This window comes from Carettochelys insculpta, chromosome 4 (assembly GCF_033958435.1).
Source record: "Carettochelys insculpta isolate YL-2023 chromosome 4, ASM3395843v1, whole genome shotgun sequence".
In the NCBI taxonomy this organism is placed as follows: Eukaryota; Metazoa; Chordata; order Testudines; family Carettochelyidae; genus Carettochelys; species Carettochelys insculpta.
The window spans coordinates 16,711,473-16,783,561 of NC_134140.1; the positions used below are offsets into that span (position 1 = coordinate 16,711,473).

A 72,089-nucleotide genomic window follows, 5' to 3' on the forward strand; every position below is an offset into this window, starting at 1 on the left:
GAACTCTAGAAGTTCAGAAACACAAAGGCTTGGAGGAATTTCTAAATACAGTGCATGCCAAATGGAAAAGAGAATGTCATGACAGTGAAAGAGAGAAACTGTTTACTCCCCCAGCTAATAAATTCTTCTTTAAGGGGCTTTATTCTTTTTTAATAATCTATTCATAGGAGGTTACCTCTGAGCCTCCTTAAGTGAACACCTGTTAAGCATTTAAGGGACCAGGAGGGTGACCATAGATCAAACATTGGAACAGAATGGTAAAAAGGGTTCCACATGATTCACTAACAGGTAAATGAACCAACAGAATCCACACAGCCAAGCTTACCAATTAATGTATATAGATACCAGTAAATATTTGGGCCACTTCTATTTAATGGTTATATTACATATGAAGAAGTGGCTACATTATATTTTTCTCCCTCAAAGGTAATATTTATTCAACTAGTTAAGCCCTTCTTGCATCCCCATTTCAAAAGCCAGGGAAACAAGTGTGTCACTACCAGGAAAGGGCATTTTAAAAACAAAGTCAATCAGTTGCAATATTTCAAAAAGCCATCAGCTAGAATAAATATTGATGCTGTAAGTAAAGAATATGCAACAACAGTAATTGCTCAAAATAGAGGCAAGTTAGAATCTAACAATTCTGCACTGACCTCAGTAGAGTTGGAAAGGGGCCAAATCACGAATGGCTAAGTATAGTCAGACTTTCTGATTAATTATTCTGTCATTTGTCCCTAACATTTGCATCCCTTTTTAGGCTCCTTTCCCAGGTATGGAATGGAGAAATGTTTGTCTACCAAGAGCAAGAATTACAGAAGTAACAAGTGATGCTCAGAATGGTAATACTGAGCACTCGCTTTCAGAACGTTATGGTCTGCAGGCTATGGGTGAAGGTCCTGTGTCCTTTGAACCTTCCTGCATCCTGAAAGAATGATATGATGGAAGCTCCATCGGGGGAATTTCAGAATGCTTTTTTTTCCCTCCATGAGCTACTCCCCATGGGTTTTACTGCATAAGTTTGGGATTCAGGACCCTATTTTCCTAGTTATTCAGGCTGAGTTCTCATTTTTTGGAATTAAAACCATTCATCCTAATCACATCCTTTTGCACCACTATGAGTAGTCCTTTAAGTCCTTGCTGTCTGTGTCCTTGTGATATGTGCATAAGATCATTATTTTCTCCATAGGCACTGATCTAGTCAGGCTACATGGTCCAAATTGTGAGGTGCACATCACTGGTTGGAGTCAATGAAACCAAAGTGATTTTTTTTTCAAGTGAACACATGGTGCTATGTATAGAAGGTCAAATTTTCAAAAGTGTCTTCTAATTTTTGGTGCCCATAGTGAAACATTCTTTTTGCCCAGACCTTAAACTGCCAGTTGACATTAAAAGAGTGAGTCTCCTTTCAACCAATAAAACACTTGTGTTCATTTGACTGACCAATGGATTTACTCCTTATTTACATTGGTGTATGCAACATCAAGGACCAATAATTTTGCCTGAAAAACATTGTGTAAGGCATTTAGGAAATAACTTGTTGCTGTTCACAGCAGCAGGTCAGAATTTGCCTGCAGAAATCTGAAGGACTAGAAGTATTTACACTGGCTTCAATGCACTACAATGTTAGCAATTTGGGGGCCTGAACCAAACCCCATTGAAGTTAAAAGAAGCCTTTCCATTGACTTCATTTCAAGCATTCAGCTGTGGGGCCATGGAATTATACTTTGACTTTTTTGCTACTTCCTTAATCAAATGCAACCAGTTTGCCACAGTGGAATATTTTCATATTAAAAGGTTCAAAACATAGTGCCAGGCTTTGTGCTCTGTTTATAACAGTGTTGTCCACATTTCTGATCAATGTTTATAGGCTGTGCTGATCAGAATATTTTGATCAATGTCCATTTTAAGCAGAGAGATTATTTTAATTGTGCTGCTGATTTAAGTAGAGAAGGCAGGTAAAAGAGATTCAAATACCTTTCGTATATATTTGTACAAAGCAAAACGATCTACTGTACTGGGATTTTCTAGGTATTTTAGTAACAGCTTAAATTTCTGTTGTGTTTTGTCACTTGTTTGGGTTTGATGGGAACATGGGATTGGCTCCTTTCAAAGTGATGCAGTGAACTCCAATGGATCCTTAATAGGGAGGTATTATTCTAATTAGGGGCACTTGTATTTTTGAATAGTCACAGTCTGTATCTTCACAAAGCAAAAAAGCAGTCATATGTAGCACCTAATACATTATTTTGTTAGTCTTTAAAGTGCTACATGACTGCTTTTTTGTTTTGTATTTTTAAGAAATCTTTTGTCAGCTTTTTGGGAAGATGTTGGTGATTAATGTAATTGGGTAACATATTTTTGAACCGCCTAAGTGACTTTTAGAGCCTCTTCTTCAAAAAGGACATGGACACTTAGGATTCTAAGGCCTTGTCTACGCACAAAAATTATTCTGCTTGAATTATACCAGTTCAGGAGTGGTGATGCAATTGCAACAACATAAAGGTGCTTATACCTATTGACTTTCAGGAAGGGGAATAACGTGTCCATGCTAGGAGTTGTATTGCTATAGCCAGTGCTTTTTATGTGCTGGTACTTGCCAGTATTGAGTACTGGCACCTCGGCAGCCCCAGCCTTGGGGCTGGCTGAAGGGAGAGGAAGGGGAACTGGCTGAGTACTCGCTCCTCTTTTTTTTACAAAAAAGGCACTGGCTGTAACTACATCAGTACAATAGTGTACCCCAAGTTTTGATAGTTATATTCACACCAAAACTGCATATAAACTAGCTCTAAATCTCAAGTGAAGTCAGTGGGACTCTGGTCTGAGTTCTTTTTGAAAATGGGGCTTAGGCCAGATTTTTAAAGTTATATTGGCCTTAAAAGTGCAGATAATGACCTAATGGCATCTTCACTTAACTTCTATTTGATGCTCTAATCTACAATGAAGGTTGCAATACAACCTAGGTCAGTCTCCAGAATGACGGACACAAGACATAATGCAGCCTGTGAAAAGAAATGGTGTTCACAAAACAATACAGAGTTCACAGTTTGATACAGTCGCATCCCACTTTTTCATCTCAATGAAACCCCCATTTTTCTTCTAAAAAGGACATTGATTGTGATTTTTTTGTGCTCGATGTCTGGCTTCTGAGCAGCCACCTGGGTATCAGATAGAGTGCAGGTGAAAGAAAAGCTCAGTGGGAAATAATGATGGAATTCAAACAAAGATACTTAGTATTGTGTTATGAATGATGGCTTCTTATTTTTCAGGCTCTGCCTTCTGGAAACAAAAAAAGGAGCCCTATGCCTTGAAATAACTGTCACTTCGCCCATCAATGGTTTCGTTTCAACCCCCCCTTTTTTTCTCAGAATCTGTTGGCAAAAAAGTGGCAATAACCAAGATCAGTCAGGCCAATGTGCATAAGCAATGGGACACAGAAAAACACAACTCACCAGCCTTTGCATGGTGAGGAATGAGAGTTTCTCCAACAGACAGAGTGACATGAAAAGGAGACTGAGCTGCTACAGGCGCAGAAGCAGGGAAACAGAGAGAGAGGAAGATCAGGTAGTAAAGGACAACTGTGTCCAGCTGTTTATTGAGCTTGGTGTTGAGATAAGTAGTGAGGCGCTGCCATTACAAATGGAGAGTCTGATCATCTTCTGGGTCCAGAGACAGTGAAGGCAACAACAGGGGAAAGCAACACCTCCATCCTATGCCACTGTGATAGGCTGCTTTGTAAACGTGTAGTCCTGGACTGTATCAGGTTCCATATGCAGAACTGAACCAGTCGTTGAAATAAACCACTTGCATGAGCAGAAGAGAATAGTAACTGATTCTCTTCCAGCCCTGGCATTTCTTGTCCTCCAGAATTCCACTCTTCACTGTCATGGGGCATCTGTAAGCAGCTGATACTGTAACATCTAAATTCAGCCAGAGCTGTGGCATGAAAAAGATACCTCAGCTTCTCAGGAGCAGCGCTCCATGGTAAAGTTGATGCAGACACTTGCAGCAGTGATGCTATCGGATATTGACAGCAATCTCCTTGAGTAGATCCCACATTGCTGTGACCATTCCTGCACAACCCTCGGCTCTGGGAAGATACGCTGTAATCTTGGGATAGCTATAAGGCACTAGTACAGCAGAAGTGGAAGGCAGTGTTGTGTGTGAATGTGATGTAGCATGCTCCAAAACACTGGTAGGCCCAACTCCAAATCCTGGTCCCAGTGCATAGCCCAAATAGCTAGTGCTAGTTTTCTCTGGGGCAGGAAGGCAGCAATGATTGCAATGGGACCTGTGGGTGCTCAGCACCCCTGAAGAACAGGTTACTTATTTAGGGGCTAAAATGTAGACAGGTGCCAAATGTTAACCTCTTTCATTAGAAGAAAACTGGGTAATATATTTATGTGTGAACTAAATTAGATGGACAAGAAGGAGGATCCATGACCATGTGTTTCAAGGGCTTGAGACAAGATGATAAAACTCCAAATATTAGTGTTTGCCTTAAGTAACTTGGAGGGATTTTCATCTACAGTTTCGATCTCTTCCAAATAACACACTCAACTCCCTATCTCCATGAGACTATTGTGAAGTTTTGTTGAGTGGGTTAGCAAAAGAATCAGATAGAAATGGATTAACTCTCACTTGTTTAATGAACTGCTGCTATTCACATCTTCACTGTAGCTAGACCTTTCCGATTAGCATGCTGTGGTGGGGCATAGAGACCTTTTGGTGACCTACTGCAGCCGCACTGAACTTTGCTATAAGTTCCATTAAGAGAAGGCGTTGCCAAGCTGGTCACTGGATTTCAGGGGTTAATTTTCAACCAGGATTCATAGGTCAGGGGAGTACGCCTGGTTCAGAGCTAGGGAGGGCACTGTAAAGAGCTGGTGGAGTTACTTCCAGAGAAGAGGGAGGCCTGGGACTGGACTGACCAGAAACCAATGCAGCTTTGAGGAAGGCTCAGAGCTGCCCCGTTTAGTCTGTGCATTTGTTGATTATGGAGCCTGGTGCAGGGCAGGAACGTAAGCAGAAATTCTTGTCAAAGTCATATCCTTCTGATTAACTCAAAGAGCTCCTGAAATGAACTTGAACCTCCCTCCCCACCAGAGACAATTCTGGTTGTGTTTTTAACTCCAACATTTGGTGACCTCTCACTACTTTGACTGTGGACAGTTCCCTTACAGTTCACCAGCACATGCTACAAATGACTCAATAATTTGTGTGTTAGGAAAACCAAGATCTGCACCAGAGCAAGAGACAGTATATGCCTTATGCTGTTTGATACTCACTTCATGAGGTTCTCATGCACTGCATCAGCCACTGCTTTGAGATTGTTGGTCTGAATCTCCAAGATTATTTCTATCTGCAGACTTCGAATGTCTAGAATCATAGAATGTCTCTAATGTAAAATCAGAGAAAGACATTGTCAGCTCTTGTAATGTAAAATCAAGATTACATCACGATCTTAAAGCTGTATTTGTGGCAGCTCTGAGCAGTTTCTGGCAATAAATACCATGGACAACAAATTGCTAGGCAGGCCAAAGCACTGAAGGCAAAAATGTAAAATTATTTGTCTGTTGCTTGTTTGGAACATGCAGCAACAACTGTGCTGGTCTAATGAAAACCAAGTTAGGTTCATTCTTCAGGCAATCCAATCAGGCAGAGGAAGCTTATTTCAGTTAGTTATACTGAAATAAGACATTTTTATGAAAAAAAAAAAAAAAGCCCAGAATGAATTCTTCACATTCCTTGTCACTAAAACCTAAAACCTCTTCCTTGTCTTTGACCAGCTGTTGAAAGGTTTGAAATCCAAGTTTAATAAAAGGGGGAAGAAGTTACTAAATTTTTCAAAACATGTTTGACTGGCTATCAAGTCAGATTGTGGACAGTTTATTAGACATCATGAGTATGAGGACTGGAGTCTCTTTACAAAGGGCAGGGCATTTATCCATAATAGGACTTAGATAAGACCTCTCCTTTGGGTAAAGAATTGGTCGTAGGTGGACTCCAGTTGTGTGACAGTCATCGCCCAGCTGGAAGACTGAGCATATGTCTATGGTTAGGGGACGATCAACTCACTGGCAGTTGATTTTCCAGGGTTCTATTTACCATGCCTAATGGGGACACACTAAATGGAAATTTCATGGTGCCACCTTCCACTCCAGTAATCCTGCCCTGTTCTTGTAGCTGAATTTACATATCTAAATTTAGCAATTGCAACTCCCAGCTGGCTTCAGTGGACATTACACAGGATCCTTACTTTTCAGGATCAGGGCCTGCCTAAATAAAACAAATGGAGATGTGATTCCTCTTCGTTGAGAGACCAACTCTTGAAGCCCTGACTCCACCCTTTGTCAGATAAAACTCTCTCAAAGAAACCCATGGAAATGTTACCCACATAGTGAATATAAGTCAGATGGAACTATGTTTGCCAGTCATTTGTGAAACTGCGTCTGGGTTCTTTTGTCTTTGAATCACTCTAGCTAATGATCTGAGGCGAAGGGAAAATCCCCTAGCTTGCCAATCGACTGATATTCTTTTAAAGGGAGAACTATTTTCAATAACACGTTCTGTGTAGATCTTCTCTTGGCCTCTTGCTATTGCCAATTGTTACTCTGACAATGTGTTATAAATAAGAGCACATCCAAGAGATGAGGCTGAAATGTGTGATCGTATTGTGTTGTCAAAGTGACAACCAGAAGGAATAGGAGGTCTGGCTATGGATTTGGTTTATTTTGAAATATTTGTGTATAAATAGAGCTTTTGAAAAATCCCAGATGAGAAAGGGAATTTTAGGGGATGTGAGGGGAGGAAAGGGACAATGTTATCCCTCCTTTATGATGACACATACTGCAAAAACTCCTGTCTCTTTCAAAATTACATTTTCACAGAAGCAGACAAGCCAAATTAACCACTACATGAACAACATAGCTGAAGTTGACCTACTTACATCTACTTATTGCAGTGTCTTCACTGCAGCAAGCTGAGGGCAAACATTCACCCATAAACTCTGCCGATGCTTCTCAGTCCAACAGAGAACAGGACTTAATTGGAGAGCATTAGGCAATCTATACTAGATGCAATAAATTAACCTGTGTTGGATCGTTCCCTGCCGGAGGCTCCCTGCATGCCAGCAGAGAAGGAGCAGGTGGAGACAGGCCACAGAATGTGCCTGACAGGGATGGCATGAAAATCTGCTGCTATACAGAAGATGCATATTGAGCCAAGAGGGTACCACAGCCTCTGGGTCATGGTAACAGCTGTTTTTCAGCCTGTGGGAGAATTCTTTGTGCTACTGTCACATAGCGCAAAGCCCACATAGCCTGTACATGTACTCGCAGTTGCTGCTGCTACCCAGTATTTGATCTTGTTGCCCTAATCCTGATCCCATTTACGTTGTTGATGGGACGCACAATGACGTGAGCAGTTCAGGAACAAACTCTGCATAGCTAAGGACTTGGCTTGGGTGAGAGAGGAGTTGGCCCAGCCTCTGCAGAAGACTCACAACAAACCCAAACTAAGGGTCTGCCCACACTTTCTCCAGTTGAAATCAATGTCAAACTCCCATTGACTTAACAAGGCTCTGAGTAGATCTGGGAGTATGAGACAGGAGTTTCTTGTAAGTGTATATACTTTGCTTCTTGGCTTCATCCTAGCCTAGAAGGGAATGCATCAAAGTCCTAAAGGAAAGGCTTTTCTTGTGATAATTGTGTCTTCGCCTGAACCAGAAATCTCAAAAGAGAACCCGTTGTTGGGTCAAACTCTGTAATTGCTACTCAGGCAAAACTCCTACTGGCTGCAACAACAGCTCTGTGAACAGAATGAAAGTCAAATGTTAGCTATATAACTCTCCTGTCTGCAGCTTGGTGATTTGCTGGTTGTATATAGCGTAAACATTACACTCACGGAGTCAACTTTGAACTTTAAAGTGATAAAACCAATTTTAGAAAAGCCCAACAAACCCAAAATCAGAGAAGTGGTGACTGGAAAACAATGGGCAGCAGCTGCTTTCACAGTTTTGTGTTTGACCACCTTATAAAACTTCCTACTTTACCACTCACGCAATGCACTTTGCAACCAGCTCTGAGTGACTTGCTCAGCTAAGATTGATGCCACCTTTTGAAAAATCAGATCTCTTATTTTACAGGCTTTGTCTTTCCTGTTGTTGTAATGTGTCAATCTAATGCTCACAAAAAAATGCTATAATGACAGCTGTGGAGGCCTGAATTGGTCTGGCATGCACAGCGCTATTACAAGCTTCTCCACTCTGCCCCACCAATGTTCCTCAGTCCCGAGCTTGAAGATTGCACTGCTAGAAATGAGAGCTTCATAGGTAGGTCAGTCTTTGGCTTCTCTGCTACACCTGCCATTAAGGCTGTCTATTTCATACCAACTTTGGTACTGGGATTTTTTGCCTAGCCATTGGGAGCTAGCCTCTGTCTGCCAGAAGCTGGGAATGAGCAAGAGGGGATGGATCAGCTTGATGATTCTCTGTTCTGTTCATTCCTTCTGAGGAACCTGGCATTACTTACTGTCAGAAAACATGATATTGAGCTACAAGGGTGATGTGCTTGGTGGGGGAGAAGCACAGGAGTTCACATGCACCTCCAGGATCTGCCTCCCCATCCCCATGTTCATTCTCAGCACTTTGCCACTTCTGGTGAGTGCAGAGATGGTCCTACCCATCCACTGGAGTGATGCAGCCCTAGAGCAGCCTCTCTCTGGTTGGGGCAGGACTGCCCCTGCTTTCACAGGAAGTGGCACAATGCTTCTGGAGGAAGAGGCAGGTGGGGGTGGAGCAAGGGGAAAGGAACAGGTCATGGGCAGAGCAAGGCAAAGAGGATGCTGGCAGGGGCAAGTGGCCATTGGTGCCCTCCCACCACAGGATTCCTCCCACTAGTCGCCACAGTAGAGCTAGGTGAACCTTTGTTCTGACTCAGTATGGCCATTCTTATGTTCTTAGCTGACTATAATTAGCCAAATGACATGATGAAGCCCCTCTAAGCAATCAGGTGCCACCTTTTGGTCAGTGCCATCCCTCTCATGCCATCAAATATTCTGCATCTTAGTTTAAGATAATGAAATTAAGCATCAAAATCCATTTAATGAGAATTTTATGAAGCAAAGAGCAAAACAGTCAAATCATATGATGCCTTTTGAGATGGCACAAGACAGTTGGGAAAAAGAGAAAAGGGGGAATTTTGAAACAGTTTAAAAGGCTCAGAGCACATGGATAGATTCTATAGTAGCCTAAAGCAGCCCAACAGATAAGGAAAACTGTAGCAGTGGCTTGTGCAGAGTGATGGAAGGGGGTGGGGGAGTGGACCGTCCTGGTGTGTTCTCTACTGGCATGGGTCGGCCTGAACTTGAATCACTTCTCTCTGGATTGAGCTGGTCAAATAGTTAGAATCAGCAGCTGTTTGGGGTACTGGATGCACTGGGGGTTAATACAAATATTTTGTGCGAAAAGCACCCTAGATCATCTCCATTTTTGCTGTTTTTCTCCCACTTTATAAAGTGATCACAATTGGTCTGATGAAGGCCCATGCAAGCTAATGCTCCAATAAATGTGTTAGTCTATAAGGTGCCACGGGACTCCTTGTTGTTGTTGCAGATACAGACCAACATGGCTACCACTCTGATACTTGTCACAGTTTTTGAGATGCTCATAGAAATGCTCCAACCATTTTTTTCATTTTGACCTATTTTGTGTGTCAGACTAATATTGATCTTCACAGGCATATTCATTGTCTGTCTGTATTAGCCAAGTAGGCCTGACAGGACATTTTGACATGATGGGTTGTTTGTGAAATATTTGTCTCCAAAGCTGATGGCAGGGAACCCTGGAGCTTGTAGCTTGAAGTTCCAAGACTGTCCACTGTCCTTAGTGACTCAGAGTCCCAGGATCTCCCAAAGCTCAGGGAGGAGCAGGAACCAAAGCCTGAGCCTATGCAAGCCCCACCATGCCAGACAGGATGGCCAAGGCCAAAACCCAAGGCCTGGCTCCTGGGAAGCTTAAGCTGGAGGAGGGAGAGATCCTGTCACCTGAGCCCAATGCTCAGAGCTCAAGCAGTTGGATTTTGGCTTCAGCCTCAGGCCCCAGCAAGTGTAATACCAGCCTGGGTGACCTCATTAAAATGGAGTCACAGCCCACTTTGGGTCCCAATCAGCAGTTCGAGAACTACTGAAAGAAGGTCATGGCTGACTTGATTCCAGTCCACAAGTACCCACGTGGGGAACACATATGTAATAATGGGCTCTTGCATCTAACAGAGAAAGGTATAACATGCACCAAGGGCTAGAAAGTGATGGAAGTCAGATTCAGACTGGAACTAAGGGTCACAGTGGATTCACCACTGCTGTTCATTTTAACTGAAGATTAGCTGTTTTTTCCCAAAAAATACACTCTTAAGAGGAAGAGCAGACTAAGTCCCTTCTGGCTTTGGAATCCATGAGTGCCACTAATCAACACCTACACTGCGCTTAGACTCTCAGACTGTGCAGCCTCGGTATACTACTGGTTGCTAATTGTAGAACTGTAGGACTGAAAGGGACCTCGTGAGAATTCTTTTCTAGTCCAGTCCCCTGCAGGGGTAAGTATTAGCTAGACCAGCATTTCTTGTACTTCATTGCACCATTGCCTGCTTCTGACAACAAAAATTACTACCCAACCTCAAGAGGGGGACCAGAGCCAGAGCCCCTCTGCCCAGTACTGAAGTCCACGGGCTTTGGCTTTAGCTCCAGAAACTGGGGCTCTGCTCTGGCCCTGGCCCCTAGTCAGTGTAACATCAACTGTTGCCGTTTCATTCGAACAGGGTTGTGACCCACTTTGCAGTCCCAGCCCACAGTTTGAAAATGACTGATCTGGAGCATCCATGACAGATGTTCACGGGGGCAGATTATGATTTAGTGGGGTCCTGGATACATAGATTGTTTGGACCCCCCAACTTCCTCCCCATGCCCTGGAGCCACACCCCTGACACTCCCCTTCCCCCAAGGCTGGAAGCTATGCCACGGTAGGAACTGCCCAGGAAGCTTGGGCCACTGTGGAGATCCCTGGTTCCTTCACCTACCCAGGGTGGCATATGGGTGCATGGACATGATCAGAGGGCTTCTTTTAGCCTTCCCCCCAACCCCCTGTGCCTGGGGCAGGTGGAGGGTCACAGGCTCCCCAGAACTTAGGGTGAGCATAGATCCTGTTTTAGTCTCAGACATCCCAACTTGTTTGGCAAAACTGAGCATTTGTCTGATTGGCTCTTGAAAATGGCAGGGTGCAGATCAGCTTCCCGTGGGATGAGGGAAGGGATGAGGGGATGGGTAGGCCAGCCCCATCCAGAGGTTTGGCAGAGAAGGGAGCAGGCCAGCTCCACATCCAGTGGGTGAGGGAATACGTTCACCCTACCACAGCCAGGTTCCAACTTTCAACCTGGCCAGGGGTGAAGCCGCAGGAGAAGAGGAACAGTGAAGCAGGGTCCAGAGGCTCTGGCATGCCTGCGCAAGGCCCCAAATTGGTCAGGGCTCCTCAGCATGGGCCCCAGCTTCAAACCTACAATCTATTGCAAATCTCTAATAGTGAGTTCATACACTTTTGTAGCAACAGCTCAGCACCAGTGACTGTCGCCCATTCCATACAGTCAGGATGTTAGTCTCCCCTAACACCACCGAGGGCACTACTACGGTTTTGAATTAGAGTACAAGTTTGGTGTTGGGGAATGCTCCAAGGTGACTTGCCCAAAAGTTAGCAGCATCCTAGAAGAATTGGGCCTGAGGTGGGACGCAAAAATGGGGGGTTTCAGGGTTCAGCGTGTGGGTGGCAGCTGCAGGGGAGAAGGTGTGGGGTCTGGGCAGGAGGGAGGATGCAGGAGCAGGGTGGGAGTTTGAGGTGGGAGGGAGGGTGCAGGTACAGGCTGAGGGTAGGTGTCTGGGTGGGAGGGGATACAGGAGAAGGGGGGACATTAACTTCCAAGCACCACTGCTGCCCCCTCTGCCAGCTGAGGGAACAGCACCAAAGAGAAAAGCTTCCCCAGGAGGGTTGTCGACTGTGGTCCCAGGTATTGCCCTCCCACGCTGCTCTGATTGGCTGGACTTTGGGCCACTTAGAGGAAGTCTTTCTCCAAACAGCTCTACGCTGCCATTCCTCCAGCTGCAGTAGGGGGAAGAAGCACAGTGGGAGTCAGAGCCCTTGGGCCAGATCCAGCCCCAGCTTGCCTGGCTCCATCCCGTGAGGCTCGGGGCTTTGCACCCCGTACCCACTGTGAGCCGGCTGCAGGGGCGGGGAGCCCCAAGCCTCAGGGGCCAGATCCAGACAAGCTGTGGTCTGGATCTGGACTGCTGTCTGGGGGTTTCCCACCCCCACTCCATTCTGTGCACATTTCCCAGGGGAGATCACTGTTTTCAAACTGGATGTCCTGGCCCAAAAGGAGGGTGTGGGTTGTTGTAGGTGGGGTGTGGTATTGCCAGCCTTAGTTCTGCACTGCCTTCAGAACTGGGTAGCCAGCGACTGGTGGCTGCTGGACAAGGGCCCTGCTCGGCAGACAGCAGCACAGAAGTAAGGGTGGCCATACCAAACCACGTCATTATCTCATGCCTGCACTGCTGCTGGTGGTGGCACTACCTTCTGAGCTGGGCTGCTGGCCAGCAGCCACTGGTCTCCAGCTGCCCAGCTCTGAGGGCAGAGCTACTGCCAGTAGCCTCACAGAAGTAAGCGTGGCAATGCCACACCCTTCACAATTACTTTGCAAGCCCTCCTCCGCTGCCTCCTTTTGGAGTAGGACCCCATAGTTACAACGTTGTGAAATTTCAGATTTATATATGTGAAATTGTAAGCTTTTAAATACTAGGAACATGAAATTGACCAAAAACGCACTGTGAATTTGGTAGGGCCCTACCGATTAGTTAGCTGCCAGTCTCCTGTGTCCATATACCATATTCACATGCCCAAAGAGGAGGGATTCTCAAAGGTCAGGAAAAAGCATAAAAGATGACTGCTACCTACCTCATTAAGTGACTCCCTCCTTTACTGCAAACCCAGGGGAATGCTCTCTTGTTTGTGCAAATGATGGCGGCCTGGCTTTCTCCCACATTCTTTCAGTAAGCATCATTGTGAAATTATCATTACACTGAAGCTGCTCTTAATTGATTTCAAGTACACAGAACACATACCAAGTAACATAAAAATGCATGGGTTTCACGCAAGGCGTCATTGAGAAAATTGCATGTCTATCCGAAGCAGCCCTCTCTCAATGGTTGTATGGACTTAAAAGCAATGACGATTAAGGCAGAAGGCATTTCTGGGAGATTGATAACCAGATAGAAGGAATTATATGGCTAGAGGCAAAGTCAAAGCCATTAGCCCCAGCAGGTCACTAAGGAAACAGCCTGTGCTGAAATGGTTATCACTATATTATAATCTGGAAAAAAAAAAAAAGAAAATAAATCTATAGGTGCATGGTAGCCTCGCTTTTTTTTTTTTTAAATGAGCAATGCCCATTCAGTTAGTATGTACAGGCTAGTTCTAGTGGATTAATGCTCTGTACATTGGCCAACCAGATTGCTTGAATTATCTCTCAAAATTCAATTTGTTTCATAATGATTTATCAATAATGAGGCATTAAGATGTCATAGCCAGACAACAGCATAAATACTGAAAAGTGCAGCTCAGAAATCCTAATGAATTTAGGTCTGCTTCAGACCTGTGTTCAAGCCTCCTTGGGAGGCCCCTAACTCTCAATAAGCCATGGAAATGCCCTGCAATTAGGCACTGCTCGTGGGCTAATAATGATTTTTTCTTGGCTTTCTACGTCAAGCACTCTAACAGTACACCAAAATTTTCAAACCTGACGTTAGGCAGCCAAACAGAAGGTGTTTACATGACAAACCAGCAATATTTTCCCTGGAAAGCAGAGAGGTTTGGGGAACCCTTTACTTCAAAACACAATCCTCCAAAACAGTTTCAATGGAAAATTCAAAGCCCTATTTTTGTAAAGGGTCATAAACAACGAGAAACATGAACCCATACACTTTCCTCACCACTAGAGTGGATAAATGTACTTGCCTAGATTCAGTTACTTTTCTAGCTATGGTTTATTTCCTTTGCTGCATAGTAACCCCTCAGAATGGTTGGACAAATAAATAAAGGGCACCTGCTTTTCTACAGGGCTCATTATTCTGGGCCATAACCCTTTGATGGTCATACACAAGTATCACAATTTTTCCTTTTTATTGTTCCGTGAAGGTTAGGCCCTTTTCCTAATTCTTTGGCCATGGTAATGAATCATGCAGAGTGGATAAGGAGAGAACTGTTGAGGCTTGTTTAGGCCTGGCTAAATTCCCAGGGCCAAGTTGAGTCCTCAGATGCACATTAACAGCTGTTACTGAAGTCAATGGGAGTGTATGCAGCTATGGTTCTAAAAACAACACAGACGTGAAGGGCTTGACGCAGAAATTACTGGGTGCGGCCCAACAGTCTTTGTGATGCAGGAAGTCTAACTAGAGCATTATGGCACCTTCTAGTTTTAAAATCTATTAGTCTGAAGGCACAAGCAGGACTCAGGATTCAGTCTTCACGTACACTTGCACAGCTCAGGGTGGGGCAGGAGGAACAAAGAGGACTTTATTCCACCTTTGCGCTTCCTCGTGCTTAGGGGCCACCAGTCCCAAGGCAGCTGTAAATTACTAGCTAGTTATGGGAGTGACTAGAGATTGCTAGTTATGGTGACTAGAGATTGCTGGATACATGAATGAGGCCAGCCCTACCCAAGTTTCCACACTCATGTCCTCTACATTAGAGACTAGGGCAGTGCCGCTGACAAGCCTGGGGACAAGGTGGGAGGGTGTCCTGGCTCCCCACACCTGGAAGCGGTGGGGCCAATGGGGAACAGGAGGGGCTTAGGCCACTCAACCCTGCCCCTGACCACCATACATGGAGTGGTGGCACAGAGGTGGTTGGTGCTCCAGGCCCCTTTGACATGCCAGGCCTGGCACAATTGTCCCATTTGTCCCACCCTGTCGGTGGGCCTGGGCTAGGGCTAGGGCCAGGGCCAGGGCCAGGGCCATGTAGGAGCCACTGTGAATCTGGTCCATCCAAGAAGTCCTTGACCCCAAGGGAATTTTCACATGTCTGAAAACCCAGCTTTGGGGCAGTTTTGTGGTGGGGGAATGCAGCGGCGGGGGAGGGGGTGGTAACACTGCAAAGCACCATAGTGCAGGATCTGGCCCACTGTTATGCGCAGTGAGGTGTGTGTGAATGTGCGCCACCCACTGAAACAAAAAACCAAGCTGTGGACACTCTGCGAATCAGCTGGGCAGCATTTGACTTGTGCCTGAGCAGCCACATAATCACCCGGCTCACGGGGAACACTGGTGATGCTGACCCCGCTGACTTCACTTTTGTTGTACGCCTACAGCCACACTGGAGCCTGTTTATTTTCAGAGCAGTGATTGTGAGGCGCCTGTCCCAGGCGGGGATGCGCACTCTTTCCTTTAGCGTGGTATACATGTGAATAAATCAAGGCTCTTAGCTTATACCCCAGAGGGGGCTGCCCTGGATGAGGAGGTGGGGACCTCCACTGTGTCGTCTGTGGTAATTTTATAAAGCCTGCTAAGTGCTTGGGGATCCTCGAGTGAAGTTGCTGTTTAAATTCTCCATTTTTATTATTATTGTGCAGGGTAATTGGAACTAGTGCCGAAGACCATGGCTCCCTCTTTAACTAGAGGCAGCAGTTACAATGCAGGGGGTGCTCCTGCTTTCTGCTGCAACATAGTAGCTGTGTATTTTTAGCAAAAGCACCCCCTGGCAGAACCCCCCCATGTCCCTCCACTGCCTGAGTTTGGGGCGCTGCAGGGCCCTGCACACCACTTACCATCTCTGTTTTTTTTTTTTATCAGCTCTTTGATCACTGGACAACTCCAACAACAAAGGGGACCTGACAGGCTCTACTTTTGTGAGTATGAATTAATATCAGGAGCCCCAGTGATAGGTAAATGAACCCGTAACCCCTTTTCTCTCTTCCTTGGGCTACTCGGGAGCAGGCAGCATTCAGCTGAGTGTCGGGGCGCCTGAAAAGGTCAATATTAAAGGAGATCCTGAGTGTCCCAGTGGTATCCCCTTTCCACCTCGGATTTCTACAGCTCTGTAAAATGGCGGTGCCTCCACCTGGCTGGCCCTGTACACGCTTAATGGTGTGCCTTGGGAGCCTCCAGGAAACTTCTTTCAGTTACAATCTGGATTTAACTCCCAAACATTATAAATAGCAGATGTCTAATAGACCACCTAAGCATGAACACACACCTTTACTTAACAACTTAAGGAGAGAGGGTGACAGACTAAACATGAATGAAATCAATTAACAATATACACACAAATAACTGGCAGGTACACTGGCCTCAATTCTCCCACCCAAGAGTGTACCCTTTTTAATTATCAAAGTTCTGGTTACTTGCTTGCAGTGGCATGCATCTGTTTTTCAATTGCTTGCAGACAGCTTGGTCAGGGTTCTGTGTGCCAATCCAGCCAAAGCAACCCCTTGAACAGGGCCTTTGACCTGGAGCTGGCCTCTGCAGCACGTAACCCACACAGATCAAGTTCCTTTCCTGAAAGTTCTCTCATAAGCAGGCTGCATCTCTCCAATGCAATTCCTGGCTGGGAGAAAACTTCACCCCTGCCTGGAAGCAGTCTGTTCAAATTGCATTCTCTGTCCAACCACAGGAGACCACCATCTTCTCTATTACAGCCCTGCCAAAAAAAAAAAAAAAGCCCCCTTCTTTCCCAAAGCCTCATGGGAGTTGTAGTCTCTAAAGCCCAGTTGCCACACACAGCAACAGCTACAGGCTCCTACATACAGAGGGGCCTACAAACAGATTTGAGGTCCCAGTTCAGCAAAGCATTTAAACTCATGCTTTAAATCCCACTGGCTTAACTTAAGCATGTGCTTAAGTGTTTGCTGAAGTGGGACCTGAATAGAGAGCCCTTAACCTCCTGGCCCTTCTGTAGTACAACTCCCTAGGCTTTCAGTGGGACTAGCAGGCACTGAAGGACTGCAGAAGGAGCCCAATAACCACTGTCCTTTTCTTTTTATCTCTGATTAGTGGTGATGGGCTGGGCTGAAAATCATCTCGTGTGGCTGCTTGATCTTGCTTGTGTAGTACCCAGAAGCAGAGACTTCACTCACCCCAGATAAGGTCTCTGTGCCTCTGGGTACTACACTTGTTTGTTATATGCCTAGACCTACCCCTTCCACCTTCTCCTCTCATGCATCTCCACCTCCCACACAGTTGATAGGCAAGCTATAACATGCTCACAATGTTCTCCTCAGCTGCGCACCCAGTACTCCCAAGCAGCTGCTGATTCTAACATTCAGTAACTAATCCTGACATAAAATTGTCCTTCTTCCTAGGGCAGCTGAAGGGTAACGCTTTTAGATCAGTTTTAGCTATTCATTCCCAGATTAGCAGGACCCTGCAATTTGAGTAGTAATACTGCAACAAGATTTTACATTGCATCTTCAAAAGGGAAAAGGTCAAGTTTAGCCTGGGTTAAACTAGCTCATGTTAGTTAAAGAGACCAACCTAAATGCAGTCACTCTTCCTAGGCAAGACATAGCATGATGAGACCTTGGCCAAAAAACTTCACACCCCAGTTTTCCCCCCCCTTGAAATGTGGCTATTAATCCCTAGGCACTCAGATATCATGACGATGTGATGGTGAGCTCAGTACTGTATCAAATGGATTTTGTTTGGAAGTTTTCATTGTTTGCCCCAGCTCTAATACCAGCCAGTGGTAATGTTGACCCGGCTGACTGAACTTTTATCATATTCATATCACCACGCTGGAGCCTATTTTCAGAGCAGTAATTGTGTGGCATTTGTCCTGGGTGGGACTGCACAGTCTTTCCTTTAGCTTGGTATACATTTGAATAACTCAAGACTGAGCGTTTCTGGCTTGGTGAAAACATAAGAGCAAATTGTGCTAAATATTCATGCAATAAAGGCAAAACATACTCCCACCATGCTGCACTCTCCAAGAACAGGTGAATTCATGGAAACGGTCAATGCTTTTACAGTATTACTGGAGTGGGGTGAGGTAAGGCTAAAGCTGTAGTAAAAATTAAATGGAGAGAACAGGAGTAACTTCTAGGCAAACACAATGAAATAAGGAACTAGCACACATTAAAGGATGTAGATATTTCATTCTCAGGCAGTTGAAGGACTTTGTAACTATGGGATTAGTTTTATTGTTTTGGTTGGAACTGAATACAGCTGGGGAGGTTACAGATTCAGATCCAGCTGCTGCAGGTGGTGAAAAACAGAGATCCTATGCCGTGCAGTGGTGGAAGCTTTCTGATAATTATGGATGACGCCAGCTACTGGATAATGGAGTTACTGGCTTGGTACCATGTGGGTGAACTTGAAAAGAGAAACAAACATTACAGTTTTTACAAAAATGAAATAACAGCAAATGTACATCTTCATCCATCTGTCTCTCTCTCAAGCCTCCCTCCCACTGAATTCTTCAGCCATCTGTCTTCCACTCGCTCTGTGTGTGTGTGCGCACGCATTGATCAGTGCTTTTGCACCCTTTTAAACCATGTCTGAACTTGACCCCCAAAGGGCTAGATCCTCAGGTGCAGCTAAGCTGTGCTCCAAGCAAGACGACAAGGAGTGGGGGACATCTGAGTCACAGAAACCTCAGGGCTGCTCTGATCTATGTTAGCAGTAATCTTCACAGGCCCATTTCCTATGAGAAATGAGGGAGGGTTTGTGTCATGACACACCTGCCCTCCAACACCATCCTCCACCCTGCACATATTCCTGATTCCTGTTGCTTGAAAGGACTGAGAAAAGCTGAGCCACTCTGAAGTTTCTAATGGTCGCTGTCAAATACTCAGTTCCATTTTACCACCTCATAAATTGCACCAGAGACAGAAATCTCTCTTTATGCCCTTCTGAACATTGAAAGATTGCAAGATTTGGGTCTCTAGCATTCCCAAGACTAGATCATCTACGTATGGCTGTTAATTCACCAAAAGTAGGCTGTCAAACTCGAGGAAGCAGACCAATTTTAAAACGTAGCCCTTCTGGTTGATGATGACTGGCTGTGCATGCGCTACCTCAGGATGGACGAGTAAGCCTGCTAATAAAACAAATCTTTTCCCCTCTGTACTATTTTTTGTGAGTTCTCGCTACTGTTAGCTCTGCAACTAGCATGAGATGACAAAACAAGTGAGTGGGTGCCCTCCAGTGAAGAGCTACAATCCCTGTTTATGCATGCTATATTGTCACAGCCAAGACTCTAACCAAGCCCCCGGACAACCATAGCAGATGTTCTGGCCGGTGACTCGATAGCCTTGGTGCCTACCTTGGCCAAACCAGTATGAACGGTACTAAGCTAATTTTAGCTGCTCTCACAGTATTTACTTACACATCCTTTCATGTCTCTCAGTACTTGGGGTTGGGAGAACCCATTGGTGGTCTGCTCAATGGTGCTTGGAGCTCTTTCCTGGAGGGAAACAAAGGCAAGGCAGACCCATGATGAGTTGAGCTGAGCAAGAGCATTGTTTTTTCTTCACCCATCACAGCAAAAGTTGGGTGCTTTTTTCGCCTCAACAATAGCTTGAGAAGCAGTTAGAAAACATTTTCGCTTTGAGTTGCTGGAGCAACAGGGCTGCTAGCTCTGCAAAAGCAGCACCATTTACAATAACCGAGGCCTCCGAGCTCTTCCTAGTACCTAAGCTTCCTGTCCAGTTCATCACTCGCTACTTGAGACTTGGTACCACATCCCAGATGCAGCCCTTTGAAGGCTTTGAAGTAGACTATTTCAGTGTGCGCACCTAAAGAGAAATGACAGCATCGATTCATTCCCCTAACTTGCCTAATGCTGAAAATCCCGCTCATTATATTTGCCAGTTGTGCATGAGGCAATAGCATCTACAGTCACTGGAAGTCTTTATTAACTGCATGGCTGTCAAACAAACAGTGGGGAGAACAAGATGACTCCTGCCCTCCTCTCTGAGCATCAATGGCATGACCTCTGGCACCAGGCTTTAGAACCTAATTATTTTTACTGATGCTACTGAAGGGCCAGCAAGGGCTGTTTTATTCCCACGTCTAGGAGCTGATGCAAAGAGTCTTTTCATTCTCCTCTGGGACAGAGATTTGACCTTGTTCTTTGTTTGTTCTTCTTTTTGGTTTGGTCAAAAGCTGTAAGATACTGTTGATTTAAACTGGAAACACATGGGTTGCTTTGGACTTGCATTCTTTTCCTTGGAGTTTGCTTTTGAGCTCCGTCCCTCCCGGAGGGGACAGTCTAACATCAGGTTAGGAATTACCTAGACTCCCTGGTACCACGGCTGTGCTGACTTGGCCTTTTAGCCTTCTGCTCTAGCTAAATTGAATACCTTGGCCTTAGAGCATCAGTTATGGGCTACACTGCCAGTGATGTTAGCAAAACCACAGGGTTGGCACTTACCCCAAGAAGTACAGTTCCTAGAGAGTTTGTGTTTCCTGAGCTGTGTTCCTTCCCAGCACTGAGTGTGTACCCAGTAGCACCCCTTTATACACACTCCCCTGGCTCTGCTCATCCGTCTTCTTCTGTGGCACTATCTACTCTTTACTGTCTCTCTCCCCTGGGAGCTAGGCCAGAGCTACCCACAAGGGTAGGGACTTTTGTTGTCCCAGTCTGCTGAGGAGGGAGTAGAGTGGTACAGGTTCAGGGAGAAGCAGTCTTGTCTTTTCTAGTCCACTATTATTATGGTTCTTACACCAATCCCTGTCACAGAAAACATCTGCTAGGCCTAGACAAAATCTGGCCATTGCAGAAGGATGGGTCTGCCCGCTTGAGGCCTTAAAAGAGATGTCTTGTCCATGCCACATGGACACTAAAGATGCACTGGGGCTTGCCGTGTGGTCTATACCAACATTTCCCTTCTCTCTGCAGTGCAGCAAGCAAGGTGCTGTAGCTCGTCTCCTCACATGGCTCTGTATCTCAGGGAGCTTTCGTATCTCATCTGGGAAGCACTTCATGGACCCACCCAGGAGTCCCAAATTTTGCAGATTTTCCATCTTTGACCCCTTCTCCCAGTTCAAAGAGATCATTTCCTGCCTGCAGAGCAGCTGGGGTTTGGGAGGAGAAGGGCAGTTTGGACAATGAAGAGGTTGAGGTCTGGCCCTGACCAGCCTGGTGAAATACTGCAGGGAGCAAGGCCTGTGACAGAGAACAGCCACATGGATCACTGCCAGGGAAAGAGCCCCGTGACAGAACAACATGGTGGGTACTATAGGGCACAGGGCCTGGCACCACACAGCTTGGTAGAGTGCTGCAAAGTATGAGGCCCTGCAACTACCTTTAGATTATTCCAGACTCCTTTGGTAAAAACGCAGCTCTCCAGAAGAAGGAAATGCCTCATTCAGTGTCCTCACTGGGACTTTCATTTCCTTTTACAAGAGGTACCTGAATAGAATATTCCTGGCATGCTCCCATAACATGCCAAATATCTTCATATCTGCTGAAATAAAGTCAGGGACACTTATCCGGCTGGCAAAACCATCCAGTGATGCAGTTATCGTCATTCCAACAGAAACCACAGAACAATTTTACTGGTGCTGTTTTAAGGAGTGCAGCTGTGAAATGAGATTAGTGCAGTAGAAAGGTTTGCTGTGGCCATGAAAAACCAGACAGAAGCATATCGCAGGCAAGCAGCAGTAGATTAAAAGGCTCTTATCCAAAGGCATGGTGCCAAGGGAGCATTGGCAGAGCAGTGTGGATGTGTCTATCAGCCATGTCATACCATATTTCTGATCCAGTCCTCCCCTCTGCCCAGCAGCCTCTCCCCTCACTTCCCACACTTCCCAATGCAATGATTAGTCTCATTCCACAAGTGCTTGCAAATCCTGTCTAGAGCACCAGAGACATCCCAAGCTTGGAAGGTGATTTCCCACTCTCTTTATACACAGCTAATGTATGTTATGCACCATGCTGGAACTCGAGAGTTTACAGGTGGCAAATCCTGGCTGTGTAGGCATAGGAATCAGCCATAGCAGGCGCAAAAATGATAAAGGTTGGACCTCTATGGTCCAGCACCCCCAGGACCTGACTGATGCCAAACAAGGGAGTTTGCCTAACCAGGGGAGGTCGATTCCAGCATTCCCTGCCACCAGCCTCACAGTCCAGCTCTGTTCCCAGCCCAGCTTCACTCCTGGCTATGGGCCCTGCGGCTGCCAGACCAGCTCTGCTCCTGGCCCTCAAAGGGCTCCCAGCTGCCAGGCCAGCCCCTGTCCTGGCCACTGCCCCCCACTTCAGCTACCAGACTGGCTCTGCTCCCAGTCCGGGCTGGGCTCCCAGATGCTGGCCACCACATTGGCTCCTCTCTTGACTGCTGGCCCAGCTTCACTTCCAGCCCTGATCAGTTTCCCAGCTGCCAGAAGAGCTCTGCTCATGGCCATGGCTAGACTCCCAGCCTGAACCCCACTCCCAGTCACTGAGAATCTCTGAGCCAGGGTCTCTGTAGTCCAGCATCCTCAATGGCCTTGCCAGCTCATGGATGTTACCAGACCAGAGAGGTTCAGCGTGCACAGCTGTCTTAGCCAATACCAAGGTGTGAACCAGTGACCTCTAGAGTTAAAGGAATGACCTTCTACTTCCATGTTAAGTAGCTAAAAGCGTAACAACCTCCTGTTACTTGTGGACTAGGCACATAGTGAGGGCTCACACACATTGACCAATGACTTACATAAGGAAGCTCTGAGATATTATTATTTCACCAAGCTGGAGAGCTTGGTAAGCTATTCCAAAAAGAGACTTCCAACTGCCTCCTTCTGTTTGAGCCAGAGGATAATAACTGCTCATCATCTCATTTGCTAGATCTCTTTGCTATGGGCCATGAGAGTCCCGGGTCCTATTTCAGTACAGGTTGAACCTCTCTCATCTGGCACTCTCAAGACCTGACTGGTGCCAAATGTGAGAGTTCAAACGTGAGAGGTCAATATCATCTTGCAGCATTACCAGAACTTCCTCCACATACTGGTCTCTTAGAAGACATTTAGGGGTAAATTAGACTTAAATAATAACACAGAACACTGCAATCCAGGACTGGTGGCTGTAAATGAACTATGGGACCATGGGAAACTTGGCCACATCCAATGATAAGTGGTCATCCAGCTAACTAAAATTACTCCAGATGACAGATGTTTCTGGACAAAAGCAGTTCAACCTGTAATGACAATGAGTAGGGTGCACAGTTAGAGAAATGTCTAGTCACCAGTGCTCTGCTTGTTATCTTATGGTTAGAAGCACCTGGGTAAGCAAATGGGGCTGTGAACTCTGCAGCGATCTGCAGCCTGGTTTGAAATCTTTTCAGCATTTCAGATGAGCTTTCCATGCTTGGCAGTACATAAATGCCTTCAGATAAGTAAATGCAGCACAGTTCCTCATTGTGCTGCATATGGCTAAAGTCATGCACTGATCGTTTTATTGTTGTCCCGCCAGGAGGAAGGTGCCTGGATTGAAAAAATTCCATTCAAGGAAGCTGAATGTTTCCTCAGGAGGAGCCTTCAAACGTTATTTTTATCAGGGTACCATCTGATACTTAATCAGCTTTCCCTGACCCCGGGACCATCACTCCAGTCTGGCGTGTCATCACTTCCCTTCAGCCAGGAGGCCACCAATAAAAGCCAGGGATTTTCCTGCCCTAATGTCTGCAGAGCCCAATGGAGCTTGGACACCTTTATACTAGCACTTACCCAGTTGGCCTGACAGACTCACCAGGCTCCTGGGCAAGGCTGGGGAGGGGCTAGCTCCACACCCCAGAAAGGGGTGGGGTCTCAGGCAGAAGGGGCAGGGCTGAGGCTAGCCTCCCCCAGGCAGCTGTCAGTGCTGCCTGGAGCGTACCACATGCATCTCTGTCAGTAATTTAAAGGGCTTGGAGCTCCAGCTGCTGCCACTGCTGCAGTAGTGGCAGCAGTAGATGGGAGCCCAGGCCGTTTTGGATCACCAGGTCCTGGGGCAGTCACCTCCCTGTTGGTGGCCTGCACCTACATATACATAATAAGCTCCAATTCCTTGCAAACTAAACTAAAGAAGGATTATTAGCACCAGCTTATGGATGCAGAACAAAGGCACACAGAACTTGCCCAAGGTCACAGAGAAAACCTGTGGTAAAGCTAGCAACTGAATGCAGATCACCTGCCTCCCTATTCTCATCCTTAACCACAAGACCATCTTTCCTCCCATAGTGTATATGTCCACAGAGTCAAACAGTTTAAAGGCAGAAGGTTCTATCACCCAGTTACCTCTGTGCTGAGCCCAATAACCATAAGTCCAGGTCCCTGAAGGTATTTAAATGCCTGACTCCAAATGATTTCTGTGGAGACCTGCTCATGGATCAGGACCTTATTGTCCCAGGCATTGTACTGTACAGAGGGCTAGAAGACAGTCCCTGACTCCTGGACCCAAAGAGCTTTGTATATAAGACAGGAAAAAAAGGGAGCGGTACAAGGAAACACTGAGATGCGACAGGTCCGTATGAGCATACCAGCTGTCTAACCTCTGGCTAGCATTTTGTAGGCACTACAGCAAAGGAGAACTTAAGGAGGTTAATTAAATGGGAATGACAACTCCTGAACTTCAGCCAGCTGCTGAAACAAGGGCCATCGAGGATGTTAAGGAGTGGTGTAAGTGGAGGTGCCTTTGGCCAGAGTGCCCAAAAATGCATTACACTCCCAGTGAGAAAATGGATTGTTTCATTTAACTAAATATTTCAGATCCATTTCTCACAATGATGGATGCTCTCAATGTTGATTAAGGAGCAGAAGATCAGCTAAGGTGTGTAAGGTTGCAGTGAAACACGATATCTTTGCATGCTACCCCTGGACCAGTCAGCAATGATCAGCCACTGCTGGAAATAGTCTCAGGCGAGGACACCTCAACAGGTGATGCGGTGCTGTTGGCCATCACTTCCTCCAGCATGCAGACTGAGGTGCCTTGGCTTCACTGGTGTAACTCCTCATTTATACCATTGTGAGATCAGATTCAGACTGGTACAGCACAGCTGAGCTAAGCACACTCCAAGAAATAATTGTCCACACATGTTGGGCAGGTGTAAACTCTACAAAAGAATTGTTGAGTGTGGCACAAGTGGTCAAACTAGGAATAATGGTGTAAAACGAAGGCTGAATACCAGGAACGTACTCTTCACAGTGAGCTCTGGTACATTTTTCATTCTGTGAAAACCAGATCAAATTTTCCTGGATTTCACATCTCTACTGCAAACTTTTTTATCCTCGCTATTGAAAATGAATTGAAGGAGAGAGAAATGATGAATGTATAGGTGCACAGAATGTATGGGAACTGCATGAACAACTTTTGTTTGTTTGTTTGTTTGTTTTCTCAATGTGTTCACGTGTTCAGAAAAAGTTTTCTGAATTCTTTGCTCGTTTTTTTTTTTTCATGGCAAGGGTTGTATATCTGCTGAAGTTAAGACACTGGGGCAAAACACAAAAGTCTCAGGGACAAATTTCTAAAAAGCCACCTTTTTGCTGCCATAAAACTGCAGGTGCAAAATGTGAGTCTTAATTAAGGCAGTCTGAAAAAGCAGATCCTTAGGCCTCAGCCCTGTTCCCATTGAGATTAACAGCACAAACCTGATGATGCAGGATGAGGCCTGCCAGACCAGTCACGGTTGTTTGTCTTTTCATCCTAGTTAGCATGCTTTGAAGAGTGCTTGGTTTGGGTACCTAGTGAAGTGAAAATTGGTGTTTTTTTCAGACCAACTGATTTTAAACTAGCCTCACTCTCAAGCACAGTGAAGATCTCACATGGATCTGCGTGATTGTTCGAAAACATACCCTGATTCAGCCTTGGGTTTTTTATGCCAAATTTACCAGGACAATTATATATAATTAAAGATCATTTCAGTTTTTTCCATTTGTCCTCTCTGAATAAAACCAATACATGGTTTGGCTGTGCACTGTTGGTATTTAAAATTAGTATGTCATGATGCATGAAAGGTGTCTAAAGAAACAAAACAGGAAATCTTCCCTCGCATGCATGTTGCTGGGAAACCCCTCCATGTATTAAGAGGCATTATAGATGTGGCCTTTTTATGCCCTTTCCTTTCCCAGAACCTTTTAATTCTAAATCAAACCAGGGAAACAAGAGTAAGAGGGAAAAGGGCAGATAAGCCAAAGGCCCTTGAAACCTGAATGGGAAAACAATGAAAATGTCCACAGAAAAAGAATGTCCCCAAAGTTCTGAATATATTGTATTAGCTGGCAATGCTATAACTTCTACCATCTTTATTGGATGAAAATAGGAAAGTAATGATTGTAGGGTCACTAGGCTGAGTCCAAGAAGCACAATGGCAGCACTCAAAACAAAATTAAAAGGACACAGGAAGCAATTTCCCCAAAAGACACATTTCCAATCTAATTTCTGCTTGTGTGTCTCGCTCGTTAACAGAATGATGAAAACCCTGTCTGCCATGAAAATATATTCACTATATGAGGGGGAAGCAGTTCTTCCTTGATTTTTGCATGAAATATCATGGGGAAAATTATATCCGATGCATGATGACTTGGAAGAAGAATGAGATTCATCTGATAAAGTATTCGTATTTCCAGGATGAGAGAAATGAGGTGAAACCATGAAACCCTGAAGACACAAGGAGGACATCTCAGCAAAGGAAAGAAATGTATGTATGTATACCTAAGGCACTCACACACTGTATGGTGATGGGGGCAGTAAAATAAATAGACTCTAAACAAACAAAAGTGAAAATCAAGACACACAATAACTTATCACAGTCACAAAGCTACCCAGACAATATATATCAGGAGATGATTACCTAGAGAGGGTATTTTTTTATTTTTGCATCTGTGCTGATAAACCTTAATGATAATGTAATATACTGTACTGCTGGAACTATGATGAATGTTTTGAAAACTTATTTTAACAGTTTAGAACAAACAATTAGAAAGCGTTTTGCCTCCCGCATGCAAGTTGCTACGGGCAAATTTTCTCAAAAGTGGCCACTGCTTTGCCCAATTCAAGCCTCCTATTCCAGTACAATTAGTTCTGTCTATTTTAGCACCCCAAAAGTGGTCATCCCAAATCGTGATGACACTCAGTGCATTATGGGAAGCTTTCAATTTGCTCTGAAGGAACAGGTAGTAGCTATTGCTGAAGATGCAATACAGGTCTTACTGGTGTCATCTTTTATGACAAACTTATGGTCCCATGTATATGGCAGAGTCTAAATCCTTTGAAGACAGGTTCTGCGACTCTCTCATGATAGAATCCAATGAAATGTGCATCAGACACATGCTCACAAATTATAGGTAGATTTAATGGGTTTTAAAACAATGGACCAAATTCAGACGTAATGTCAAAGGTGGGAGAGTGTCAGAGGGGTAGCCATATCAGTCTGTATATGCAAAAACAACAAGAAGTCCTGTGGCACCATATAGATTAACAGATATATTGGAGCATAAGCTTTCGTGGGCAAAAACCCTCTTTGTCAGATGCATGTGGTGTACTGTAAGATGGTTTAAACTCCCTCACGTCAGCAGACTCCCTTATACTCAGCTGGTCTAATTTGCATCCACTCAACCAATAGGTAATGCCGATTAACAGTGTAACATGCAGCAGGCACAGATAAAAATGATAAAAGAGGATATGAGGGTAGGGGCCACTTTACATTACACTGTCTCGCTTTCATCCATTGCCTCTGAATGTAATTAAGACCAAGTTGGGCTCCCTTGGATGACAGTGTTTCTAAGGGAATCTAAACAGATGTCAGGCCAAACTCTGCAGGACTTCCATCCTCTGCTGTGCCACTAAAATCAGTGCAAAATGAGACCCTTTGTTTGTACGAGGCACCTGACTTATGCCACCTTTTGTTTTGTTCTCTGTGTTGGCAGAACTACCAGATAGCAGCTTGTGTGGTATTAGATGACTAAACTGGGCATTCCCTCCCATTATTATGGATGTCTTGCACTTTTATTAAGGATCACAACATGACTTTTAGAAAAGGCAAGCAGTTAATGAGCTTCCTAGCACCTTATGAGGTGGAAAGTGCAGAGGTTAAAAGAAAACACAGATAAAGTAAGTGACTGACCTGAGGTCAGAAATCAGTGGCAGAAACTGGAACTCTCTACTACCATTCTTTTTTCTAACCACTTGATTACACCTCTCTTGGCACATAATTCTCGCTTGGCACATAATTTCTACATTTGGTACACATTTTAATTTCAAGCAGAGTGCAGATTTGGACAGGCCTGACTATAAAACTTGCCAGAGATTGAAGCAAGCGGGTGAACATTCAACTGGAACTCCATTTTACTTTCCCTTGCTATCAACATGAATCTGATATAGGGCATTTTATTAAATGAGATGAGTCTAATAAAAGACACAGCATGTCAATAAATTTGCACAGTGTGTAATCAAATATGTACTTTAAACAGGTACAGTCTAGTTTTATGGGTCCATCAGAGTTAATTTTCATTTAACGGAGGCAAGTATTCAACACACTATTTCTTTTACAGGCAGATGGGTGCCTCTGCATTATATAAACCCTTGTTATTCTCTCTTCGTCAGATCTGTGATATCTAACAGAAAAGAAAATGTGTGTGATATCCGCCAGCTGGGGTCCATCTGTCTTTTCTCCATGGGGATGCAGTTTCACAGTCTACATCCTCTCTCACCACCACACCCTCCTGACACGAGAAGCTAAGTGTAACATTTGGCTGTGTTAATGGAAAAAACAATATCTCTTCAGTGCATCACATCTATTTCCCTACCTACATAACGGTGGCATTCTCCTTGTTCTGGCATGTGAGACGTATTGTTGCAATATATCATGGAACTTCCATTGAACAAAGAAGAGCCGGGCCAAAGTGGGGAAGAGAGACGCACACATTTCTGACCTGGACTTTGTGCATCTGTGGAGAGAAGTGAAGGCAGGGCAGGGGAAGGATGCACGCAATTATCAAAGGCCACATTCTCAACTGGTGTAAATCACCCAGGACCTCAATGGAACACAGCTAACTTATGCTAGGTGAGGGCCTGGCCCCATATTCTTTGGGGAGGAAAAAGCCTTACTTAATAAGGGGTTACCTTAGTCCCCATTGAAGTCATTGGGAGCTTTTACATTCACATCAATAGAAACTATAAGGGTCTGAGGAATTTCAGAGGCTCAACACCTCAAAGTTTGAGGTCCACCAATATTATTGAAAATGAACCTGACCCATTTACTTGCCAAAGAATGTGTTTCAGGTGCAGCAGTTACACTTTTTCCATTAGTGAGCGAACTACACCAGAGGGGAGCAGAAGACAAATAAATATTAGCAGCAGAGCTGGTGGACGGTGCCAGGACTGCTGATGGGGGTGACGAGGGAGGCAGCTGCACCCAGGCCCTGTGTTTCAAAGGGGCCCAGAGCTCCTGGCCACCACCTCTGCCGTAGTAGCAGCAGCAGTAGCCAGGAGTTCTGGGCACCTTGGAAATGCCACTCTGCTGCTCCCCATGGCTTCTGAGGAACGGCGAGAGTGGAATGGAGGAGAAGCAGTGCTGTACTCTGGGCAGCACCAACGGCTGCCTGCTCTTGGCCCTGCCTCTTACACCCAAGGCCCTGCCCTTTCTGGGGAAATGGAGCTGGGCCCCCACAAATATTGGCCCCAGGCTCAGAGTGGATATCAGTCCCACTGGAAGGTCCCCAGGCTATTCTTTCCTTTCCCAGCAGCGAGCACAGAAAACCCAGAGTGACCTGCCTACATCCTTGCACTCCTCAAGCTGTAAACAAGGAATTTTCTGGTGAAAGATTAAAGACAAGAGGTGATACTGAAGTCTGAGGCCTGATTCCCCTGACATAAAACAGGAGTAAGTCAATACAATTACACTGCTCTGAGAGTATAAAATAAGCCCAAGATTTGGCCACCTCGATGTGTATGAACAAAGCTTATTACCTCAAAAGGACATTCAGCTATAGACCGCCCAGGTTTTATTATCATTCATAAGATTTCTATTATGTATTTCCTCTAAGGAGTCCAGTGAATCTGACAAACATTAAGGCTCACAACACTCTTGTGATTTACATATGTATTATTTTACACATTTTACAGCTGAGGGTACTTAAGCTATAGAAAGGATGTGTAAGAAATATAAAAAGTCACATGTCATCGAGTGGCACAGCTAAGGATGGAATGCCATTGTCTCCATCAGCATGCACACTCCTTCGCTTTATTGGAAGCAAACTTTGAATGCAGTATTTGATTTTCAAAGTCCTGGTGCACATTTGTGCATATACATTTGTGTGTGCTTAAATTATGGACTTGATTTGAATGTGAATCTGCTATTTACCTCTGCATATTATGATTTAGGTATCTAGTGAGCCATGTACAATCATAAATGTCTGAAGTGTGTGTGAGTGTTGACTTTCTGTGTGCATAAATGAGCGAGGCACCAGATGGCTTCTTAACTTCAAAAAGCTGATCCTTTGCTGCAGATAAATGAAGTCATATCCATCCAGAAGATAGAGAGAAGGGCAACTGCTGTGACCAGTTCTCTTGTTTTTCCTCCACTACAAGGCCAATAATATTTTATAAATATATAAATATTTATTTATTTATGCACACGCGCGCACACACACACACACACACACACACACACAAACACACACACACACCAGGTGCATTGTGAATAAACAGGAAGAAGTCTTAGTAAACAAGCTAAATTAACAGCAACGAAGGGTCCTGTGGCACCTTATAGACTAACAGAAAAGTTTTGAGCATGAGCTTTCATGAGTACAGACTCACATCTGATGAAGTGAGTCTGTGCTCACGAAAGCTCATGCTCAAAACTTTTCTGTTAGTCTATAAGGTGCCACAGGACCCTTCGTTGCTGTTACAGATCCAGACTAACACAGCTACCCCCCCGAAGCTAAATTAAGACTTTATTTACTTCACTGTTAGCTTGCGGAGGTAAATCTCATGCCACAGATATGGGAAGGCCTGGCACGGAAAAAAAGGAGGAGCTGTTACACTGTAGCTACGTCTACACTTGAAGCCTACATCGAAGTAGCTTATTTCGATGTAGCGACATCGAAATAGGCTATTTCGATGAATAACGTCTACACGTCCTCCAGGGCTGGCAACGTCGACGTTCAACATCGACATTGCACAGCACCACATCGAAATAGGCGCTGCGAGGGAACGTCTACACGCCAAAGTAACACACATCGAAGTAAGGGTGCCAGGCACAGCTGCAGACAGAGTCACAGGGCGGACTCAACAGCAAGCCGCTCCCTTAAAGGGCCCCTCCCAGACACAGTTGCACTAAACAACACAAGATCCACAGAGCCGACAGCTGGTTGCAGACCCTGTGCATGCAGCATGGATCCCCAGCTGCCGCAGCAGCAGCCAGAAGCCCTGGGCTAAGGGCTGCTGCACATGGTGACCATAGAGCCCCACAGGGGCTGGAGAGAGAGCATCTCTCAACCCCTCAGCTGATGGCCACCATTGTGGACCCCGCTATTTCGATGTTGCAGGACGCGGATCGTCTACACGTGCCCTACTTCGACGTTCAACTTCGAAGTAGGGTGCTATTCCCATCCCCTCATGGGTTTAGCGGCTTCGACGTCTCGCCGCCTAACGTTGATGTTAACATCGAAATAGCACCCAACACGTGTAGCCGTGACGGGTGCTATTTCGAAGTTAGTGCTGCTACTTCGAAGTAGCGTGCACGTGTAGACACGGCTTGTATGTCTGGATTGCATACCCTTCTAAAAAGGGAGGAGAAGGTTTACTGTAGACCACCAAATCAGAAGGATGTGGCAGATGATACATTTCTAAAACAAATAAGAAATATAAAAAACACAAGTCCTAGCAGAAATGGGAAACTTTAACTATCAAGATAGCTGTTGGAAAACCATGTCAAAATACAAAAGGTCTCATAAGTGCTTGAGAGGTATTGCAAGCAATTTCTTGCTTCAGGAGCAGGAGGTAATAACCAATGGGTATGTCAATTTAGACTGAATACTGATAAACAGGAAAGAAATAGTTGCAAATCTAAATGTGGAAGGTAATCTGAGTGAAAGGGATCATGAAATAATAGATTTCATGTTATAAGACAACAAGGAGAGAGAACAGCGGTACAAAAACACTAGACTTCAAAAAAATAGATTTTAGCCAATGCAGAAAACTGAGAGATAATGTCCAATAAGAAGAACAGCTACCGGGGGTGGAGGGGGGGGAAATATTCAGGGGAGCTGGTAGCTTCTCAAAAAGACAAACATTAAAGGCACAACAGCAAGATAACCCAAAATGAAGGAAAGATAAAAAGAATAGCAAGAGGCCAATATAAATTCACCAGGAGCTTTTAAATGTTCAGAACAATCAAAAAGAAGTCCTACAAAAAGTGGAAACATGGACAAATTGCTAAGGATGAATGTAAAGGAATGGTGCAGTCATGGAAGGACAAAATCAAGCAGATTAAGGCACAAAATGAGTTACACCTAGCAAAGCACATAAAGGGCAATTAGAGAAGGAAGTGAAAGATGAAGGAAAGTGCAGGTCCACTACTCAGTGGGAAAGAGCTAACAACTGATGCCTTCAAGAAATCTGAAGTGTTTAGTAACTATTTTTCCTTAAGTCTTCATTAAAAAGCTTAATTGTGACTAGAGGCCCTATTACAATTATTAACAACAAGGAGATGAGAAAGATAAGCCAGAACAGAGAAACAACAAGTTGAAGAATATTTAGGTAAGATGTATTCAGGTCAGCAGGACCTGGTGAAATTCACTCTCTTGTATTTAAGGAATCTTAGAAGCATTAGCAATTATCTTCTAGAGCTCACAGAAGAAAGGTGAGGTCTCAGAGGGATGGAAAAGGCCAAATGTACTATGTTGTTGTTGAAAAAGAAAGCAAAGGTTCTCCAGGGAGTTATAGACCGATCAGGCTAATCTTGGTACCTGACAGATACCGGTATAAACTATCAAACAATCAATTTGTGATCACCTAGAGGATAAAAGGGTGATAAGTAATAATGAATGTGAGTGTGTCAAGAACAAATCTTGCCAGATGAACTTAATTTCCTTCTTTGACAGGGTTAGCAGGGCTGCATCATCACCCCCACCATGTTTGCGATTTTTATTGCCATCATTGTTTGCCTAATTGCTGGGAAGTTCCCAGCTGGTGTTGAAATCATTTATAGACTGGATGGAAAGTTGCTCAGGCTTAGCAGGCTGCAAGCTACGAGTAATATTTCCACATCTATTGTGGAACTTCAGTATGCTGATGACAATGCAGTTTTTGCCCACACTAAGAAAGATCTTCAAACTGTCCTGAACATATTTGCCAATGCTTACACACGTCTTAGTGTCACACGTAACATCAAGAAAATGAAAGTGCTCTACCACCCCTCTCCAACTGAGGTACCACACACTCTATCTCTTAAAATCCTATTAAAATCAATGGAGAGGTACTGGAGAATGTCAACCATTTCCTCTGCCTTGGAAGTTGTCTCTCATTCAAGGCAGATATTGATGCAGAAATCCAATACCGTCAGAGCCGCGCCAGTGCAGCCTTTGAGCATTTATGGCACAGAGCTTTTGGAGATTACAACATTCAAACAGACAGGAAGCTCCTTGCTTATCAAGTCATTATTCTACCAACATTGTCCTATGGGTCTAAAACCTGTACAACCTACCAACATCACTTGAAAGTCCTGGAGAAGCAACACCAGTGCTGTCTGTGTAAGATCCTGGAGATCAAATAGGAAGACAGATGCACCAACATTAGTATTCTGGAAGAGGCAAAGTACACCAGTATCAAGGGAATGATCATCCATCAGCAACTCCGCTGGATTGGTCACACTGTCCAGATGCCAGATCATTGTCTCCCAAAACAAGTCCTGTCCCCAGGTGAAAGATGGTTACTATAACACAGGAGGACAATGGAAACATTATAAGGGCTTGCTGAAGGGTAACTTTAAAAAGTGCAATACTGGCATTGACACTTGGGAGACACTCACCCAGGATCATTCAAAATGGAGAAAAGTGATACACAATGGCCCCCTGCATTTTGAACTTGCCTTCCAACAAGGACAATAGGTGCAGGAGGAAGGAGAGACTGCCTTCCAGTCATGGTCAGCAGCCTCCTGCCATACCTGGAAACACCTGTCCTCTCTGTAATAGCACTTGTAGTTCAAGGAGTGGCCTTATGAGCCACCTACAGATCCACAACTCCATGGGAGATGCTCACACTTGGCAATGAGTGATCACCATAAGTCTGACTACAAGTATTGGAAAAAGCCTCCAATGGGGGTTGTGGAATTTTCTTCACTGAGTAGCATGTGGGGGGAACCTACCTGAAGGTCTGGGAACCTACTTGTACTTCATGCAGGGCTGCTGGTCAGGAGCCACCTTAGGTAAGCAACTTCCGGCCAGAGCCTACACTTGGCATCGCACCCCCTCCTAGACCCCCAACCTCCTGCCTCAGGTCACAACCAAACCCTCTGCACCCCTACCCCCAGGCATAACTCCCTCCCAGACTCTGCACCTCATCCTCCAGCCCTCCCCCAGGTCAGAATCCTCTCCTGCACCACCCCCTCTCCCAGACCTCACACCACCTCCTGCACCTCAATCCCCTTTCCCAGAGCTCCTTCCTATACCCAACTTCTCTCCCAGACTCCCAGACTGTCCCTCCATTAATATGATAGAAACATGCAGCCCTTGATCACTTCTAAATTCTTGGACTGGTCTCCCATCAAAAATTATTGCCCACTCCTGGGTTAAAAAATAAAACCTGTCAGGGATGAGCTCTACACTCTTGGTTCTACCTCAGTGCAGGGCTTTGTAAAATATGACTTCTTGTGGGCTCTTCAAACCCTATTTTTCTATATTTCTGTATTTAAAATTCAGTCCATGTTTTTAGAAATAAATATAATATGTAAACCCTCAGACTGGTTTATTTCAATGATGTCAAAGTAGGCGAGGGATTTTAATGCCTTTCACTAATAAATTCTTATGCTTCTGGGGAAAGAAATCTTTAACTTACATTAGTGTTACAGTGTGGGTGTCTTATCATTCCTTTGGGGGCACAGGATGGAAAATAAGACATTGCCTTTTGGATAAGTGTCTAATCTGCTTTCACACTCTCTCACCTACTGTCTTCAGGAAAGTCTCAAAGGGTAGTTTGCTCGGTTGTATCAGAATTCTCTATCACCACTAACCTCTCCCTTTTAACTCTGCTATAGTACAATAATATGGGCTTTACATTTAACCAGGGAACTGAAAAGAGCCCCGGGATCCCAGGATCCCCTGCCTTGGAACACTGAGAGGACCTGAGTGATTAGACTGTGCAATTAGAATGAAATCACACCTTGCCCAGGATTAATCATCCCCTGAGCACCGAGGGAGGGAGTGCAGCTCTGCAGCCATATCACCAATGCTTTTTTTTCCTAGGGAAAAAAAAAAGGCTGGAACTCCCTGCAGCCCCAAACTGCACCCCCAGGATTATCCCACCAGAGCCCCAAACCACCCCCAGGCTTAACCCCCCACAGCCCCAAACCACCCCCAGGCCTAACCTCCTCACAGCCCCAAACCACCCCTAGGCTTATCCACAGCCCCAAACTGCCCCCAGGTTTAACCCCCCACAGCCTCAAATTGTCCCCCAGGCTTGAGCTCCTGCAGCCCACAACTATGCCCCCCACCCCAGGCTTAACCCCCTTACAGCCCCAAACCACCACCCCCAACCCAGGATGCACTTAATTACCCAGGAGCTCCATGTGCTGTCACATCACCACTGCTCCTTCACCAGCCGCCATCTTCTCTTCACCACAGCTGTGCAGCTGCCCCCATGTACAGCGCATGAGGGGCAGCTCCCAGTGACCTGCTGCACTGAAAGAATAGGACTCGATTTAATTGATTTAGTGGCTGGATCCCTCCTGCCAGTCATTAAACCAATTAAATTGAGTCCTGCTCTTTCAGCCTGGCAGACAGAGAGCCAGAGGAGTGAGCAGTGGCAGCAGCAGGAGCCACAAATGGCTCCTTAGAGAGCCACACATGGCTTGGAGCTGCCCAGCTGGCTTCCAAAATGGTGGTGCTGGGAAAAAAGTTGCCAAAATTCCATTCTGGTGCATTACATCAGAAAAAAAGCCCTGCATACTATCTTGTACTCAGGCCTGCTGATGGGGGGCAATTGCATAGGGGCCTAGTGTTTCAAAGGGGCCTAGTATTTCAAAGGGGCCTGGAGCTCCCAGCCACCACCACTGCCACAGTAGCTGGGACAGCAGCTGGGTACTCTGAGTCCCTTTGAAAGGCTGAGAGAGCTTCCCTATGCTGCCCCACATGTCTTCTGAGGGCTGGTGGGAGGGCACCATTGTACTCTGGGTGGTGCTAAGGGCTGGCTGCCCTTAGCCCAGCCCCTTTCCACCCAAGGCTACACACCTTCTGGGAGCATGGAATCGGACTCCCTGCCCACCCCTTGTCACAGGGCCCATAGTGGCTGTCAGCCCCACTACCTTTACTGCAATAATTTTATAACCTGCAAGCAAAGCATGTTTCACTTGGGTCAAGTGCTTGAATGGCAGACCTTCAAGATAAGAAAGAAGCTTAACAGATGGAGCAGGATGTTTGCTAAATGCTCCCCCTCAGCTCCTCACTGAACTAGCACCCCAGCCGGGTGTTAGAGAACACTGCGCTGTAGTTTGCAGGACACCTAAAAATAAACTCCGGAGCATGTGTGGCAGTTAAAGCACTGCAGCAGGGCCGAGATCCTCAAAGGTATTTGGGGTTCTAACTTCTGTTGATTTCATGGAAGCTGGGACCCTAAATATCTCTGAGGATCAGAGCAACCAGCCTGCTTAAATCTCCTATTCACGTTCAGCTGGGTAAAGTATTTTTCACTCCCCACCTAAACACAGTAGCCTAATGGTGCTTGGAATGGCTTGTGAACTTGACCCCAGCATTCACAAACATTGAGCACTCTGTCTTCCCACTGATTTCTGTTCAGGTCAATGGTGGTCAGTATGTTTCAGGAGGCTCTCAACTGGCTGGACCGAGCCCTTACGGTGTACCACTCCTGCAGGTATTGTGCTTCAGCGATGAAAGACATGACCTTTTCCCTTCCTTTACAGTATAAGGATTAATTGGTTAGTGCTTGTTAAGAGGTTTTTACGACTTCTAAGGAAAGTGGAGTAAAAGTGCAAAGTCCATAGTTTTAAGTGATTAATGTATTTATTGTTGTCCCAATCTCGATTTGGAGCTAGAGAAATAACAGCCTACTCTGAGAAAAACAGTGTATGCGCTGAAGGTGAGCGAGGTCAATGGATAGAGCTCAAAAAGGATTCCCCTGAGGCCTCATTCTCAGATGGGTAAAAATGCATGTGTGCTTTCTGAATAAAAGAGAGCTCAGACAAGGATGGAAATCAAGATGACAAGCTGCCCAGAGAGCTCATGGGCCATCTAACCACATGACAAACTTGAAAAGCTCCCTGTGGATTCTGCAATGGATCCTGGTTTTCCATCTCAAGGAAATTGTACCTTGGATTTTGATCCTGTCATGATTACTAGCCAAGGGAGGAGGGTTACACCATAGTGAAGGTTACAAACAGAAACCAGCCTGCCAATGAATTTTTTTAATAGATACATGCTGGCTTGTTGGCCCAGGGGCCTAATGTCCAATCTTCATCTACAGAACAAGCATGACCTGACCATTGGCAGTGCAAGTTTCCCTAAGCATAGTCATATATTTGTGTCTTTATTGAATTTCATCTTGTTGATTTCAGCCCAAGACTCCAGTTTGAAGGTTCTTTTGATTTCTAAGTATGTCCTCCAGTATCAGATCCAGCAGTTTTCAGAAGAGATGACTAGAAGATCTAGTCTGATCTCCTGGGCCAAAAATGAGGATGATTTTTAGTTTAGAAGAGGGTTAGCAACCTTTCTGAGGCAGAGTGCTGAAATTAGACCTTTTTGACTTCTTTGTACTGTCCAAGTGGCAGTGACACTTTTTAAAGTCACTAATGCTATGTCTACATGGCACCCTAACCTCAAAATAAGGAAACTGCATAGCTTATTTGGAGTAGATTTTGAAATAGGCTATTTTGGCAGGCGGTGCTGTCTAAATAATGCCTCGTGCCAAAATAAGTCCTATTTCAAGGCATCCCTGTACGCCTCCTGCAATGAGCTGTGCAGGGATGCCAGAGTAGCACACCTGTTATCTTGAAAAAGGGTGTGTTTCTTAGATGTCAGCAGCTATTTCTTGATAGCACCATATCCTGAAATCCTGCCTGCTCTGTAGATGTAGCCTAATAGTCCTACTTACAACAGCTTCATTAATAAATACATTAAGATGCAGAGCTTTACCATTTTGATGGTGGCTGGTCACATTAGCTGGTCTTTTGTTAATCTACAGGCTGTATGGCTTTGAGCAAGCTTCTGGTTGCATAGGGGTGGAGGGCCTCATATGATGATGAAAATCAGCTTGCATGCCACTCTTGGCACGCGTGCCAGGGGTTCCTGATCCCTGGTTTAGAGGTTCTCTAATTTTATCATGCTGTGGAACAAATCTTAGTAATATTAGTAACATTCCTGTAATATCAAGCACTTCACAATCTTTGAACGTACTTGTCCTTACAACATAACCTTGAGCTAGGACAGCCCTCCATTTTATAGATGAGGAACAGTTAGACTCATAGAGCAATTATAGGACAGCTCTCAATGGGATTTGGGTCAGTAGGCACTTTTGAAAAATCACGCTATTTGCATCTTTAAGTGCCTAAATACTTTTAAACATCTAGCCATAAGGAACTTGAACAAGGTCACTGATGTCAGTGGCAGAGCAAGGGACTAAAGGCAGGTGTCCCAGGTTAACAACCTACCAATTGTATCATCCAGCTCACTTACTACATCTTCATTTTGATTTTAAGGTCTTTGGGACAGGGGCTGCTGTTTCTGTGTTTCTACAGGGGAGCTCTGACCTCAGTGGAGGCTTTGGGCATTACCACAATACAGACAAAAATGATTCCATGTGCCTTATTGCATCCACTTAAAATGATAAGTTCATAGCTAAAAAAAAGCCACGCGAAAAGGGGTTGTGTTTCTAACAACACTGGTTTTTCCAACCTCTCTGTAAACAGTTACAAAGCATACAGCAAATAATTGGCTTTATATCCAAATTCAAACTTTGTATCTTAGGCCCAGCATTAATTAATCCTCTGCTCCCAAAACATAACCAGTTAATAGTAAAGGTGTGATCCCCAAAACACATCCTGCTCTCTGTTCCATTGGGGCCAAAGGGACCTTCACACTTAATCATCGGCTCCAAGGCAAGCTCTCTGTGCTGCCCTGAGTCCAGCTTTTAGTTCAATTTAATAAAAATTTCTTTAAAATGTATTGATAAAACATTAATTCCTATTTCACTCAGATAGCTCTTGATCCTTCAACCTTCACATACGTTGAGAAGCATTTACTCACAAGAGAAGAGATAGGGTCTGCCCATGTGAGTACGATGACTGAGTATGAGAAAAGTCTACAGAATTGGATCCACAGTACACGTGTATACAAAGCCAACAACATTAACCATAATGAAATCACCAGCACATGTAGAACTAAGGGCAGTGGGTGAAATTCCCCCCCGGGCAAAGGATGTTTCTGCCATGTAAGCTTCGATTTGAAGGCTTAAGTAGTGCAAAGGTTTTGCTCAGCCTGTGCTGGGATGACTTTTACCTGGGAATGCTATAGCAGAGCCTGCTCACTTCCACAGGTGTTCACGCTTCTTTAGTACTTTAGCCGGGCAATTGGGCCATTAGTGTCTTGTTTACTGAGTGCTTAACTTTCTCCCACCCCTCAAAAGAGCTATTTAAACAGGTTTAGGACTGGACTACAACTCAGGGTATAGATTCAGATGTTTGAGCACTGGAGCGGAAAGGCAACAAGCCAAGAACATTTTCATAACTGGGTGGGTACTTTAAAGTATGTGGAAGAATGGCATGTTTGAAAAGAAAAGTAACCAAATTGTAAAGCCCATGAGACACTGTGAACACAAAGTTCTATACCACTTGCCAGCCACCCCTAATTACATGTTCACTCAGGTTCCCATGCTGTACTTAGACCCATCAAAGGTTCATCATGCCAACTTGCAAACATGACAGATCCTGTTTACAGGTAGCAGCAGTGAGTGCAGCTTGGGCTGATGCCCATTCATGTTGGGCTTTGTTTTTAGATTGGTTGCCCTTTGACTTAAATGTGAAAGCAGGTGACACTGGTGGTTACTGAGCTGCCCTCCTTTCCTTCCTTCCTTCCTTCCTTCCTCTTAATGTTCTTGGTGACAACAGCCTCCCAAACCTGACAAACGGAGGAGAATTTGCGGAGGGGACAGCGGTAGGAAAAGATTTTTTTTGACAAAAGCAGAGAAGTTTGTGAGTCAGCGGTTTATGACTTGGATTATTATATAACCAAAAATTCAGTTGCAAATTATGCACATGGAGGTGCAAAGAGCCAGGATGCGGGGGAGGGAGGATTTGAAAAGGACGCAGGCAAAAATTCCACAGGAAAATGTGTCTTTGCATGAGGTTAGCTGAATACCAGAGGCCTGTGGGACATGGCGATGGAAGTGAATCCAGACTCAAAAGAATGCCAGGGTGGTCCCTGCAGACTTTGTTCTTTATTTAGGGTTATGGGGGCTGTTCAGGTTTTGCTTTTTCTGAATGGGAAACACCTGAATTTATTGCATCTTGAGCTCCAAAGAATAACTAATCTCTCATCATAACAAGACAGCCCTAGTCAGTACAGCTATATTTTAGGACAGGATTTTAAGGCACAGATTCTTAAGGTGTGATTTTTATCTCATCTACACCAGTGTAACTTAGGAGTAACAACAATGAGGTTAGTGGGGTGATATTGATGTACAAGTGACCATGGGCAGATGATTTACAGATTTTAAGACAGAATTGGGCCAAATGTGCTCCATGGGCCAGTTCTGGCCCAGCCAACATTTCAGTCTGGCCCCACCCAGTTGATTAGCAGGGTGCTCACACTTAAAGCCAGCAGCATGTGTTCAGCTTCCCCAACCCCCCACCTTGCTTCATTCTGCACCTGAGAGGCTCTCAGGATGTTCCTGAGAGCTGTGCAGAGTGAGGTTGGCGGGGAAGGAGTGCTGATATCAGGGTATCAGCTGCCTCTGCATCTTATCTCTGCAGAGCAGGGGTGGAGATATTTAACAGCATGCATAGTCTTTGAACCCAAAATATATGTGCATATGCACAATTAGAGATAAAGTTACACATACGCACACACACAGAGTTTTTCCCCAAAGCTCTTTGATTAAATCCTAGATGAAGGCATTAGCTGTGCTTTTTACTGGTTCTCTTTTCCACATTTGTAAATCATAAGCTAGACGGAGTCTTCCTGGACTGCCCCATTAACACTGGACTTCTCATGATAGCACGTACAGCAGTGTCTCTTTATAACACTATTCACAGAAACCACAGAACTAACATGTTAAACTGAAGGAAGTTATGGAAGGATGGTAGTTTTACCAATGCTAATTCTAAATCAGGATGCCGAGTAATGATATCCAGGGTGCATTTGCTTGTATTTTTTTGGCGACTTGGCCATATCCCAATCTGATACAAAACTGACTCACACCCCTGATTTCAAAACAATTGATTTCAAAGCAGCTATGCTGATAGGCACCAGCTATGGATCTGGCCTGCTGTCTGTCATAATGGGTAATTATAATGATCACATATATATGTGACAGCATTTCATCATGCCATCACTTCATAGACTTCACTGAAATGAAGTTACCTTTGTGGTTCTGCAAAAAGTCTTGTGGCACCTAATAGACAAACAGATATTTTGGAGCATAAGCTTTCGTGGGCAAAGACCCACTTCATCAGATGCATGAGTGGGGGGGAGGGTTTCAGAGGGGTATTTAAAGAGTGGGGTCCCAGTAAAGGGGGAGGACCAGAGCTGACATTTACATTTACATTGGCCAAACTGGACAGTCTCTCCATAAAAGAATAAATGGACATGAATCAGACATCAGGAACGGTAATGTACAGAAGCCTGTGGGAGAACATTTAAACCTCCCTGGACACACAGTGGTAGATTTAAGGATGACAGTTCTGAAACAAAAAAATTTCAGAAATCAAATGGAGAGAGAAATCTCTGAGCTGAAATTTATTTGCAAATTTGACTCAATTAACCGTGGATTAAACAGAGTCTGGGAGTGGCTTGCAGCTTACAAAGACAGTTTCTCTGCTCTGGGTGTTGATAGCTCCCCATTAGACACAGACAATGGCTCACATCCCCTGTCTGATCTGACTTGTTTTTTCCTCTTTTGATAAGTGCTGTTGATACTAGGCCATTTCCACCTTGCAGAATAGACCTTGTCTGCTTTGGCCCTCCCCCTTTACTGGGACCCGATTCTTTAAATACCCCTCTGAAACCCACCCCCACTCACAGAATCATAGAACGCTAGGACTGGAACAGACCTCGACAGGCCATCGAGTCCATTCCCCTGTCCCAATGGCAGGACCAAGTACTGTCTAAGCCATCCCTGACAGACATCTATCTAACCTGTTCTTAAATATCTCCAGCGATGGAGATTCCACAACCTCCCTTGGCAATTTATTCCACTGTTTGACCACCCTGACAGTTAGGAACTTTTTCCTAATGTCCAACTTAAACCTCCTTTGCTGCAGTTTAAGTCCATTGCCTCTTGTTCTATCCTCAGATGTCAAGAAGAACAAGTTTTCTCCCTCCTCGACTACGTCTATACTAGCCCCAAACTTCGAAATGGCCATTCAAATGGCCATTTTGAAGTTTACTAATGAAGTGCTAAAATGCATATTCAGTGCTTCATTAGCATGCGGGCGGACGCGGCACTTTGAAATTGAAGCGGCTCGCCACCACGCAGCTCGTCCCGACGGTGCTCCTTTTCGAAAGGACCCCGGCTACTTCGAAGTCCCCTTATTCCCATGAGCAGATGGGAATAAGGGGACTTTGAAGCAGGTGGGGTCCTTTCTAAAAAGGAGCCCCATCAGGACAAGCCACGCGGCAGCGTGCCACGTCAATTTCGAAGCACCGCGGCCGCCCGCATGCTATTGAGGTGCTGAATATGTATGTCAGCACTTCATTAGTAAACTTCGAAATGGCCATTTACATGGCCATTTCGAAGTTTGGGGCTAGTGTAGACACGGCCCTCCTTATGACACCCTTTTAGATACCTGAAAACCACTATCATGTCTCCCCTCAATCTTCTCTTTTCCAAACTAAACAAACCCAGTTCTTTCAGCCTTTCTTCATAGGTCACATTCTCTAGACCGTTAATCATTCTTGTTGCTCTTCTCTGGACCCTCTCTAATTTCTCCACATCTTTCTTGAACTGCAGTGCCCAGAACTGGACACAATACTCCAGCTGAGGCCTAACCAGTGCAGAGTAGAGAGGAAGAATGACTTCTTGTGTCTTGTTCACAACATACCTGTTAATGCATCCCAGAATCATGTTTGCTTTTTTTGCAACAGCATCACATTGTTGACTCATATTTAGCTTGTGGTCCACTATAACCCCTAGATCCCTCTCTGCTGTAGTCTTTCCTAGACAGTCTCTCCCCATTCTGTATGTGTGAAACTGATTGTTCCTTCCCAAGTGGAACACTTTGCATTTGTCCTTATTAAACTTCATCCTGTTTACCTCAGACCATTTCTCCAATTTCTCCAGATCATTTTGAATTATGACCCTATCCTCCAAAGCAGTTGCAACCCCTCCCAACTTAGTATCATCTGCAAACTTGATAAGCGTACTTTCTATGCCAATATCTAAATCATTGATGAAGATATTGAACAGAACTGGTGCAAACACAGACCCCTGCAGAACCCCACTAGTTATACTTTTCCAGCAGGATTGAGAACCATTAAGAACTACTCTCTGGGTATGGTTATCCAGCCAGTTATGCATCCACCTTATAGTAGCCTCATCTAAATTGTATTTGCCTAGTTTTTTTATAAGAATATCATGCGAGACCGTATCAAATGCTTTACTAAACTCTAGGTATAACACATCTACCACTTCTCCCCTATCCACAAGGCTCGTTATCCTAACAAAGAAAGCTATCAGATTAGTTTGACATGATTCGTTCTTTACAAATCCATGCTCGCTGTTCTCTATCATCTTACCATCTTCCAAGTGCTTGCAGATGATTTCTTTAATTACCTGCTCCATCATCTGATGAAGCTGATCTTTGCCCATGGAAGCTTATGCTCCAAAATATCTGTTAGTCTATTAGGTGCCACAAGACTTTTTGTTGTTCTCAAAGCTACAGACAAACACGGCTACCTCTCTGATACTTTGTGGCACTGTACAATTGCTTGAGTGCACATCACAATCGGTAAGGTTTTAGAAGAAAACCAACCAGTATCTTTTAAAAGATCATTTACTACAACCCAAAGAAATTCAAGGTGTGGATTTATTTGCGAAAAGTTGAGGAAAGAAAAACCACTCCCCAGGTTAAAGGCTATTTTCATTAGGAAACTCACAGAAACTAGATTTAAGTTACTCAAATAATCAACCTCTGCTTTGTGGATGACAGAATGGTTGAGCAGTTGTCTTCCCAGACATCTGCATGCCATCAGTCCTTATCAAAAGCCCTATCTTGCCATCAATCCATACACAAAGCACTTCCGTGAAAGAGGACCGTGAGCTAAATTCAGTGCCCACTGGGATCACTCCTATCAGCTTCAAGATGACTGAGTCTGAGGCCAGGTCTACACTAGGAGGTAAAATTGATTTAGACTCACAAATCCCACCATAAGAATTGCGTAGCTGGAGCTGACTTATCTAAAATTGATTTTTGCCATGGTCTACGCAGTGGTAGGTCAACAGGAAAAACTGTCCCATCGATTTCCCTTACTCCTTTGGGTCGGGGGCAGGAGTACCAGTGCTGACACAGGTGGGCAGTAAGTTTGATTTAGTGTGTCCCTACTAGGCATGCTAAATCAAACTCCGGAAGATCAACTGCAGCACGATCAAGATTCCTTGTAGTGAAAACACACCCTGAATCTCAACAGTGGGACTTGGCACTATTCACCCAGGCCGTGTCTACACTAGCCAAAAACTTCGAAATGGCCATGCAAATGGACATTTCGACATTTACTAATGAAGCACTGAAATACATATTCAGCGCCTCATTAGCACGCGGGCGGCTGCGGCACTTCGAAATTGATGTGGCTCACCACTGCGCGGCTCGTCCAGATGGGGCTCCTTTTTGAAAGGACCCCGCCTACTTTGAAATCCCCTTATTCCCATCTGCTCATAGGAATAAGTGGACTTCGAAGTAGCCAGGGTCCTTTCGAAAAGGAGCCCCGATGGGACGAGCCGCGTGGCGGCAAGCCACGTCAATTTCGAAGTGCCGCGGCTGCCCACATGCTAATGAGGCGCTGAATATGTATTTCAGCGCTTCATGAGTAAATGTCGAAATGGCCATTTGAATGGCCATTTTGAAGTTTTTGGCTAGTGTAGACATGGCACCACAGATGAATCAGCTGGGTAATACAGAACATATAGGATTCAGTTCTGACGACAAGATAAAAGTGGCTGGTAATTAAAAAATGATAATTAGGAAATAACTCATATTCCAGAGGGACTCCCATTCACAAGTGGAATAGAATCAAATAATCGAACCATCTTATCTGAATTACACAGAACAGCCCATAGAACACTGTCTTAAGGTTCACAGAGAAGTTGATCACAATTCTTATTGTATAAACTTCCCACAGACATGAAGTTGACTTTTGGGGACTGAGATGCTCTGTTCCCACATTCCCTACTCTAAGTAGCCACCTATGCCACCTGCCTTTAGCTCAATCTACCCCCTCTATCTCTCCACTCACTCATTTACCTAGGGCTGCTTTTTATTTTCATGTTTAAGTTACAGCCAGGTTTCTCAAACTTCACTGCACCTTGGCTCCACACTTATGACAAAAAATTATACTCCAACCCCAGGAAGGGACATCAATGCCTGAGCCTATGCAATGCCCACTGCCCCAGTGGTTGGGGACAAAACCTGAGCCTCACCTCTGCAGGCAAGGGGGCCAAAGCTGAAGCCCAAGGCCTCTGCCCCAGTCAGGGGGGCTGTAGCCTGAGCCCTGCCAGCTAAGGACAAAGCTCTCAGACTTCTGCTTCAGCCTAAAGTGGCGGGGTTCAGGCTTCCACCCCAGGCTCTAGAAAGTCTAAGCCAGGTCTGGTGACCCTGCTTGAAGAACCATCGAGTGACAGCAAAATCATTGTTGCATAGGTAGATAAGGAAGAGAGGAGAGAGAAGTGGCACTTTCCCACCTCTCCCTTGCCTTTACCTGTCTGTACATTCTCTGGTAATAGCCATAGATCTGCATCATCCAGATGTCTTGTCTTGCTCTCGCTTGCACCTCACTGCAAGAACATTGGCTTCATTCCAGCTCACAAAAGTCAACTCAGGGCTTCTTGTAGCCCTTATAAATAAGCACAGAATTCAGCATGTGTTTAGAGTTGTTGGGTCAGAAGGTGAAAATAAAATGCACAGCTCAACCCTTGTGTCTGCAATCTCTGAGGGATACTAAGAATAGGTCTGTGAACAACTGAGTGAGCTTAATTGCCTTGAGAAATACCAATACCTCCCCTTATATCAGTTACCATACCCACATTGCTCTTGCAACTTCTCTGCCTCAGCAGAAAAGTATCTACCACTTGAAGTGATTAAATACTCCTCATAAATGTCAAAGCCTTTCCTGTGCAAGCCTTCAAATTCCTACACGAATGAGGGTTTAAACTCAGCCCCCACTCACACTTTTGTATTCAATATGTCCTGGGTTAGAGCAATTTTGTGCCACCTTGAGAGGGGACCAGGAGAGGGTACTGAACTCCAGATATTTGTTTTCACAGATTATCACTGGAGTCAGAAAATGAAGCCTTCCCTGGCACACTAAAGTTTCATTTGCTGCTTAAGTTATTTGCTAATTGATTCCTGGCAACTCTAGTGGTTCCTCTACTCTATTAACAGTGACTGTTCTGACTCAGATGTCCTTTGGTCTCTGCATGCATGGAAAATTCATCTTACTTTCAAACGCTATTGAAAATTGCTTGCGGAAATCCTTATCTGAACTCATCTTAGGGTAGCATTTTCCAGCTTGGTAATAGTTGGTTAGGAAAATATTTCTACAGTCCATTGGGCCATTCACATATCTGTCCAAAAATGTAATTCCTTTATGAAAACAACAGTTTTCAGTAAAGTGAATCATTTTGGGGTGATATCTATGGACCCAACCTGAAAACATTCTTGTGTCCAATCCCCTAGGTTTCAGTGTGACCACCCACAGGAATAAAAATAAGTATAGCTGTAAATACTTACCAGATCAGGGCTTTTCCATGCCAATTGTATTAAATCTTTTCAGCAGATTATTGAGGTCATGGTAAATTAAGATATAATAGGAACTTATTCAACCTATTCTCTAAACTCAATGAGCCAAATTCTGTTCTAACTTTCAATTTATGCATCTGCCCCAGAAGTCAACAAAGTTGAGCAGGTTGTAAACACAGGAGAATTTTATTCATTATTTATTTTGAGGCATACAGTGTGCATAGCCTTATGGGTTTGACACATTCACAGTTTAACCACTGACCACTTAGCTCACAGAATATATCACACTGGCTCCCTGTCTACTCCGTATCTCTCCTTGAACTGCAGAACTGATCCTGCCACTCAGCCCCATATCATACCCAATTTGACCCACCCACTTAGAAAAAAAAACCCTTGTAAATAGGTAGTCTTTGTAATGTTTCCTGATGGATAATAAACTTGGTCTGTGTCAGACCAATGGCCGAATAAATTCCAGTCAAAGGCCCTTGAGAAAACTCTCCCCCGTGCTGGATCTACAAACTTCGGGCTGTCCTCTCAAACATCTTAGCAGGTCTCAGATGTTAGATGGAACATGTGGAGAGATACAGGTCTTTACATTCAAACAGGATTAGATCAAACCCCATGCTTTGCAAGGCAACCAGAAATGAATTGGAAGCCAGCACACTCTGTGGAAGGCAGACATAATATGCTCCAGGGGAGGAAGGGATGGGCTGCCACATTCTGAGTCAGGTGGAGTTTGAGCACCTTTTGGGTATAGACCTAGCAAGTAGGGCATATTGCAATAATTCCCTTTGCAGGAGACAGGTAACAAGAGTGAGGGCTTTTTAGGGGAGAAAGGTCACAATGTCCTTGCTAAGCACAGATGAAAGTTTGCACTCAATCACTGCTGCTCTGTGAAGACCCAGAAAAAGCCAGGAATCCAACAGAATGCCCAAGTTGTGACCATACAAATGGCAGGCATAACCCCTCGGATGGAGGGGTATCACTTCTGCCATTTTCTGAAGGGGTTTCCCCCAGCAAGCCAAAGCAGTTCATCCCATTTAAGGAGTTCACAAATTTCAGACCTATCCCCAATATTTAAAATAGGGAGCGGCTCCAGAACAATGCGACTCTCCAGAACCAGAATTCATTTGTGAGGGCATTGCGACTTCCAGGTGTGTGTGTGTGTGTGTGTATACACATGCAAATGGATATTGTGGCTCTACCTTAGGTATGGAGCCGCTACTCATACCCCAGTGTAGCAGTAAATCTTCTATAATCAGAAGCTGTCTATGTGGTCTCTCTCTCTCTCTCTGCTTCTATTTTCCTGTCTATATAAATAGTCAGAAATTTGAAGTGTGTGTCTGACAGAACTCTCTGGGTATAATTTTATATCTAGCTGTTATTCTCATAGAAGTCTCAAAAAAATCAAAGGTTAGGGACAGTGAAGGGTGAAATAGGCCCAGTGAAGAATGTGACCATACAATGTACAGGTTGAACCGCTCTAATCTCAACTCTCTTGTCTGTCAAACTCCATAATCCAGCATGATTTTTAATTAGGTGTACAAACACTCATCACGGGTGCATCCAAATTTCTTGTTCTACCACATGAGCTAAAGGCCAGCTGTGGGCCCTTAAAGTTTGTTTCCAGCCACCAGTACTGCTCTCAGTGTTCTGTCCTGTTATTTAGCTGTAATTGGCCCCTAAATGTCTTCTAAGAGCCCAGTAAAAAGTGGAAATGTAGGTAAATGTACTAGAAAATATTGACCTCCTGTCATCTGGAAAATTCTCTTGTCCAGAACCAGTTGGAGGTCCCATTTAAGAGAGATTCAACTTGTACTACTAATACATATGTTGATTGGACAAATCATTTACAGGGCATCTTTATTCTGGATAGAAATATAAAGGCAGACAAGGAAATAAAAAAAAGAAATCATGTAAAATCAACATATAGAAAATAAAGGCTCTGAATTGGGTATTCATTTCCATCTAAGTATATTATTGTCCAAAGGATCACATAGATCACTTGAGAAAATTGGTTAATTCAGTTTAAAATTGCAGCTTGAACATAGTTCCTAAAGAAATATCAAACAAAATAATCCTATTTTATTGCTATGACAACAGGAATGGAGCATTAACAAACACAAACAACACTATTCTTCCTACTAGAACACTAACACTAGCAAGAACTGGTTCTGAGTCCTGGAGTTTTCAAAGTTGAATGGAGAAGAAACGATATGGCCAAATGTTATAATCCATTAGTAAGTAAACCAGCACAAGGTTTTGCATTTTTGATTTAATTGCCTTAAACAATTGTAGAGTGGAATTTGATATAATGGTTTTCACCTGGACAAGAGCCAGAAACTACAACTTTCTAATATTATTGCATGATCATGGGCCACTTGCTTCATTTCACTGAACCTCTGTCTCCCCATCCATTATAATACTTACCTTAATTAATCTGTTGAAGTTTTTAAAAGTACTCTGGAGAAGAAAGCACTCTGATGTGCACCATATTTTTGCTAGCAATGCAGTACGCTCACCTAATATTCAGCAGTCTAACTACAATATTTAGCTAAGCATTTATACCCTGTTTCGTCAATGAGAATCTGAGCCGTATAGGGATTCATTGTCAAGTGCAAGCCATCTAAATAATTCATAGTTCTTATAGTCCTTGACAGGTATACTAAATGGTAGCATATTGTTCTAACCTGCAAGCCTTACTTTAGCTTCCCATAAGATCTGAAAATACTTTTAAAATTACTTTACTGACTTTTTAAGACCTTCTGTGGACTTTCCCTTTCAAACTTGCTTCAGCTAATTCCGTGTTATACTCTCAGCTGTCTATTACACTTCGAGTTGGCTGACCAGCTCATTTGTCCTGATTACAAGTTTCAAACAAGCAAAGCTAGAGCTTTCTCTAAAGATGCCAACTACAGAATACACTTTTTAATACCGATATGTGATAGTTTCAGTATAACAGGGGCAGCTGATAGCAACCTCTATATTTAGGATTCTTGCAACATTTTATGTCAGAAGCTCTCATGCCTCCATTCGTTGTGTCAGACCTTTGATATTCAGCTGGGAGACCACCCTCAAGCCAGGAAAGTGCCTGTTCTTTGTCCTTTGAAATTCTATTCAGCTTTTGGTGAGTATAAATTGTTTAACACTGCCATTTTCCTTCCCTTGTTTGTGTTCCTCAGGAAAATTTTGTCAACATGCCTCAGTAGTAACTGGACACACAAATGTTCGTAAGTACCAGGTGCACACCAACACCCCAGCACCAGCAACATATGACAACTCTGTAGTGGGAATAACTGGGAGTTGCCAGCATAGCTGTAGTGAGAGGAGAGGGAGAGTCAGTTTCTCATGAAATAAAATAAATGCAAAAAGTTGTACAGCTATCCTATTCCTCCTTCCCAGAAAAAGACAGAGCATGTACTGTACTTCAATGTAAGCTGTTTCAGGGAATCCCTCCCCCCTTCCCATTGGTCTGGCTGGCTAAGGTATCAAAGGGATGCTGACTGTACAAGTTCATTTGTTTATCAGCAGACTAGGCATTTCTTGCTAGAAACAAAGACATCCTCTCTGCGAGATTATAGCCACATGTCGGGATTCATTAGCATCACAGACAAGATTCTAGAGTAAATTGTCAACCGGATGCCCAGGGATTTACTTCTACAACTCCTATTGATGCACATAGAGCAAACCTCCCCGCATTTTCAACGAGCCTAGAACATTCATTCATGGAGTTTGGGCCTTTCAGAGTTTAAGATCTACCACTTCTAGGCACAAAGCTTGCCAATGTCATGTGTAGTCAGTTCTTAGGTGGGAAATACCCAAGGAAAACCCAGGGGTGTTCCAGTATGTGGTATTAGTGATTCAGTAAGGCATGGTCTTTCCTCTTAACACTTAAGTGACACTCAGCTAAGATAGATAGATAGACTGATACATTGATAGATAGACAGATCATAGATAGATTGATAAATTGATCAATAACACCACTCAGCTCTTGTAAATACTTATTTTTTAACCTATCCATGTTCTCCTGGAAGTTTTTGACAGAGCAGCTTTCCTTATGCTTTTCCTTTAAATCACAGTTTTAATTAATAAAAATAAAATGAGTTAAAAAATTGAAGTTTATACAACATTAATGTTGAGACTAGTCCTTGCACAGTGCTAGGCAGTGTGTGGGTCACCATGCTCTGCACCCCCATCTGCAGTCAGATGTGACTCTCAGCCAGCAGGCAGAACAAAAGGTTAATAGGGACACAGCTTCGGGTTGGTCTATGCTAGGAAAATAAGTCGATACACAATTCTAGCTATGGCAGTTGAGTAGCTAGAATCGATGTATCATAAATTGACTTATTTGGCTGTCTTCACTAAGGAAGGTCGACAGGATCATTTCTTCTGTCGACCCCCCTTACTTCTTGCAATAGCGAGGAGTGCAGGGGTTGACTGGCAACCCCAGAGAGATCAATTTTGCACGTCTTTAGCAGAGAAATCAAACTCCGGAAGATCGACCTGGGTGAAGTGAAGACAAGCCCTTAGAATAAATTTGTCAGCACAGAAACCAGAAGCAGTCAGTGCCATCCATTTTGGGGAGAGAGGCCCCAGAGAGGGGCTCCCATCCAGGGCCTTGGCCGTCTTTCCTTTCTCTCCAGCCAGCTGGGACTTCGCCATTCCTGAACTGCCCAGTTGAAAGTCAAACTGCCACGCTCCTCCTCCAGCCTTTGTCCTGTTTCCCAGACAAAAGGTATCACCTTCTTGCCTAAGTTATGAAGGTCCTGGAGGATCATTGAGTACATGTGCACAATCACCACCCCAAACTCCCAACTACACATTGATGGCTTGTTTCGGGAAACTGAGGCACACACCTGGAGTTACTACAGGACAGTAGTAAATACATGCAACATAACAAAGGAAATAAAATCCTCACACACCCCACTTTGTCACACAGAGCTATAATAATTCTCTCATTCTGAGGGTATTTTGATGTAAGATTGTGTAAGGGAGCAAGCCACCAAACCTCCACACCTTTCCCATACCATGGAGCGCAAAGGAGCTGGCCCTGCTGAAAAATCAGGAGGGCATGTGGGCTAGCCAGTGATGCCTGGAACCTGCTGGAAAAAGCAGGAAGCCATTGGACCTGTCTCCACAGGAAATAACTTCAGGAAGGTGTGTTAAGGGAAGGCAGCTCAGGTGAGAATGAGTTTGTAGTGGGTGGGAGAAAGGCTTTGAGTAGTGCCTGGCTGGATTACTCATGGGGTGCGTCCACACAGCACAGTTATTTCAGAATAATGGCTGCTATTCTGAAATAACTTTGCAAGCATCTACACAGCAAAATCACCATTTCAAAATAGTTGCAAACTAGTAGAATGCTTATTTCAAATTCCATAAACCTCTTGCTACAAGGAACAGTGCCTTTGCCAAAATGGATGTTTTGGAATAGGGGCTGTGTAGACTGGGAATAGGGGCCATTTCAAAATGGGGCCCAGGTGTGCCCTGCCCCTCATGCCCCTGGGATTTGCCATGGTGCATGCTTACCTGCGGTGGCCTCGAACAGGTTGGGTGATGCCCGACTGGAGGGGGCCTAGCTGCTGGTGGCAGAGGGAAGGTTGATGATGAGCAAGCCATTGGACAACTCCCTACTGGAAAGGACATCCATAGTGACAGGGCCCTCCTCCTCCTACGGTGTGGCAGGGGGCTCAGGTGCAGTTGTCTCCATGGTGACCCTAGGTGGCAAGGTGTTGTCCACAGCCAAGAGGTCCTGAAGCTCCTGGTAGAAGGGGCAGCTGCCTGGGGTACAGCCTGACCTGTGGGCACTGTCTTGGGCTCACACTTATCTCTGCCACAGCTCCTTCATCTTACACCAGACCTCCTCAGAGGTCCGGGAGGGGTGGCCTCAGGCAAGGCACGTAGCAAGGCGTGTGAACATGGGGGAAGTGCGGTGGTGCCCACTGGTGTCGCAGAGGACCTCCTCGGTACACCAGACACCCAGGAGGTCCTGGAGCTCTGGCTCTGTCCAGGAGGTGGCCCTCCATTTGGAAGCCAGTTGGAATCCTGGCTGCCCTCATCTGGGTTCCTGGGGCTCCCCTGGGTGGTAGTGGGTTGCTGGCCTGCAGGCCATCTCTTTGGCTCAGGGCTCAGTGGATGACAAAGGGCCTTGGGGGAGTGTGGCTGACAGCCTTTCACAGGGTTACTGGTTTGCTGGTTATTGGGCCCTTCCACACTCTCAGCTTTCTGCCGTGGAGTCTCTGGGTCCTTGCAGCTTTAAAAGCTGCAGAACCCAGAGGTCACAGAGCCCCACTGGAGTCACCTAGAGCATCTCTGCTGTCCGGCAGGCTCTCCAGAAGAAGCAGTCTGCAAATGTCTACACCTTCTTTCTTTCAGAAGATTCTTCTGGAAGAGCGTGCTCTTCCTGCTTCCACAGCGGAGTACGGAATCCAGAAGATGTGGCGCTTTCTTCCAGATTCCTTCCAGAAGAGTGCCTTTTAGAAGATCGTGCATGTGTAGAAGTGGACATGGTGAGTAACATTCACTGCAAATTTAGCTCTTTTTTCCTGTTTGTGAGGTGTTAGTGTTTTCTCGGAATGGGTGTGGCATTCAGAGGTAAACAATGGGTCATTGGGAGACGCAAGAACAAGCCCCTGTGTTGTCCACAAACTACATAACTACTCACAGCAACTCTACATAACTCTACTGGGCTTTCCAGAATACAGCTCCCAGATGGTTATCTTTGGTACAGGAGTGGGCAATAATAAACCTGAGGCAGCGTTAGCCTCAGTGGGCCGCTAGCTCTTTGTTTATCCACACACCCACTTGCAGCTCCTGTTGGCTATGGATGGCCATTCCCGGTCCAAGGGATTTCTGAGAAGCAGCACAGACTGAGACACCAGTTTCTGCAACTCGCATTGGCTGGGAGCAGTGAATCATGCCCAATGGAGCTGCAAGTGGCCAGACCGGCAATTAAATAAAGTGCCAGTGGCCTGCCCAGGGCAAACCCTGGTGAACCGCATCTGGCCATTTATTGCCCACCTTGATCTGGTACCAGGCAGCTCCTGTGGCAGAATTAGGTCAGCGTATACAAGAGAAAGATCCTTAAGGTTACCTAAGCCCCAGCAGCTGTGGGGAACATGTGGATTCAGAGCGTATTATACCTGGCTAATATGCTCAACTGCCTTCTGCTGAATGGCTCAACTGTGTGTCCTAGGTCCTATCCCCAATTCTGCTAGTAACCTGCTTTTGGCCTTGGGCTAATCACCTAACCTCTGAGTGAATCTCCTCTACCCTTTATCTTGTCTATTTAGATTGTAGGCTTTTAGGGGGCAGGGACTGTCCCTCTCACTGTGTGTTTATGTAGGACCTGGCACAACAAGATGCCAGTCCCTGCTGGGGTGTCTAGATGCTATTGTAGCAATAATATTTTATACTGTAGGAGCACATACTTTCAGAGGAAAGGGACACGACTTCATTTCCTGTCGCTGTTGTGAAATTCCTGTGTGGCCGCCTATTGTTTACACATTGTAGCTGATGAGAAATGGTTTGTTGGTTATTGGACCCTGTGACATCTCAGAGGAGGGAGATGTCAACTAATGCCTCTTGGGGACTGAAACTGATGGTGCTGCTGGACCCCCAGACTTGGACATTAATAACAAAGCCCTGGTTTGCACCATCAGCATCCCCATTATAAACGTTGCTCCAGCACCTCTGCCTGCACTGCTATTTCCCATGTGTTTGCAGGTACCAGCATTTTTACTTAGTGAGTCACGGTCCTTTCAAGGTACATATGTTCTCCTTTACCCACAAGAGCAAAGATGGGTCAAAAATCACACCATGCATATTGGTGCCTGGCTCTGAAGTCCCAAGTGCCTGCTGTTCCCAGCATTAACATGCAAATTAGTTTACCTCTGCAGTCTATTTTGGAACAGCTTGACACTCATGTTGAATACCAAGAACCCCACTACAGGTGGGGGCCCTAGCATTGTCCATCACTTATGGTCAGCTTCATCCCAGAAGGGTTTGTTACTATAGCGACATGAAAGCATGACAGTCATTGGGATACCTGCATAGAGGCTGGATATTTGGAAGACACCTGTGAGCACTTACAGTAATCAACTCATCTTTTCTCAAGAAAGGTCATGACACTATACGTCAGTCTCAGGTTTTGCTAAATGTAGAAAATGCCCAGAAAGTTAAATATTTTGATCTTGAAATACTTTTAAGTGAGACATTACGAAAGGATGAAGGAAATGTTTAAAATGGATCTAGGGAAACAGATGTTTGGCTTCTTCCTTCAGCGTCCACTAAATCAGTCACTAGCTTACCCGAGAATGTTGCACAGGTGATGTTCCATCTACAGCTGCTCCTGTTTTTGCTCAGGGCATTATTTTTTGTACATAAATCTATTTGCTGGCGTAGGTTTTAGATGCTAGTACAAATTTTACATTCTTTATCCTCCGTCCTGGCTGTCTTTGTACTGGTATTGAGGGTTCTGCACACCAGCTGACAAGGAATCACATAGGCTGATGCCATCCTGGAGAGCTCATCACGTATGCTGATTAGAAACTGGAAATTTTGGGGCATTTATTCCTTCCCTTTTACAAAACACTGAAAAAAAGTCCTTTTCCTTATTCACCAGTACTCCATGGAACATTAGCCATGATTAAAATGTGTTTTTTTCCCAGGGACTTTTCTTCAGTTATTGACTTTTTTAGGTTGTTTTCATACCATTTTATGATTGCAATACTTTGGCTATTATCAGTCAAATCCAACTAAACATGCTGGTGGATGTTAGAGACCATTACACACCCAAACTACTAACCCAATAGCCTGGAGCCAGCTTCCACCTTACATGACAAGGAGCAGCCATATACCCAAATGGCTCGTTATGGCTAATTAGAGTTAAAACAGGATTAGAACAGTTCTGGTTTAAGGGATGATTCAGACTCAGCGCTTGAACGACAAGCCGAAACACACAATTTGGAGTGAGTTTCAGTGGTAGTCAGATCATGACCTGATTTAGGATCACAGGTGGCCAAGACATTCCTTTGTCTCAACATTATGAGCCCCCACATTCATTTGTTCCAGCAAACCTCTTCTGCAGGGTACCTAATTAGTCAGCCCTCTTCTTTCCTAGGTGTTATTTCCTAGTTAGCAGCATACTTTAAGGCCTGTCTATAGCCACAAATGACTGCTTGGAGCCCTGTGCACAACACAAACTGGAGTTATCCTGATTTCTATCTTACACTGTCATCACAAGCATAATTGATCAGCTTACAATCAGGAGTGACTTTTATTTGCACCACACTGGTGAGATATGGAAGTCCCTATTGCAATATATTTAATAATACCAAGCTCAACATTTGGCTTTACATAACATTCTTGTCAATGAAAGTCAGATGTGACTCTGTGTCCAGTAGTCCTGATCGTAAAAATGTTTTTTGCCCTGAAAATGTGTCAAGGAATGAACTGCTGACACTGGAAAGTCTACACACATGAAAAATAACTCCGCCACTTAACAGAGCTGTGACTCCAGGAGAAAGCAAAGCATCTATGCTGCTCTGGGTCTAAGTGGAGGATATTTAGGTTTTGCTAAATATCTTGACATTTCCCCTAGCCCAAATGTGCTGCTTTACTTCAGTTTTGCCCCTTTGTGTCGCACAGTCTTCCAATGAATCAAAAATGTTGCTAATCATATTCCATCTTTCACAGCTTAGTTTATATAGGTACATAATATTGTGGAAATAATGGTCTCTACTACTTTTGTGCAGTGATTTTTTGTAAGAAAAAGAGGACCCGGTACTCAGCTTGCTCTCCACACCCCACTCCCAGCCAATTCCATGGCTGGGGCTGCTGAGGTGCTGGTACTCAGTACTGGCAAGTATCAGCACAAAAAACCCACTGCTTTTGTGATTTTTTTTATACTTGCCCTAAGCTGCTTGTCATAAAGATACAGGATAGTTTTAGTCACATACATTAGCTTTCATATAAAATATGTATATTAATTAGTCACTACGTACATGTGATTGAATAGAAACCAGATGGACTGAAGCACCCCAGGCTGGCCTTTTGCTCCTCTAATTTAGGGATCAGATTTGGGAATCTGGAGCAATTCCTGTGGCGTTATGAGTTCTGCAGAACTAAACACCAGTGAGCTAATTTTGGTAACAGGTTTGTGGGAGGGAAATATTGCAAGGACACTGTGCACATTATATGCCTGCTCTACCTGGCGCAAGGATGGCAGGCTGAACCCACACTATCTTTTTCTCTTTGTACCATACACAAAATCTACTACATTAGTCATCATACATTAGGCAACAGATTCGAGTATCTTGTCTAAAATATCTGGTGGCATTACATCTGACAGAAGTAAAAATTAATTTGCACCACGGTGCAAAGTACAGTAAACCCTCAATAAAGTATACCCATGCCTCACATATCATCAGTTAATTCATATTATTTATCTGTACTTTCTCATAATCTCTAAGTATCTAGCTTCCAGTTTGCCCGTCCCACACAGACAACTCCCCCGAACTGGAAAAAGAATTGGATATTGATATAAATAACAAGCACACCCAGAATTAGAAGAGGGAGGATGAAGAAAAAAAGAATTTTGCATAGGATATAAATCCAGGGCATAGTCCAGCCTCTAACCAGGAGTGATGAGGCAGAAGCTTTTCTTGTTATTTCTTAACAATTACTATGAAGTTACTTACTTCTTCTCCTGACACAGGAATCTGGACTAGACAGGCCTTGGGTCTGGTCCAGCCTGGCAACTCTTATCTTCCTACAAGTGTTTTGGTTTACAGAATAATTTCCCTTTCCTTCTCCCTCTTCCCCAGGAAAATATGGAGGGAAACAGAATAAGCTTGGTACAGGGTGTGGCTGTCCTGTATTTCCCCTTCTGTTCAGTTGTGTTATGGCTGGCGATTCCTGCTGCACTTTCCCTCCCTTGGTCTGCTCTGCTTTCCAAACTCTAGTATGTGGAGACAGGGCTCAGCCCTCTGGCTAATTCACGAACAAACCTAACTCCTCTTGGAATAGCAAAAATACAAACTAAAAAGTCCCAAAAAAGGTGCTCCTGCACTTGAGGGCTTCTCTTCAGTCCCCCATTTGAAGCCTGCTGCCCTCTCCTTTCTGGGCTACTTTTGAAAGTCTTTTTCTGTTCTAAGCTAGAGTGCTGGTAGGGTTACCACCTTTGAAATGCAAAAAAAGCACCCACCCACCTGCAAGGCAAGCCCACTGCAACTCCGCAACACCTCCCTGCCTGACACACATACACACCTTCAGCCTCTCATAGTACTAGAGAGATAACATATATAGATAAGGTAGATAACATTGCTTGTCTCCTCACCATCATAGGATGCAAACAATCTCCCAAACACAGGCAGGGAACTTGCTTGCTGCTGGGCAGACAGATGCTCTATTTTCAACAGATTTGAATATATGGAGATACACCTTTCATAGAGCTGGAAGGGACCTTGAGAGGTCATGGAGTCCAGTTCTCTGCCCTCAGCAGGACCAAGCACTATCCCTAACAGACTTTTTTAATCTATTTACCCCAGATGGCTAAATGGCCTCCTTCAGGATTAAACTCACAGCCCTGGGTTTAGCAGGCTGACACTCAAACCACCGAGCTATCCCTCCTCCTAATTTGATTGCTTATCACTTAAATGGTGGAAGTGGCAACACTGCATCATCTTTAGTTGGAATTTTAACATTAGCTATCCCAGGGACAGTGACAATAACGAAAAAATCTTTAGAACTATGTAAACAAAACAAAACAGCAGGTTACGTTATATTCTGGCAACTGGCAAATCCATTAAAAAAACCCAACCAGGCCAGTCAAACAACCCCACACTCACTGGAAGCAGCAAGGTGTTTCCAGAGGAAGAGGCAGGTGGGGTAGGACTTGGGCTGGGGCAGAACAGTGTGGGGAGAGGGTAAAGTTTCAGCTGATGCGGGACACATGGCTGTTGCCCTCCCCCCACTTAGTCCCCTTCACCAGGCACCACTGATAATAAATGACAAAATGTAGTCCAAAGGCTGGCATCTGCTCCTCCCGAGTACATGGGCACAGGTATTGTCCACACCTGATAGAATGTCACATCCCACTCTCTCCATTAGTGGCCAGAAGCCTGATTTGTGGCACCTTCAAAGCACAGTGCAAGAGCCAACTCTTTACACAGGCTTTCCCACATTAACAAGACTACAGGAACCATCCAGGTAGCCTCAGCTCAGGAAAACACCCAGAATAAGGAGCGTAGGAATTGCCATAACAAAAGCAGACCAGTGCTTCGTCAAGTCTCTACAAGGGCCGGTACCAGCTGCATCTGAGAAAAGTGCAAGCACCCCACAGATGAGCAGTTTCGGAATAGCCTGTCCAAAGGGGAACTTTCTCCTTAATCCCAACAATAAGAGGATGGTTTATACCCTGAAGCAATAGGGTTTTACCCCTGTCAAATTATTTGTTTAATAATCCTGTCCAATACAATTGTAGATGTTCCACATGAATGTCTCATCCTTAACCTAATCCTACCAAGCCATTAGCCTCAGTGATCTCGTGTAGCAACGAGTTCCTCACAGTAATGATGACGCAAGGTGTAAAAATTTCCTTTAATCTGTTTTAATCATGTTTCGTTTCAATTTCATCTAACACCCTTGTCTGCTGTTTACGAGAAATGGAGAAGGAGCAGCACAGCAAGTAAGAAGAATCTGGCAGTGGGACAGACTGCCAAAGCTAGCAGCTGAAGCAGCCTCAAAGCAGACAGACAGTAGGCTAGAACAGGCATTTAGGGAACAGCCTAGTAAGTCACCCTGCAAAACGCGAGGGGTCTAGCTGGATGAGCTCATTAATTATTTTGTCCCTATTATTAGTGGACTAAATCCAGTGGACAGAATAAATGCAAATTCCACAGGAAGGTTCTCAGCCTCTCCCAAGAGCTGGCCTGATAAGTCTTGCCCCCTCCCTAACCCAAAGAGAATTGCAAAACTTCCATTGACTTTGGTCTAGGCAAGATTTCATTTCTGGCCAACATGCATGAAAACTCAGAGACAGGAGATTCTGAAGAACAACTGTGCCTTGAAAAAACAATACAGAGCCTTCTGATGTTCAGCTTGAGTCTTCTTTTTTTGTCAGTTTAGCCAAGCAAATTTGTATTTTAAGTGATCACCGGTAAAACCAGATGAGAGGTCATTACTTACAATTCTGTAAAAGATACTCTTTTTAGGCTACATGTATTGTGTTTCCTCATTCAAACCTATCTGCCTTCATTTTCTAGTTATCATATGGTACTTCAGGCACTGATACAGGTCTATTTGGGTAAATAGAGAACAATATTGGACAAGGAATGAAGCGACATGAAAACATGGATGAAAAGGTCACAACACTAGACAAAACAGTGTCGGTGACTGGACTGAGCATTAACAAGGGAAAGACCAAAACAATGAGGATCATCCAGTCCAACAACAATACCATCACACTGGGAGATGACCTGGAAGATGTGAAGCAGTTCACCTATTCGGGGAGCATTATCAGCAGAGATGGAGGAAAAGACAAAGATATCAATGCTAGGATAGGGAAAGGAACAGCTGCATTCAAGACTCTTTGTCCCATGTGGAGTTCACAAATAATATCTGCAAAGACAAAACTGTGGATCTTCAACACAAATGTGAAGAGTGTGCTCTTGTATGGATGTGAGACCAGGCATACTAAAATGTCTTCAAAACACAAGCTACAGACATTCATAAATAGATGCCTGAGGTACATCCTTCACATCAAATGATAAGACTGTCAAAAATGAGGAGCTTTGGAACAGAGCAGGAGAAGAGCCACTTGATGGTCAAACGAAGAGAAGAAAGTGGGGCTGGCTAAGCCACATTTTCAGAAAACCATCATCCAGCATAGTTTGTCCAGCTCTCACATGGTATCCACAAGGAAAATGCAGAAGAGGAAGACCTCGGGCAATGTGGAGATGATCTACTGAGACTGAAGGACAACAACTGCGATACTCATGGAGTCAGCTTGAAGTTTTGCCCCAAGACAGAGTGAAGTGGAGGAAACTTGTAGATGACCTATGCTCCACTTGGAGTACAGGGGGTTTAAATCAAGTAAGTCAAGACAAATGAAGGGAAACATGGAAGATGTATTGTTTCCAGTTTTGATTTGATCTTGCTTCGCTATAACTGTTCCTACACATGCTTCTAATAAATGGCCCGAAATATGCTAATGAGGCATGGATGCAAAATCCCCGCACCTCATTAGCATAAGGTCACATGATTTGGAGTTCGGAAGATGCTCTTCCGGACTCCAAAACAACATGTAGAAGTGTGGCCCCGGGGCGGGGGTCTTCCGGAAGGAAGTCCTCCTTTGGGAGGCCCCTTCTTCCTGAGTTTGCATCTATGCCTCATTCGGAGAAAGTGGCATGTGTAGAAACAGCCTATGTTATAGCCTTCTGAATTACCTCCTAATCCCTGATAATAAAATAGAGAGCACAGGGAAATTACTTTCTTTCCTGCCATTACATGAAGCAACACATTTATTAGTGCTTAATCTGAGCCATAATATTTAGATTTGGATGAAATTTGCCTGAAGTCTGAATGAATTTCAATAGTATGTTTTCAGGGGCAGCCCTTTGCTACTCTTAGAGTTGGCTAAGGACAACGGAGTGTTAATCTCACATGGATTTTTATAACCAACCTGGCTGGAGTTTTTAATAATAAAACCCCTATGGGAAATGATATTGTGTCGCTACAAAAAAATATTTTTCCAGCCCTTTCTGTGCAATAGATACAATTGTTCAAAATCATAATGAGCTATGAACTTGCATGACAGTCTGAGCTTCCTCTTTACTAACAGACAAAATGTTCTTTTTCCAGCGGAAGAAAACGGTTGTGCCCTGAGTGAGATCACGCTGCCCTACACAGAAGGATTTACTCTGTTGTGGTGCCACAGAAGGACATGATAGCTGTTAAAATGCACACATAACACTTATGGGGGAGAATGGTTGGTTGGTTTGGGTTTCATCTTTTTTAAAAGAAAAGGAAAATGTAGTGACGTGAAAAGCAAGTGAGGGTATGAAATAGAAAACCAGAGGTTCCTGCTGCTGATCCTTGAAGCAAACAGTGGTGGGCATTCATACCCGACTGGTCAGCATTTGGTATATCTGCACAGCAATGTTATTTGAAAATAACAGCTGTTATTGCAAAATATCTTTGCTAGTTTCTATGCAATGCACTTGCTATTTCAAAATAATTTCAAAATAGTGGTTGGCTTATTTTGCAATAGGTAAACCTCATTCCATGAGGAATAGCACCTATTTCAACCTATTTCAAAATAGCTATTTCAAAATACAGGGGCTTGTGCTCTTCCACACAAGCCCCTTTCTTCAAAGGGGGTGTGTAAATGAGCCCAAGTGTTATAGAGCAATGAGGTGTTGTGCTGCATATGCAGCATCCATTAGCATAAATCTCACCGCACCAAGTTAGAAGTTGCTAACTTCAAAGCAGTGGAAAGCAGTCTAGCTGCGGGCACTTCGAAGTACCAGCACTGCTTCGAAGTTCCCTTAGTCCCAAAACTTGACCCCAAGCCCCGGTATGAGTCATGCTATGCCTACCAGACCCATAAACACCCCCTTTGTGTAACTAATGTATACTGGACCATCCTTAGAAATAATGGCGCCCTACACAACCATCCACCACACTCCTCCCACTCAGTGACCAGTTTCCTCCCTCAGCCCAGGCCCCCTGTGCTCTCCCCATCCCTTTCCCATGGCACCTTAACTGCAAGAGTCCAGCAGGGATGGGGTTAAATGCCTCTTTGCTGCAGAGCCTGCTACTGACTGAGTCAGAGCTGATCTTGCCTCCAGGGAGCAGGGAACCCAGCTCAGGTGGCCTGCAGCCAGGAGGAGCCAGTGGCAGCAATAACCAGGTAACTGCCTCCCAGCATGTTGGGAGCTGACCCACCCTTACCTGCTGTCCCAGTGATGTGCCAAATACTTGGGTGCCCTATGCAGCCATGTATTCTGCATATGCATAGGGATAGCCCTGAACGCATATTAGCAATAATAACTTAATTACATTCATGTGTATATATGTTGTCTTTCAACAGGATCACCAAGCATTTTATGGACCCCTCACTGACATGCAGCCACCAGCCAGTGAAACACAGCAGATAGGAGGGCACAACACTAATAGGATAAAAAGTAAAAAGTTATCACAGCTAATTGGCAGAGGAGATTTTAAGTGAGCTAAACTGTGAAAGGTGGTGTGGGTTCTTTAATGTCCCAAAGTGCCAAGGACTTTAAGTTTTAATTTCATCCTCTGAAAACCAGAGGAACTCAACCGGCACAGCGTCCCTTAACATCATGGGGGAGGTAGTGGCTATAGGGTGGGAAAAAGAACCTAATGAAGCATCAGCACCACTTGCTCCAGCCTACTGAATTTTCCTGGTAGGTATCAGAGAGGTAGATGAGTTAGTCTGTGTCTTCAAAAGCAACAAAAAGTCCTGTGGCACCTTATAGACTAGCAGATATTTTGAAGCATAAACGTTCGTGGGCAAAGACTCACTTCATCAGGTCTTTGCCAACGAAAGCTTGTAATCCAAAATATCTGTTAGTCTATAAGGTGCCACAGGACTTCTTGTTCCCTGGTAGGCTGCATCCTCAGAAATAATGGGGCCCTACACAACCAGCCACTATGCCCCACTCCGCCATCCTGTGGTGGATGACCAAGTGTGACCAAGCATAGCCACCCTGCTTCCCTTAAATCCAACAGTGTCACATAAGCAAAGGTCACAACCTTATAGTACATGTTATCAAAAAGAGCAGACATTTCTCTGTCATAGACACTGTTTTGGAGCTTTGCATTTTGCTTCAGCATCATTGGCTCAGGTTTTGAAAAGCAGCCTGGAGGATTTAGATGCTTTCATATGAAAATTGGAAAATGTGTCTAAATCCTTCCATACTAGATGTACCGGAGTTAATTTGAGATGGCAAGAAGCCCACAATGGCAGGTTCCTGTGTCCTGTCCAAGAGGTGATGGCAATCTCTAGTTGAAAACATGAACCTATGAACCTCAAATAACATCTAATGCTCAGACTAAAAAGGGTAAGTTTGCTTTCATGCTGGTATCTTCCTCTGGTTCTCTTCCATTGATCAACAAACTGTTGTTTAGCCTATCATGCCCTTATTCATAAGTAATTTCAATAATAGATCCAAGCTTTGAAAAGATTTGAGACCATACAATACATTGGTATTAATCTTTCTGACTAACATCATTAATATTATTTGCCCTTTAAATGCATGCATTATGTCCACCATGCTAATGTAAAACTCTGTGAGATGGCGCTGAATGAATTCATCCAGCTAAGGCAATGACAATGCATATCTGCATACTTTTACTGTTATTTGCGTTTACATCACTTGTCAGCCTTTCTTAGAATATTGGGGCAGAGCACGTCTGTTCTCTTTTGCAGGAAAAAGAGCAGTTCTGGCTGAAGCCAGCAGCCCTTGCCCAAGCTACCCTCCCTCTGAAGTCAAAGGGAAGTTGGTCAGAGTAAGAACCACAGTAATGGACCCCACAATGGTAAGTCATTAAGTTGTAAGCTCTCTGCATTAATTAATGAACTGACTCCCAGGCACCCACCAGGTGGGATGAGATTGTCCCAGGTCACTGGGTGGGGGCTTGAGCCGGTTGGTTGCATCATTGGCAGAAAACTCCTAAGAACTGAACTCAGCCCTTCTGGCAGGCACCTGCCATTAGTAGAAGGATTACATAAGTGACATGTACAATATATCTAAACAAAGGAGAAATAAACCCTGTTAACAAGGTACCACCCCAATACTTTATAAAACCAAGTCTCTTGCTGTGTACCTCTCACAGTGCAGTCCAAGACCCAGAGTCCACAGACACATCACCATATCAGTGCTAACTGTCCACTTGTCCACAGCTTCCTGCGGACTGCCACCCACTGTGGGTTTGGCCTGAGGCAAAACCCTGTGATTTCAGCTCTTAGGTTGTATCTACACGGGCGCTGCTAATGAGGCACTGAATTGAATATTCAGTGAGCGGGATAAGGGGATTTCGAAAGGTGCAGGGTCCTTTCGAAAAGGACCCCCACGTAGCCGTGTCAAGCCGCGTGCTTTCAAAAGCGGTGCGAAGCATTCTAATGCTAATGAGGCGCTGAATATTCAATTCAGCGCCTCATTAGTAATCTTCAAAATGGCCATGGCTATTTCAGAGATTTGTGCCCGCATAGACACACCTCAGCTGCCACCCTGGGATTTCAGCTCTCAGTGTCCACCAAAGCAGAGTCTTGTGAAAGATACAAATGCTAGTATCCAGCTCTATCTTTGAACGGGGGAGGGCTAGTCAAACCAGGCTTATAGCTATACAGCCAAGGCTTAGGCAGCACCAAGACACCCAGACAGCTGGTTCAACCAGTAACCCTTCCCCCTTCTGCTTTACAATGCCTTAGACAAGGGGAGCCCTGTGCAATCCATCTTTTATGCAGTTATAATGACTGCCCTGTCCCCCACAACAACTTCAAGCATTGGTGAGACTTCGCAATTCTCATACTGAATGCTAGCATAAATTGTGATCCTACAACGTGTTTACAATAGACAAAATTCCATTGCTTCCTTGCTACCCATCAGGATTTGTTTGCAAGGTATCGCATATGCACACCTTTGCATTCTTATGCAAACGATCTCTGGGAGACACATTCCTCCCATCCTTCAGCAGCATTAAGTTCCTGCTGGCACATTCCTTACACACTTTTTTTTCTTTTTCTTTCAACCAAAAAAGGCCTGGATTCAAAGCGCATGGAATTAATGGAACTACAGGTTGAACCTCTGCATCCTCTGGTCCAGCAACATCCATGATCCAGCATGATTTTAGTTAGCCGAACATCCATTAACATGGGTGTGTCCAAGTTTCCCGCGAACTGATGAAGTTTGCCACCAGTCCTGGCTTTCACTGTTCTGTGCTGTTATTTAGCTGTAATTTACCCACTAAATGTCTTCTAAGACCCCGGTAAGCAGTGAAAGTGTTGGTAATGTTGGTAGGCAATATTGACCTCCAGTGGTCCGGAAAATTCTCTGGTTTAGCACTGATCAGGTTCTGAGGGTGCCAGACTAGAAAGGATCAACCTGTACTCCCATTAAATTCAGTGATCTTTGAGCCCCAGTTGAAGTGTCTTTCAGTTGACTATCGCTGATCCTGCCAGCCTTAGAGAGACAAAATTTTCATTTTCCTCCTATTGAAGATTCTGAACTTCCCAGGGTGTGGAAAAGGGCGCTGCTGAGCCTTAAACCTGATAAACTGAATAAAATGTGAGACTGGGCTTTCCCTGCCAAGGATTCCCAGCCCTGCCATATTCTCCTTTCTTAACTGACTAAGTACACCTGTGGCATTCTTTCAGAGGCTATGTCTACACTAGACGGTTTAGTTGACAAAACTGGCTTTTTTGTCAACAAAACCTAGGGAGTGTCCAGATTCTCAAGGGTATTCTGTCGACAGTAAATCAACAGAACTCAGCACTTTTTTCAATGGTCTTACCCTGCTCCCCGTGATGGAGAACTCCTCTGTCGACAGAGATCTGTTGACAAAAATCTGGTCTGGACCTTTCAGAAGGCCCTTCTGAGGACAGACAGGGCTTCTGGAACACTGGGCAGCCCTATCTGCTGTGCTTCCAGTTGGCTGTTTGGTTGAGAGAGTGGCCAGGCAGTCCAGCCGCATTCTGTCGACACAGAAGATCGACAGAGCAATCCACTTGGTAACGTGGCCACAATCTGTTGACAGAAGTTTTGTCAGAAGATACCTTATGACAAAAACTTCTGACGTCTATTCCCTGTAATCTAGACATAGCCATAGGGTTTAATTACTGTTTTATATTCCTTTTGTGAGATGCAGTGGAATAGGCACTGGACTAGGATCCAGAAGCCCCGGATTCTGTTCTCTGATTGTGTTGTGTGATGAGGGGCATCTCTTTAAGGCCTGGTTTCCTGAAACCAAGTAGTAAGAAGAGGGTTTTGAAGTCAGGGGAGGTCCTTTCGAAAGGGCCCCGCCTACATATATGGGGTGCAATTCGAAAGCGGCGCTTTCAAACCATGCGTGGCTGGCATTATGCTAATGAGGCACTGCATATTCATGGCAATGCCTTATTAGCATCTGCCAATGGGGCTCATTACCATGTCCCTTCCGAAAGGCAGGGGCTAGTGTAGATGAGGCCTCAGCTAACAGTGGAGTTGGATGAAATTTGGCAAAATATTATTTCATTTTATCACACGAGCACCGACACTGTGCTCGGACTTTTCAAACCACGGAGAAGTCTTGGTCCTTCTCCTGAGAGCCACAGACTTTTGCCTAACCTGTAGGTATGTCCTTTCATGAGACAGGGGCAGGTTTTCAAAAGACCTTGGGGTGGATTTTCCAAGGGTTGGGACCCACAGCTGAGGGCAGATTTTCAGAGCAACTCAGCTCCAAATTCAGGCATCAAAAATGGAGCCAGATTTCAGAAATTGCTTTGTACCCAGTCACACCCATTGTGACCTTTCTGCCAGATTTTCCAAGGAGCTCAATCTGGGCGTAAGTGTCATGTTGTTTGGCTATAATGCAAATGTTATAGATCAGAAAACCCAAGCAGGAGGCATTTTTTTCTTAAACTGAAGAAAAAAATATCTCAAAATACTACCTTTTGCTGCATGCTACTCCTGGCTATGTCAGCAGGCCCACTGACAGACAGGGGAAAAGGGGGCAGTTGCCCCTGGACCTGGCATTTTAAAGAGGCCTGGGGCCGCGACTGCTGTCACTGCTAGTTTGGCAGTGGCAGCTGGAGTTCCAGGCCCCTTTGAACTGCTGCAACAGCACTGCTCTGGCTGAGCGCAGCTGTGACCGAGGGGCGGTGCTGTGGTCTGGGCAGTGTTGAGGCCCAAATGCTCTACGCCCCGCCTCGTCTGCCCTTGGTTCCACCCCTTCTGGGGCACAGAGCCAGGCCCCCCCCACCTCACCTCGGGGCTCACAGAGGCTGTTGGTGCCACCGTACATAAGTGGTCTGAGGTCACCATACTGTATTTTCACAGTTCATCTTTAAATGGCTGCTGGTGTGTGTTGCGTTGCCCAGAGATCTTTGGGAATGTGAGTTGCCATAGAACTGGAGAGAGAGAGAGAGAGAGAGAGAGAGAGAGAGAGACTATTTCATTGGTAGGGATCTTTGCTGCCTTTCCTGCAGGGGATAAGTGGGCGGCATTCACTTCTATCGCCTCAGGAGGGTGCTAAACACACCCCTCTTGCGCTTCCTGGCGTAGCAGTGTCTGACGTCGGGTTCATCCCAGCGGGGCTGTTCTGACCAGAAAGTGCAGCTGTAACAATCAGCCAGGGCTCCACAGGAACCTTCCCACCAAACGCCACTCAAGCAGGGAGGTGCTAAATCAGGATGTCTTGCTTCCTGCTTCAGAGCCAGGCCAACCTACCGAGTGGCTGGCTCGTGACTCCATGGGTGTGCAGGAGCTGCAGGCAGTTCAACGCTGCTGTACTCATATTTCTCTCATAGGGCAATCTCACCAGAGAACAGGCCCCCCTGCATACGGTGTCCCAGCAGAATCGACCAGGTGAGAACCAGGTGACCCAGTATAAATGTATAACTGTGCTGCATGGGGTATAATTATGTGGGGAGAGGGCACAGCCTTTTAACCGCCTCATCATTAGGGGCAACCCCTGTACCCAAACCACTGTGCTCAGGGTAAAGAAGAGGCGCTGTTGAAGGACAAGCAAAACTGGATTCTATTCCCAGCTCTCTCGCAAACTCGCTCTGGGAGCCTGAGGAAGTCAATTAGGCCCAGGTCCATAAGAGTATTTATACTACTGACGGTTACCGACTAAGGCTATGTCTAAACTAGGCAAAGTAAGTCGACTGCAGGTATGCAATTCTAGCTATGACAGTTGCATAGGTAGAATCGACATTCCTGTGCTCGGTTTACTTGGCCATCCTTACTGAAGAAGGTTGACGGGAGAGTTTCTCTGGTTGACTTCCCTTACTCCGAGCATCTTGTGAGCAGTACGGGGGTTGACTGTGACCCCTGAGAGGTCGATTTTGAACATCTCTACCAGATACGCAAAATCGAACCCCAGAAGATCAACCCTGAGCAGGTCGATCTTCTGGGGTAGTAGAGACATAGCCTTAATCTCTCTGTGCCTCTCTGAACGATGCAGATAATAGTAATTCCTCTCTCCCACCCCTGATTGTCCTGTATATTTAACTCGAAGGGGCAGGGATTATCTTCAGGTGTGTTAATACAGAGCCTAACCTGACAGAAATTGAGCGTGCTTGGGGCCTGCAGGCACAAATGCGATGCACATATAATAACCATAATACTCAATTGGGCAGGGTCCGAGTTCTGCATAGCTCATGTGTTCTAGCGTATACCAGGCACATCAGGACTCCGACCTAGTGAGAGTTAGGTTGCCTTCAGTGTTGTGGATGAGGCTGGCATATCAAAGTGACTTGGCAAGTTTTAGGCATGCTGACAAGCACCAGTTAGGAATATTACAAAACTCTTTCCCATTAAAGTTCAGCCCCACCTCAGCCCTAGGCCACGGTGAACCTCCCACATGCTGAAAACACATGTTGCATAGGAAGACACCCCACAGCCCTCAGACAATGTGCCTGGTTTAAATGTTTCTTTAGCTCCTTTCCCGAAATCTTCCTATAAAGGTTCATGTCTCTCTGTGCCTCTGACTCCTCTGTCCAGCTGTCTCTCGTTCGCTCCCCGTCTTCCTTCCCACAGTCGTGGGAACAGACCTCATTGCCTGAGAAAAATGCCCTTTTCATACCCCCTGCTGTTGCTTGAAGCAGACAAAAAAAAAAAAAAAAAAAAAAAAGAAAGAAGCCTTTTGAGCAGAGAATCCTTGTCAGAACAAGAAATAATACTGACCCGAGGGAACTCTGCATGTATGGCCGGAGAGGTGCCGTGTGCTTTTGCCAGCTACCTGCTTGGTTGCAATCCAGTACGTGGAATATCATTTCCCCACCATTTACATATAATACAATAGCTTTGGACTACACATCAAAAATGAAGTCCTGGCACTTGGCTTTCATTACATGGCTCATTACTGCTCTAGCGCTATCTGCTCAAGAGAGTAATTTGTCTCCCTTCTAAATAGCTCCCCAGCCTTCTCCCTCCCCATTACAAATGTACCCTTTAAAAGAAATAACGCCCCTATATAGCATTCAGAGCACTCCACTCATGGGTGGTCTGCGATAATGAAGGTGGAATATCTGGGAACAACATCTGAACATGCTTTGCTCCTAATTGAGCTTTTCCAGCATTGCTACCAATTAGCTGGCTTTATTGTTGGCTGGAGGAAAAGGATGCTTCTTCAGTCTTCTGACAGAGATTTACTGTATGCACAACTATGTATAGGCGAATTTTGTGAGCGAATAACTACCCTTTCTCCCCTGAAAAATTATGGGCCGGAACCCTACCCTTCCCCCACGCACACTCAGAAATGATGGGCTGGAACCCCATTGTGAGACAAATAGTTCCCAAGGAAATGCACTGCAAACCCGGAAAGTGGTCTACATTTTACATGCAAAGGAAGTGGGCAGGTTTTTGAGACGATCAGAAAAGTACAGAGGAAAGTGCAGAGAAATGGAGGAGTTAGCAGGATTCAAAGAGTGGTTGGTCATTTAGGGTCTGTCTACACAGCAGCCTTATTTAGAAATAAGCTATTCTGGAAGAGCTGTTTCAAAATACCTTATTTCGAAGTAACACATTGGCTTTGTTTACACTAGCTCCCTCCTCTACAGGGGAGCATGTATATGAGCCAGCTTAGTGAATAGTAATATGATGCTGCACTGCATATGCAGCACCTCATTAGCATAATTCTTGCCACGCGAATTTTGAAGTTGCTCATTTTGAAGCACTGGCAAACAGTGTAGCCACAGGCACTTCAAAGTACCTGTGCTACTTTGAAGTTCCCCTACTCCCCAAAACGTTTAGGGAGTAAGGGAACTTGGAAGTTGCACAGGTCCTTCGAAGTGCCCATGTTGACACTGCTTGCTGGCACTTTGAAGTTAGCAACTTTGAAGTTCGTGTGGTGAGAATTATGCTAACGAGGTTCTGCATATGCAGCATGGCACCTCATCGCTGTTCACTGATTGGGGTCGTTCACATGTCCCCTTCGAAGGAGGGGCTAGTGTAGACGATCCCCTCTACACACAGAATTGCATTTCAAAATAGGACGTAGCTATTTCGAAATACAGCATCTACACGCACACGGGCTGTGTCTACGCTACAGCTCAATTTCGAAAGGTCGGCTTCCGACAGTGCGCGTCTGCACACCGAAAGCGCGTTGAGATTGCAATCCGCCTTTCAAAGGGCCAGTCCCTCTTTCAGAAGGGAGCGACCACACGTTGCAGGGCACTCTTTCAAAAGAAAGGGCCAGGAAATGCCACAGACGGGGTCGCATGGCGGGCAAGCCCTTCTGGGGGCTGCAGCTCAGTTCTCTTTTATAGGGTCCCTCCCTGACACCCTCGTTCTGCACACACCTAGGGCTGGCTTGCCATCCAGAGCACTCTGGATCCTGACCACACAGAGAAGCCATTTTGATGCACACTATGGACCCCCGGCAGCTCCTCAATGGCCATCAGTATTGTGACTTGACCCTGGTGGCCATGCCCCCACTCCCCATGTCCTCCCCCCACCCTCCGTCCAATGGCCTGAGGGCCCTGTG

At 44.9% G+C, this 72,089-nt stretch overlaps 1 long non-coding RNA gene across 1 annotated transcript; it reads right to left on the reverse strand.

Annotated features, from left to right (window-relative positions):
- Positions 1-18,170: 18,170 nt before the first annotated feature.
- Positions 18,171-46,517, reverse strand: LOC142011955 (uncharacterized). Its single transcript, XR_012645226.1, has 3 exons — positions 46,336-46,517; positions 19,415-19,492; positions 18,171-18,399 (listed from the first exon to the last, which is right to left on the reverse strand). It is a non-coding gene; the product is annotated as an uncharacterized LOC142011955 (long non-coding RNA).
- Between the last annotated feature and the right edge of the window lie 25,572 nt (positions 46,518-72,089).